Below are 72,089 nucleotides of genomic sequence, written 5' to 3' on the forward strand. Positions count from 1 at the left end.
CTGCATCATGAAGGACCCCACTCACCCAGCACACACACTTTTTGCCCCACTCCCCTCAGGAAAGAGGTTAAGGAGCATTAAGTGTAGAACCACTAGACTGAGGAACAGCTTCTACCCTGAGGCTGTTAGACTCATGAATCTCTAACCAGAATAATCACTGTGAAGATCACATCATGTTGCTGCTGATCTGTTTCATGTTGATGTGTTCATGCGTGCACATCCGCTCACACAGACTCATGTTCATGTTTGTGCTGATGTTCAATGTTTTTATGTTAGGAGTGCTTAGTGTATATTTAGTTGATGTTTTTCTTAGTTCATATCTTAGATGTTATTACTGTTTTTCTTATACATTTTATTGTTGGATGTAACTGGGACCCTGTGTACATAATTTCGCTCCACCACATGTACCACATGAGGTGCGAATGACAATAAAGAATCTCTGAGTCTGACTGACTCTGACGTATAGGTACTTGTTATACTGGTTTTATTTATTAGTATTTCTATTTTTACATTGTGTTTTTATATTTTTAATGTTTGCATATTTTACAGTATATGAACAAAGAATATCATGTCTCTCTCCACTAACCTACACAATACTTCACCCTGCGCAGTCAATATTCATAACTGTGCACACCTGTGTAATCAAAATGACACATACACTTTTACACAGGTACACAAATACACATTCATTCTTATATATTAATACAGTTCTAAACTGGTCTGTTTATTAGTTATTTTTTAAAAATATTTATTTATCTAACTGTTAACAATGGTGTACCACAAGGCTGAGTCCTCGAGGCTCATTGAGACTAATCTGTATAAATGAAGACTGAATTGAATTTATACAAATTGCTGAGTAAGTTAATCAGATCCTCTTTGCTCTGATTGGAACTGCATTTAATTTAAACTTACTTTTTTGTTTGACTAACTTTTTACTGCCTTACTTGTCAGACACAAGTGAATTAACCAAGAAATTATGTTTGAAAAAATACAATTAATTAATAATTAATAGCATTAAAAGATATTTGCTCTATGTCCATTGTTGGTTTATTTTAGATGTGGGTACTTTTGTGGCTAAAATGTTGAGACAAGAAAATCAGCTTAGGAACTTTAGGAATTAATCATAAATTAAAAACCACAATACATTTTCCACTGTTGTAACCTGACAGCAGATGAGCATAGCACAGTTGTGACTTCAGGAATTGACCTTGGTCACAGTAAGAGTTAAACGAGAGAAGAAGAAAAAACATGACAGTTTGACATGGTATCAGAAAGTGTTCAGATACACATGCTACAATTCTGCAGCACGTAGGAAAGACACATCACTAAATCTAGTTTAAAACTGACTAATTCAGACCCTTTTCAAATTATAATTGTTGCTCAGAAATAGACACAAATTGGGATTAAGCATCAAGACCTGCAGCGTGAATGTAACTCTTCAGTTCCAACAACACAGCATCAACATGGTTCCCTGGATCATATACTCAGATCCATCCACCATGTTAAGGTGGTGGTTCTGTTAAGGAGATTCATTAATTTTATTCTTTTTTATTAATGTACAGTATAGTCACTTGTGTTGCATTGTTTTCCTTAATTTAAAAGAATAGTTATTGATTTTCCTCTGGTTGAGTGTTCCCCTGGATCTGATTTGTTTCATGTTGTCACTTTACACTCCTTTAATCAAATATGCAGTGTTTCAATTTAATTAAAAAATATACTTTTATCAAATATTATATGTTTGATATATTAAGATGGTTATATTAGCTAAAGTATTGTTCCATTCTTGTCCCAGTAAAGAAATAAAGACATTACTTAACATTCATTTTTTTCAGACTGCCACACACATAGTGGAGAACCGTGTCTTCCACATGTTCCGTTACTACAGCTTCAGCCGCATGAGGAAGAGTGCAGACTACTTCCTGCTGCAGTCCAACTCCCAGTACATCACCTGGTGGTCCACAGCCCTCAGTCTGCTCATCATCACCTCTGGCTACCTGCAGCTCCTCTTCCTCAGAAGCCTGTTTGTGAGCAGGCCGTGCACAGAGGATGAGAAGCCCCGTTGTTGACAGAGTCAACATCCCCTCCTCTCCAGATGTTTAGGAGCAGCAACTGGAAAACAGAAAAAAGAGATCTACCCAGGCTGTTGTCTTTGTGAGACCCGATATCTTTTCATATTAAAGAAGTGGTCCCCAAAACCAGAATGTTGTGTGGTTCTTTTCCCTTCCACTGGAGGAAAACAGGCTGTTCATTTTTTTAAACAACAGAATCTCATTAAATGAGAATGTTCACGTCATACATTTACATTTGGGTAATAAACAGAATCCAGTATCCGACAAAGTTAAGTCAGGTCCTCTGGACAGTTTCTTGTTGTTGAAACATTTCATCTTTCATCCAAAAACGTCATCAGTCTGAGGAGCTGCAACAAACTCAGTCTTATAAATAACACCTTCACATAGGGGGTCAACCAGGTGGATGGAGCTCAGATATCCTGACTCATGCTCAATAATCCAGGTAGAAAAATCTAAAAAAGTTAAGTCTGGTCCTCTGGACGGATAAAAAAAAAAAAAAAAAAAACTTGTTGAAACGTTTCATCTTTAATCCAAAATACTTGGTCAGTCTGAGGAGCTGCACTAAACTCAGTTTCATAAATAGCACCTTCTCATGGTGGATCAACCAGTTTGTTGTTGACATTCAAAACAAGCTGTTTACATGATAAGACTTATTACAGCTCCTCAGACTGACAAAGTCTTTTGGAGTAAAGATTAAATGTTTCAACAAGTTTTTTTTTTTGAATCCGTTCATTATCTTGGGGTTTTGTTCACGAGTCTGTGGAAAGTCATGTCTGGGCCTCCCTGCTCAAGCTGCTAGCCCCGAGACCCGACTTCGGAACAAGCGGAAGATAATGGATAGATGGATAACTCTAAATTGTCCCTAGGTGGTTAATGCCATAATTGCCCTCTTTTCATTGTGGCAGGAGATAACTGTCATTAAATGATCCATGTCCCAGCTTCTTCAGAATATGCAGATATGGAGAAAAATGGTGAGTTTTGTGGTGAGACTCTGGTCATATTTACTCATGAAGCAGGGAATCATGTCTTCTGTCAGCCACCAGGTGAAGCTCGACATGCCACAGCAAGAGAATAAGGTAGCAAAAAAAAAACCCAAAAAAACAACAACAACAACAAAAAACACAATAAATAAAAACCTGATAACACCTTCAGCAGACTGGCTGTTCTGCAGATCAGACTCTCCTTTGTTCTGTTTTTATATTACAGTAAGTATTCTGTCCCATTTCTTACCTAATGAATCAGAAAAAGTTGTTAGTAGTTTCAACCAGTAGGTGGCGGTCTTGACTCACAATGAGTCAACATATTTGCAGTAAATCAGAATCCAGTTTCCTGTGTCTGGAGGCTGATATGTAGGACTTTTCTAGTGTTTTTAAGTGGACACCTGTTTGTATGAGTGCAAAACCACGTAAGGTGTGTTACTGTCATTGTTATTGTTAGCAGTGGTCAATGGTAGAGAAAATACGAGTAACATTTCCAGTCCATAGAACGATTTATTCAGAATGACAAATTTGTATTAAATGTAACTTTAAAAACTATCCTGTGCCTCACGTTTGTGTTTTGTTCAGGCCTCAATGACTGAATGTTTAAAGCTCCACCAGAACTATCATTAGAATCACCATCAACTACATTAAACTACAGCCAAACTACTCTCTTAAGTCTTCAGAGATCAATATTTATAGGAAACTGCAGCCTGTCTGTGACTGATTATTGTGAGACACAGCTGTCTGTGATTGTGTGATAAACATGTGCTCTTTTTTCAGTCCACCTCGATTTGATGTGGACATGAACATGTTTGTGAACCCTCTGTGGACCTGTTCCTGGGTCTTTCTATCATAGAACTGGGACCCATCACCTGAGGCTCTCTCAGTGGAAGGACAACTAGTAGAACCCAGCGAGTTGCTCAACACAGCAGGTAAACCAGTAGTGACAATATTAGTAACCAAAATAACATTATAGAATACAGACAAGTTAAAATCCACTCGTACAGTGTAAGTCAGTGAATAAAAGTGTGTTTTTAAACATGACTTGAAAATGGTTGGAGAGGGAGCCTGACATGCAGTGGTAACTCGTTCTAGAGTTTAGGACCTGCAGCAGAGAAAGCCTGTCACTAGAGTTGCATTCAGGCCTAAAAGATCAGACCCAGCCAGGCCCGAGCCCATAGGAATTGTGTCCGAGCCCAATCCGACCCGAATAATTAACTCTAGAGGCCCGAACCCGAAGCAAACCTGATGTTATTTTTATTAAGCTTTTACTGCTTTTGTAAGCAAATCAGTTAGACGTGATAGTTTAAAAAACCTATTTCAAAGAAAGGAAGATATAAGATTTATTGTTTATTAACAAGTCACCAAATGGATATAAACATACAATATAAATACTCTACGATTATACATTACAGGCCGTAGACTGAGGAAGTCCTCTGGATGGGGGACGAAATGTTTCTCACTTAAAGAAACTGGTCCAGATGACATGATTTAACTATTTTTGATGAGGCTGTTATACAGATGAACAAAAATATTTTTAGAGCAAAATTATTTGGAAAAATGCCGAACAAGGTTGTTTTATTTTAGACCTAAAAGAAAGTTGTGCAAAATTAACCTGAGTCATGAACTGCTGCGCTCTATTGTCTGTTTTCCTCATCCTCAACATATAAACTTACTGTCTCCTCCTCTACAAGTAGATTAACACAATTTTATATCACACATTCTCATTTAGTTTTCGTTGTGCTGTATGGTTTGTAAAACCACAAGAAGCCCAAGCCTGCCCCGCCCCGCCCCGCCCATCAAGCACTCAACTTTAGCCCGACTCTGTCCAAATTTCGGGCCATAAATCATTCTCTATTTGTCACCTCTGAGCTTTAAACGAGTGCCTGGAACCAGTAAAAGCTTCTGGCCTGCTGAACTAAGGGAGTGCTGTGGGACATATGGCTGCAGCAGATCATAGGAGCGCATAAGAAAACAAGAACAATAAAGTTAATAAAATTAATTAAACTTAATCTGTTGATTTTCTCTGGTTCAGATGAGTGCAATTACAATGTGGATTCAACGAGCAGAACTTCAGCTCAACGATGAACCCAGGGGAGAGACAGATGTCCTCTACATCCACACCTACAACCCCCGTAAACACAGGAGGGTGGATGAGGAGGTGATGGAGCTCCTGACAGTCTGAGGAGTCAACCAGCAGGAGCCTGAGGAGACACTGGAGCAACTGAAGTCTGTCCAACAGGGTTTTAAGGCTTCAATGACACAGATGCTCAGTAAAGTTTAATTTTTACATGAAATGGTGTTTTTGCACATTTACACAACTTTTCATGTTTGAAGAGCTGATGAACTCAAGCACCAGTTCTTGAGCTTTTGTTTTTTAAACTCTTAACTTTTCATGTTAATTTGTTCATATAACAATGTTCACCCTGAAGTTTTCACATATTTGGTAACTGATTATTTTTACTTCGTTAATAAAATGTTATTTGAATACTAATGTCTGAGCCGTTATTATTAACCACGAGCTGTGAGCAATAGATGAATCAAAGAAAATGAAACAGTAAATTATGAGAAACTCTTAATGATACACAAGTATTCTCACAGAGAATAACTCAACACTTTATGCACTGCTAATTTACCAAAAAGTTTCTTGCAAAGGTCCCAAGAAAATGACATTCATAATTACATCAGATGTGCTCAGAACCAGGTCTGCAGCACAAAAAGACCATTTCATCTCCCACACCGTGCAGCTCTGGCTGTTCCTGCACATTTCTGAAGCGTAAATGATGCAGAAAGCTGCTGCAGCATCGATCCTGGGGTCCAGCAGACCATGAAGACGTCTCCACCTGAACTTCAGTTGTCTGAAGGTTTGCTCACCTCCACCTAGTTCCAGTCTTCAAGATCCCAAGTTAAAAAAGGTGTGCAAAAGTAAAAAATAAAGTATGTAAATATGAGGCCGCATTCCATCATCAATCTACTATTTACCACTACTATTTTATTTATGCAGCACTTTAAAATAACCACAGCTGCAACAAAGTGCTGCACATGTAAAATTAAGAACATTTAAACACAAAATGAAGAATAAAAAGTGTTAAAACAGTAAGACCAATAAAAACAGTAGTAAAAATAAATCAGAGCAAGTCTCAAGATGTGTCAAAAACCAGAGAATAAAAATGTGTATTTAAAATAATATGATATATATAGTATCGTAACAAGGCTATTTTGAAGTGAGGTTTAGTAAGATATTAATGAATAGTTAATATCTTACCTGTTGTTGATGCTGTATCTCTCAGTTTGGAGAAAAATAATTTGAAAAATATTTCCAGCTTTACTTTGGGCCTTTTTTAAAACAAGTTTTTCTGAGGCTAAAAGCAACAAACTGTTTTTTAATTTATTTTTTGTCTTTGGTTCTTTTTTTTTTTTTTAGCTTATAAGTTTTGTCAAAACTAAGGTTGATTAAAAAGCTGTCTGCAACAGGTAAAACATTAATTGTTCATAACTTTTCCCCAGAACCCCACTTCAACATATCTTGTCCACAAATCCAAGGACAGCATAATGTTCAGTAACTAACCAGAAAAAAACAGATCCTTCATTCGAAGATTTAAACATTTTCATAGTTTCCATAACGGACCAAATTATGTTTTTATAATTTTTTATCTTAACTGTGCCAGCTGAAATATTTAGAGCCAGTAATTTAATTTCTTGAAGTTTGTACTGAATCTACACAAATATTTAATAATAAAATGTAAAGTAACACAGTGATAACTCTAAAAAAAAAAAACAGATTAAATCTGCTGAACAAACTGAAATCGAGTTGTTAAAACTCAGAAGCTAATTGTAGGAAAAGAATGGCTCGAAATAGTCAAAGGTTAGCGAAAAGTAGCATATTGCTAGCTAAAAGCAGCAAAAATTTAGCTAATAGTAGAAAATGGTTATAGCTAGAAGCTAAATGTAGCAAAAGACTAGCTAAAACTAGTGAAAAGCTACATAAAACTAGAATATTGGCTGAAAGCAGCAAAAAGTTAGCTAAAAGTAGAAGGCTGGTCAAAAGTTAAACGCAACAAAAAGCTTTATAAAAGCTAACAGTACAACAGCTAAAAGCTAAAAGCAGCATAAGAAGGCAGAAAAAGAGCCTGCAGCTAAAGAGCAGAACAATGTTTTTGAAAGAAATGGAGTTCTTGATGGATTTCTACAGTATAAATACTTGTAATAAAGTTCAATATTTCAAACAATTTTAAAAGTTAAAGCCCCAAAGTCACAGCAGTCATCTCCTAAATAAGCTGAAAGAGCTAAACAAAGTTGATGACGTAGTTAGATTATAAAACACGTCCAAGAAAGTAGAGCAGGTGTCTCACAGAGGCCCATCTTAAGGACAGTCCACCTTTTTTAATATTTATATATATATATATATATATATATATATATATATATATAATTACTTAATTAATTAATTAATTTATGAAGAACAACAATTTACAAACAAACCAAATTAAACAATGTAATACAAAGTAACTATTAAATTTCACAGGTTGAGATGAATACATTCAAAAAATATAAAATAATACAAACAATTTACGTAACAAGGAACAAGTTTACATCAAATCAAAGTTATTCATCAAAGTATAAGTTTGTTGAGCAGATTTACTTTTAACCAAATTAAGACTCACAAAAACATTTCAGGTAGTTTTCCCAATGACATAAATTTGGATTCACCTAAAAAAAAAAAAAATCTACATTTATGAACAAAAAAACTTTTCTAGTACTATTAGGTTATTAAAAATTATATTTTAGAGTTTTGAAAATAAATACCAAATTTTATAATTGTTAAAGTCAGAGCTGGTAGTTCAATTCCCTGGGTCTGAAGCCAACCCCACATACTGCTCCAAGTCTTCAGTGACACTACAGAGGAAGAAGAGGATCTAGTCAGGTCATCTGGACCAACTCTCTTTTCTTTTTTATATTTTCGTCAGAGTCGACAGGGGAGAGAGCGGGCTCAGAAACCATCTTATCACCAGCAAACTGGTTGGTCCACTATGAGTGTGCTGCTTGTGGGACTGAGTTTATTGTAGCTCCTCGGACTGATGAAATCCTTTGGATGAAAGAAACGTCTCAACAAAAACAGAAACCATCCAGATGACCTGACTGAACTTTGTTGGATTTTTTACCTGGATTACTGAGCATGAACTTTGACCTCCTCTGCATTATCACAGCATGTGCACCCAGCTGTCAAATTTAAATCTAGTTCTGATAAAAGCATAGTGGGGCGGATGTCGTTTAGAATTTTAAAATGGACTTCCTTAACTTTTGGAGGAAGTGAAAAATAAATATATTTTGTCCTACTTTTAGAAATGATATCCATTCTAAAATCCTTAAAAATATAATGCCGTTCTAACCAGAACACAACTTCTTCTGTAAAAATCCTCATAAGGACAGTCCACCTGCAAGACAGAGGCATCATGGGACTGCCGTCACGTGACCAGGCTGCCACGGATTGGTTTAGGTCAGCTGTGACGTCAGAGCCCCGCCTTCTCATTTGTCCCCCTCAGCACCACCCAGCCCTCTCCCTGACAGATGGTTAATGGTTCCGTTAGGCGGTCTGGGGTCCATTCAGCCCATTGAAGACCCACCCCCCACCTTCGGAGCTGCAGCAGCCTCCTCTGGTTCCTCCTTCCTCGGACTCCTCCGCTGCTCCTGCCGCCTCCGACCTCAGCCCTGCGGCTGCGGGTAAGGTGGGCCTGAGTGGTGGTGGTGGTGCTGGGGGGTGGAGTGCAGGAGCTCCACACCGTGCTTCGCAGGACATCTGTGCAGATGAGCTATGTCCTGCATCTTCTGACCGGCCGGAAGTCTTCTTTTCTGGATGTTCCTGCGCTGCAGAGGGCCACGTAGGATGAGAATCTGCAGCCATGATGCAAGGTAACGGATCAGGACTCCTCTGAGTCCTGCTGGGCCCATTACAGCTAGTCAATCCTAGGATGTGATCTGTCAGGCTGTGGGGAGCAAATGAAGTGCGCGCGCGCGTGTATGTGCGTGACATTGAGTGTAACAGATTTATAGAAGGACAATGATGGCGGCTGTGTGTTGTGGTGTTTACATGAGCTCACATCAGAGCTGAACATCTGACCCAGATGCTGCCATCAGAATCAGAACGCATGGACAGAGTGACGTCAATAAATCAAAGATTATCCCGGGCCTCCCTTTGATAAGAGATCAAATAAAGGTTAATAATAATAAAACATATTAATACAAATCATGGATTTTGTTCTGCTTGGCATGTGCAGGGTCCATGGACATTCCTGCCATTTTGGATTCTGTGTAAAATATATGAACTGTTAATATCTTACCTGTTGTAGATAACTATTTCAATGGGTTCAGATATTTGATGAGCTAACAGCTAGTCCTAGCAGGACCAAGACAAAATGTTTTGCAGCATTTCATGTAAATGCTGTGTTATAAACTTTGCTGTCAGTTTCACATTATATGGTTATTTATGTGGGTCTAATTATGGATCTGTGCATCCCCACCAAGACGACAACAACAGGGGCTGCATCAGAGGTAAAAGAGATGGTACCCTTGTGAAATGAAGGAGAAGAGGACAGCGTGTTGTGCTACCTACATTGTGAGATGGCTGTGCAACAGCATGGATGAAACTGATCCGTTACTGCAGTCCAGTGAAGTCTTCTGAGGAGTTCTGGCCTGTTCTTAGTGACACGTGGCTACATGATGGAATCAACTGCACGATGGAGGAGCTGCAAGATAATCAGCTGATCAGGTCAGATCAGGGCACGGAGCGTGTAGCAACACTAGAGGAGGAGGGCTGTGTTTGTACATCAACATGAGCCGGTGTAACCATGTAAGATAAGAAGTTAGAACTTCATTGATCCCGCAGGAAATTGTGAAACAGCATCGCAAAACATTGTTCAAAGTAACTAGAATCTGTTATGGCTTTTTGCAGACCCTTCTACACTTGGAGAGAATTCTCTTCAGTTGTTTTAACAGGAGTTTACCTCCCAGCCCAACCACACTCTATTAGTTATGGGTGATTTTAACAACTGCTGCCTAACACAGGAAGTAGCTGAATACAAACAGCTGGTTAACTGTGTCACTCGTGATGGGAAAATGCTGGACTGCTTCTACTCCAATATACAAAAGTTCTCTCTGTGCATGCGTGGGTTTTCTCCCAGGTACTCCAGTTTCCTCCCACAGACCAAAACTATGCATGTTAGGTTGATTGGTAACTCTAAATTGTCTCTAGGTGTGAGTGAGAGAGTGAATGTTTGTTTGTCTCTATATGTCCCAGTGATGGACTGGAAACATGTCCAGGGTGTCCCCTGCCCCTCACACTGTGATTGCTGTATATGGACACCGGTGACCCCTGTGACCCAAAATGGAAGTAACGGGTAAAAGATAATGGATGGATGATAAATGGTAAATGGACTGTACTTATATAGCGCCTTTCTATCTTATTTCAAGATACTCAAAGCTCTTTACAACAATCTGTGTCCTCATTTACCCGTTCATACAGCACTCTACTAGATCTCTACAAAGCTAATTGAACAAATCATTCTAAATAGACTAATCGGTGCTTTATCACATTCATACACTGATGGGACACACATCAGAGCTTATGAGGGGTTCAGTGTCTTGCCCAGGAACACTTCAATATGTGACTGCTGGTGGATTCGAACCCCCAACTCTCGCATTGGAGGACGACTGCTCTAACCACTCAGCCACAGCCGCCCCAATGGATGGATGGATAAACTCTGAATGCCAGAAAATGCCTTGTAACCGCTACCTTCCTACCGGCCATTGCCTATGGTGACATTATTTACATGAATGCCCCTGCCAGCTCCTTGCAGATGTTGGATGCTGTTACCATGGTGCACTGAGATTCATACTGGTTGTAACTACCGTACCCATCACTGCACCCTGTACTCCTTGATCAATTGGTCATCATTGTCTACTCATAGGCTCTCACACTGGTTCATGTTCATCTCTAAATCCCTCCTTGGTCTACCTTCTTATATCTCCTCCCACGTGTCACGTCATCAGTGCAGTTACAACGTGCGCTCTCAGGCCATCATTACCCGCAACGTTCCCTCATTGCAGACTGAACTTGACAAAAGGCCTTTTCCTATTCAGCTCCTGCAACCTGGAACACCTTGCAACAAGAACTGAAGTTGTCCTCTTTGATTTCTTTAAGGGGCTTTAAACATTTGATAATGTCAATAGAAAAATCAAAGCAAATATGTTCTTGTTTTTAGGATTTCACCCTGTTTTATGACACCCTGATTTATTGTTTTGTATACTACTCTTGTTTTTACTGCATTTGCACTGTAGTTTATTGTTGTCATTGTTTACTGTTGTCTGTACTTTATATGTTCTGTGTGGAACAGGTCTCTCGTCAATGAGTCATCGTGGCTCAATGAGGCTAGCCTGTATAACTAAAGGTTGAATGAATGAATGAGTAGTTCTGTTAGCAGTGGGGTTTTGTTAGCAGTGGGGTTCTGTTAACTACATGGTCCTCTTAGCAGCATAGTCCTGTTAGCAGCATGGTACTATTAGCAATGTAGTTCTGTTAAAAGCGCAGTCCTGTGCAATGCGAGCCTGTTAGCAATGCAGTTCTGTTAGCAGTGTAGTCTTGTTTGCAGAGTGGTTCTGTTAGCAGTGAGTTTCTCTTAGCAGTATGGTCCTGTTAACAAAGTGGTCCTGATAGCAGTGAGGTTCTGTTAGCAGCACGGTGCTGTTAGCAGAGTGGTTCTGTTAGCAGTGAGGTTCTGTTAGCACTATGGTCCTGTTAGCAGAGTGATCTGTTAGCAGATTGGTTTTGTTAGCAGAGTAGTTCTGTTAGCAGATTGGTTTTGTTAGCAGAGTAGTTCTGTTAGCAGATTGGTTTTGTTAGCAGTGATGTTCTGTTAGCAGTATGGTCCTGTTAGCAGAGTGGTTCTGTTAGCAGTGAGGTTCTGTTAGTTGTATGGCCCTGTTAGCAGAGTGGTTCTGTTAGCAGAGTGGTTCTGTTAGCAGCATGGTCCTGTTAGCAGCGTAGTCCTGTTAGTAGCATGATACTGTTAGCAGTCTGGTTCTATTAGCATCACAGTCCTGTTAACAGTGTGGTTCTGTTAGCAGTGAGGTTCTCTTAGCAGCACGGTCCTGTTAGCAAAGTGGTCCTGTTAGCAGAGTGCCTATGCTATGTTATCTAAACATTAGCTGGTCTGGCAAGACAACGACTGAAGAAGGCCATCAGATCTGCAAAGTAGGGGTTTGGAGCTAAGATTGAGACAGCCTCATTCTCCAGAGACTCCAAAGAGGTTTTGGAGGACTTTTTTTTAAAATTTACCCTTTATTTATCCAGGTTAGTCTCATTGAGCCACGAGAACTCATTTTCAAGAGAGACCTGTTTAGGGAGCACATGGTGGGGGTTAAGGGCCTTGCTCATGGGCGAATGAGGGTGGGGGCAAGTGTGGGTGTTTCACCTACCCCACCCACAATTTTGATGTTGTCGGGGCCGGGGCGTGAACCGGCGAGGCGATCTTCGGATCACAGGCCCACCTCTCTAACCTCTGCGCCACCACTCCCCCAACACCTTTGACTTGCAACACCTTTATCAACAAACGTATGCAGACCTCCACCATCTCTTCCTCTAACCTTGCTGATGAGCTTAATCAGTTCTTTAACAGCTTTGATACGCCTAACAACACATTGTTCTATTTGGATCCTGATCCTCTCTACTCCCCTCCACCACCTCTATCCTTCACATCCATATACATGACACAGATCCAAGATCATGGTCAGATACTGCTGGTAGCAGTTCAAACTCCTCTTCTGCACCTCTCATCTCCTCCTTCCACTCATGGGCCCCCCGGCCCCCAGTGACCCTTTCATTTTCTTTATTTAACCAGATTTAAACCCCCCACTGAGATCAAGATCTCAGTTCCAACAGGGACCTGGGTAATGATGTATCATTTCAAGCTGTTGAGAAGATATTTTGCAAACTAAATATACAGAAGGCTGCTGGTCCAGAAGGAGTATCTTCAGCTGTTTTGAAGTTTGGATGGGCACAGTTAGCTCCTGCGTTCTTCTGGATATATAAAAAGTCCATCTGACAGCATTATGCCCCCCATTGCTGGACAAGAGCTATCATTAGCCCAGTGCTAAAGAAGGTTTAAGTCACATATCTGAATGACAATTGTCCTATAGCCCTCACTTCAGTAACCATGACGTGTTTTGAAAAACTGATTTTGCCCTTCCTCAGAAGCACTGCTGTCCACCGTCTGGCCCCTTTACAGTTCACTTACAGGTCAAGCTGCTCTGTGAATGATGTTCAGCACTTTGTTTCAGCTGTGGCTGTGTTAAAGCGCTTTATAAATAAAGTTGATGATGATGCTGTGAATCTCAGCCTTCACCATCTTCTGGAGCACCTGGACAGGAAGAACCGCAGTGCTTGAATCTCTTTTTTAGACTTTCATTTACCCTTTATTTATACAGGTAGACTTAGTTTTACCTTCAATACAAACATCCCGCTTCAGATACAGATGTTTGCAACTACAGGTCAACTTCAACAACTTCAGCAGCTACAGATCCTTTTGGCCATCTGCAAACTGATTACAGACACCAACAGGTCTCAAAAGGTCATGTGTGGTACTCATCTGTCTACCCATATCACCACCAACACGGGGGCTCAACAGGGAGGTTTATTCTCTTTGTATCTGCTTGCTCTGTAATTAATTATCTTCATTCTATTGACCTTTCTGCAAAGCTTGTAAAATATGCTGATGACATCCTGAACCTGGGCCTTATCACCAATGATGATGAGATGACTGACAGAAATTGCATTTCAGAGCTAACCGTGTGGTGTACAGAAAGTCAGGCAGCTGTGGCTGAGTGGTTAGAGTAGTCATCCTCCAATGCAAGAGTTGGGGGTTTGATTCCACCAGCAGTCACATGTTGAAGTGTCCCTGCAAGACACTGAACCCTCATTGCCTCTGATGTGTGTCCCATTGGTGTATGAATGTGATCTAAAGTTAAGTCAAGTCAACTTTGTTTATAAAGCACATTTAAAACAGCAGCTCTTACCAAAGTGCTTATTATTAGTGCTAAATAAGTATTTAGTAGTATTTAGTCCTTGTAGAGATCTAGTAGAGTGCTGTATGAATGGGTAAATGAGGACACAGATTGTGTAAAGCACTTTGAGTATCTTGATAAGATAGAAAGGTGTTTTATATAAGTACAGTCCATTTAGTCAATTTACCAAAATAACCTGGAGTTAAACACCAACAAAATGGCTGAGATATCTCAAGCACTGCTGTTAAAAAGGTAGAATCTGCCATGTTCTAGGCATCCCCTTCACCAAGGACCTGAAATGGACAGAACACTCAAACATGGTTGTTAGGAGGCCCCACAGGAGGATGCATGCACTTTGGGTTTTTTTGTTGGTGGTGCAGTTATCAGTTATTTTGACAGAAATGTAAAATTTCTGCTTGAGCCTGTCCTTGAAGTGCTAAAGCTAGTTGCTACTGCTTTTCACCTGTAACTAAGCAAATAATTCTGTGTAAATACCGGCATAGCTTTTGCATGGACTACTCTGAATCTTTGGATGTTCGTGATCCAAGTTGTTCATGATCTCATTCAGACCAGCCTTTTGCACAATGGGTCCTGTCAGAATTAAACTGCATCGCTCCAAACTCATTCTCACACTTCACAGTGGCCCTTTAAGTTACCCCTTTAAAGTGGCTTTTGTCAGGCAAAGCCCTCCAGTTAGCCAACCATGATTCTTTGCTAGGTATATCTTGACTGCCGTTACTTGGATGCAGTTAGTAACATTCAGTGTAATTAAGACAAAATCATGGCTACAAGAGCATTCTCACCTTTATAACCACTTTACTAAGTGGATAAAAAACTGTTCTATAGAAACACTCTTGTCCTTTATAAAATGTGACTAAGCTGCAATCTTTTCAAAGTAAAAATATAAATGTGAAGAGCTGTGTGACTCATTCACACACTTACCTTTACGAATAAATTGCAATACGCAGCTACAAAAAGTAATTTCTTTGAACCTCAAATATAAAATTAGAGTCAAATTCATACACAGCCCACTTTTCTCCAGATAACTCTATCCCAGTTCAATCCACTATTTATTATTTGCACAAAACTTGATTGCTAATGAATCTGTTCAATCCTTTGGGTAGTACTTTTAACATGAAGAGACTTCTAGCACAACCAGAGCCAGGAAGGACAGGTTTTTGCATCATCTAACTGGAGGCATAAGTGTCAGAGATCTGATGGCAGAGGATCCGATACAAACTCAGAAAGGTTTTTAAAATGTATGAGTAAATAAACAAGCTTCTGGTGTCTCAGGTCCAGGGGCAGGAACTGTATCTAAAATCATACAGAGGGGAAAGGTTAGTGTTTGACAGAATAATGAGTAGTTATCTGAATACAGACGGTCTGATGAAACACTAACCTTTCTTGTTGTAACGGGACGCTCCAGCGGAGACACAGAGCTGCAGAAGCCAAGGGAAGTCCAGAGGCGTAGTCGAGGATGAGCAGGGTTCATACACGGGATCCGAAGAGGAGACAGTACCGATAGGGAGAGGCAAAGGCAGAATCCAAAAACAGGCGGAGGTCGTTAACAAAGTCAGATGGCTGAGGCACAAAAAGGGACAGGCAAAAAGTGTGGTCAAAGGAAACAGGTGTGGATCAAGATTAAAGAGCGGTGAACAAGGAGAGTACGCTGGATAACTGTGGCTGGAAGCAATCAGTTGATCTGGCAACGTAGTGGAGAAAGCAGGAAGTATATATAAACCCAGAAACAGGTGGAAACCATCAGCAGCAATCAGAGAGAGAGGTGTGGCATGTAAAGAGACTGGCAGAAGCAGCAGAGGAAAAACTCCAGGAGAGCAGAGAAGAAAAAGTCAAACCGTGAACAGAGTGATGAGTAAAAGGAAAAAACAGAGTGTAAACTGGACAATAAGACAAAGCAGAAATACAAACAAGCATAAGAAAATCAGGCAAGAAATGCCTTTGAAGAAAAGTTAAGATAGCAATGTATTATGTTGTAGTACTAAAATAGTTAGACTGAAAAAATAAGACTTTTGATGGTGTAATGATCAAATATTTCTCCCAAAACTCAAAAAGTTTGTTAAAGTTTGTTAGGTTGTATACATTAAAACTTGTTACAACAAGTTGTAACTTTTATTTTTCACAAAAAAAGAAAATAAAGAAAATTGAGTGTTTAAGGTAATAGAATAAACCAATTTCAAAAACTGTAAAATGGGTGTTCTACAAGGCTTGGTTTTAGGATCACTGTTTTCTTTTTTTTTTTTGTACCTTTTGTATTCTGAGTCTGCAGGTCTTTTCAGCACTTGGAAAACCAAACTCTGTCCTAAAAATTTCAATTGGGTTTTGTTTCGGACTCCCATCTATATTTGAATGTCATAAATTAAGACAATCTTTCCAAGTAGTGGCATGGCTAACTCAGCATTCAATTTTTTTTTTTTTTTAAAGACCAACCAAAAATAGCTTTTTGTTATAAGCTTGTATACATTTCTATGATTACTTTGTTAACTTGTAACACTATTTTTGAAAAAGACAATGAAAATAACAGACATTCACAATTAAAGGTCTAGCATTTAATAAAGCACAGTGTTAAAATTAGGAACATCCTCATCATGAGAAGTAATGTTATTGTCATTTTAATTAAATCTTGAAAATAACTATATGTAATCTCACAATATTGGAAGTTTACACAAGATCAGTTGGTGCTGCTCAGAGTATGTGTTGGGAATGACTCTCAGCAACTACAAAATCAAATCTGAACAAAAAAATCTGTAAAACTGTTTTCTATGGTTAGCTGTCAGTCAGCTGTAGATGTTACATCCAGTGATTAACTTCAGAAAGTTTCAATACAATTTCTCAAGTAGTTTGACATTTTGCAAACACTTCAGACAAATGAACACAAGCAGAAACAGATATTTTACCTGTTGACAGTGGGTGATAAAGAGTAAAGCTAGAACAAGGAGATGGGTGATGGCATCTTGGAACATAGTCCAGCAGCCTAAATAAGTGCAGCAGATAGTCACTGAGGAGAAACAAAAAGTATAGAAACATTAGAGCTATTTCAATATTCTTTTAATAAATATTTAAAATAATCTGTTGTCACAGCAATAATTTTTATCTAGCTTTTTTGCATCAGCTAAGACAGAATGCTTTTTGTTTTAGCTACATTTCAACAGGTTAAAAAGAGACTTGTTTTCATTGGAGACATCAGATTTTCCAAGCTTTTTTGCTGTTTTAACACTTAAATATTTGAAAGCATGTCTTTAACGCTTTTAGACTGATTCTCACTCAAGACCTCTGGTTGCAACAAAATAATGTTCTGAAATTACATTGTGTCCGATGACCCACTCCTTTGAGAGCCAAACGAGTGGGTGGAGAGGCTCGACATTGTAGTGATGCCAGGATCAGGATATCAGCCAGTGGAAGGATCAGAATTTGATAGTAATGTGTTGGCTTGTCAAAAGTTACCTCAGTGTTTACATGAACATTCAGAGGAAGTCTGTTTGAATTATGAGTCATGGCAGATACATACATGAGGATTTAATTTCTGTACCTGACTGCACAGTTAGAAAACTGCCCACCAAAGTATTTACAGTTGAAATCATGTGTTTTCATTCACTGTACAAAAAGACAGACCATTGTTTGTTTGACATTTAATCAGAGTATACCTTTTCTGTTTTAAGGCAGTTAGGATTCTCAAAATTATTTTTATTTCCTAAATGTCTGAATAATAAGAGGGAGAATTAATTTTATTACTTTCTCCAAAGTCACAAGTTAACATCCATTTTCTTAATAATGAGATGTTTGCATAATTTCACATAATTTCCTTCCTCATTCCATCTACTTTGTGACGTACACCAGCCTTTCATGCACTTCCCAAAATAGACACGAGTAAAGAAAATTATGTGAAAATATTCAAACATCTCAATATAACATCCAGAAAGTTAAAACTTTTTGTGAAGCGTACAAGTCCCATCTGCAAACCAGCCACTAGGGAGCACAAGCCAGTGTATCTCTTGTTCTGGTCCCAAGCGCCCGGTTTACGATGAGGGTTGTGTCAGGAAGGACATCTAATGTAAAACTTCTGACAAAACAAACATGCAAGTCTGTTTAAATGATACTGGATCAGTTGAGGCCTGCATTTACAACTATTGCTAATGATGTGTTGATAAGCAGGGTGCTGGTGGAAACTGTGCTGATAGGTAATTCCCACCTTAAAAAAACCAAACAGACAACACAGTGTGAGTTCACAACCGAGCTTTTGCAAAAGGGGAGTCACAGTCACAACTGTGTTAAGGCTGTGAGCTGAGAACTCCAAAGACTTTCAGCATCTGCTTGTTTTTTGTTGTCGCACAGAAAGGAGTGAAAACTGGACATCTTTATTATGCAGGCATTTTAGATTACACAACGAGGGCAAGGTGGTCTAGAACATTTTGGTTTATGATTAAACGCTTACATGGGTGTGAGTAATGAGTTCCTGATACCATTGTATCAGTGAATTCTGCTTCGTACACACAGTTAAGAAAAACAATTACAGTGTGAGATTGATAATGTGAGATTGATCAAATATGAGTTGATATGTATAAAACCCTGACATCTGTGGTTTTACAAAAAGAAACAGTTCTCAGAAACTGCTGCGTGAGTGAACTTTATCAGTTCCTGACAGTTGGTTTAACTTTGCAAGTTCACAGATTTAAAGTCGAGCAGGCACTCTAAGACAAAGTTTGACAAAGTTTGATAAAGTTTTTAAGATACGAAAACCCTACCACATGCTACTGTTAGTCAAAGATCATGAGGAGGGAAACGTGTCAGGAGACAGAGGGAGAAGAGGAAAGTCAACTGTAGGACTGAATATAGCAACTGTAAAGGTAGGGACATTGACAAGCAAAGGTAGAGAACTGGTTAGCATGATGCAGAGAAGGAAGGTAGATGTACTATGTGTGTAAGAGATCAGGTGGAATGGCAGCAAGGCTCACAGCAGTGGGACAGGGTTTAAACTGAGGGGATGAGGAAGTGATGGGTAGGTTTGGTGTCAAGGAAAGAAACCAGGAAGGACAGATGGTGGTGGATTTTGCCGAGAATGGGAATGGTTGTAGTCGGCACTTATTTCCAAAAGAGGGAAGAACATATAGTGACCTATAATAGTGGAGGAAGGAGTACACAGGTTAAGTACATTTTGTGTAGAAGAGGAAACCTTAGGGAGCTTGGGGACTGTAAGGTTGTGACAGGGGAGAGTGTGGCCACAGAATAAGATGGTTGTGTGTAGAACAACTGTTGTTGTGAAGACGAGAAAAAGAACAAAATCAGAGAAGAAGACTAAATGGTGGAAGATGAAGAAAGAAGAATGTTGTGAGGAGGCTCTGGGTGGTTAGAAGGAATTTCCAGATGATACATCAACAGTGATTAGAGACAGGTAGGAAGGTACTTGGTGTGTCATCTGGACATAGAATGGATGATAAGGAAACCTGGTGATGGAATAGTGAAGTGCAGGAAGTTATTTCCTTGTAGACTTCATAAAAGCCTTATTAAAATATCCACATGTTCTTTTCATTTTTGGATTCTTCCATGAAACTAAACAGTCATGTAAACATCCATCTATCCATCCATCCATTATCTTTACCTGATTCTTCCTTTTCTGGTCATGGGTGTCACTGGTGCCCATGTCCAGCTGTCACTGTGCAAGAGGAGGGGGACACCCTGGACAGGTCTCCAGTCCTTCACAGGGACACATAGAGACAAACGAGACAAACAAACATTCAGTCTCTCACTCGCACCTAGGGACAATTTAGAGTTACCAATCAGTCTAACATGCATGTTCTTGGTCTGTGGGAGGAAACTGGAGCACCCGGAGAAAACCCACGCATGCACGGAGAGAACATGCAAACTCCACCCAGAAAGGCCCCCGGACCGGGATTTGTACCCACAACCTGCTCGCTGAGAGGCAGTAGCACCAACTTTGCCACTGTGCTGCCTGTCATGTAAACATGATTGTTAAATCCTGTTTGTTTCAGTTGAGGCGACTGTCTAACCTGAAGCCCATACTGTCTAAAAGTAACCTTGAGACATTAATACATGTGTTCATAACATCCAGGCTCGATCACTGCAACGTGCTTCTGTTTGGAATCAGTCAGTCCTCCACTGCATGTTTACAATTGGTTCAAAATGCTGCAGCTCGATTTTTAACTGGTACAGGCAAAATAAAGCACATTACTCCAATGCTGGCCTCTCTTCACTGGCTCTCAGTTCACTTTCGAATTCAGTTCAAAATCCTTCTGTATGTTTTTAAATCTCTGAATAGTTCTGCCCCCTCTTATCTCGCTGATCTGCTGCAGCCAAATGCCCCACAGGGCTCTCTGAGGTCAGCAGACCACATGCTTTTATTGAGTCCAGTTACTCGTTTTAAGCTCAGAGGTGACAGGACCTTCTCTGTTGCAGGTCCAAAACTGTGGAATGACTTACCACTGCATGTCAGGCAGGCTCCCTCTCTCACTGTTTTTAAGTCTCGTTTAAAAACTCACTTTTATTCCCTGACTTTCAACCTTTTTCCAGATACATATTTTTGGAACTCACATTCTGTAGCGCTGGAGGGAGTGGTGGTGCAGAGGTTAGAGAAGGTGGGCCTGTGATCGGAAGGGTGCCGCTTCGACTACCCGGTCCAACAACATCAAAATGTGGCCTCATTTGCCCCACTCCGGGCCCTTGAGCAAGGCCCTTAATCCCCACCATCTGCTCCCCTGGGTGCCCTGGATAGCAGCTCTCTGCTCCACACAGAGGGGGCTGTGGTAGCTCGGTGGTCTGTGGTTGAATCAGGAAGGACATCTGGGGTGAAAACAATTGCCGAGTCTTCGTGTGAAATAGTTCGCTTTGGCGACCTCTGAAGAAGGGAGCAGCCGAAAGAAGATGATGATGTTATTCGGCAGTGCCAGCAGATGAGCGTGTCGATATTAGTTTTTCTACAATTGGGGGGTGGGGGCCCACAAGTCCAGGCCTCAGAGTGGAGGTTTTAGGAAATGTCCAGCGTCGTTTCAAGGAAAGCCACAACTCACTTGGAATCACACACGTGCACTATGGTTGCAGTCAGTCAATAGTCTTTCTACCTTTGCTCAAACAGATGAACAACCATAACAATGACAGATAGCAGAGTGCTGTTTGTGCTGATCCACTTCCACTGAACCACTCGGGTCTTCACAGTTTCACAACTGTTCATTCAATGGCTGTTATTGAAATCCTTATATTGCTATGAATTTTGCATTACCTGTTTATTCTTGCAGAAATATTGTGATATTCCAGCCAGAAGTGTTACAGTTTCTTCTGTTGCTATTTGCACATTCAGAGCCCCATAAAATTCCATGTAAATCACTATATAATGTGAGAGGTGACAGCATGTAAAGGCCTTTAAAATAGCTATTACTCCAACCTAAAAATGTAGTTGGAGTGTTTGTTGGCAGGTCTTGATCACAGCAGACATTCACAGGTGTCTCACTATGTTAGCTTCTCATGAACAGGTCTTGTTGGAGTCTTTACCTGCTTACATAGTTTTTGCTCTCCCTGCACCTTAAAAGGAAGTGGAGCTGTGCTCAGAAAAAAAAAGTCCAGCATTAAAAAAAATATAAATAAACAACAAGCATCAGATTCCTTTTCAATTTTATAATGCAAGGAGGAGTGAACACTTGTGGGGATTACATCAGCAATGGATTAATCTATGAGATGTTTTTGTTCACACAGCTGGGAGTTTGTTCCACAACAATCCTGAATTAGCACAACGATGTTTCCTTTGCTGTTTGCTAAAAGCTCACCCACTCTTATACTGTTACTCTTTTGTGTTGTTTTCTTTTCACGGGAATTTAATGACACATCAGTTGACTGTACATTAGTCTTTAAAGTTGTAAAGTACATGTTAATGATGTTGACTTTTGTCTCTGTTTGCTGCATTAGGACTGAAAAAACGAACCAGGAAAGCTCTGGGCTTACGAAAGAAAGACAAGGACCCAGAAACAACGTGAGTTTGTCATGACACACACACTTTAATGTTGCACAACATCCAAATCACACAAGTCCTATAAAACAACTTGATAAAGGGTTACTTAGAGAATGTTAAATAAACCACAGCATGTTTACAAACAGTTTAAGGATCATATATATATATGTATATGTGTATATATATATATATATATATATATATATATATATATATATACATAAATACATACATTTGTCTATTGTTGTCCACTGTTGTAAATGAGCCCCCAAGGCTCAATAGGACTAACCTGTATAAATAAAAGCTGAATTAATTATCTTTACACGTTTCTTACTTTTCGGGTCGCAGGGGGTCACAAGTGCACATGTCCAGCCATCACTGTGTGAGAGGCGGGGGACACTCTGGACAGGTCTCCAGTCCATCACAGGGACTCATAGAGACAAACAACCATTCACTCTCTCACTCACACCTAGAGACAATTCAGAGTTACCAGTCAGTCTAACATGTAAGTTTTTGAACTGTGGGAGAAAACCCACTCATGCACGGAGAGAACATGCAAACTCCACCCAGAAAGGCCCCCAGTCGGGATTTGAATTGTGGCGGCGTTCTCGCTGAGAGGCAGCGGCTTTACCAACTGCACCACCGTGCTGCCCATGTCCTCTCTAACTGCATCCATATATCTCTTCTGTCTTTTTCTGGGCAGTTGCATTTCTAACATCTTTTTACAAATATATGCACTGTCTCTCCTCTGGACATGTCCAAACCATCTCCTCCTTTATCACAAATGGCTCCTGAAACTTTTCTCTATTCATTTCTGGACAGTGGACCCCAAGTACTTGAAGTCCTGCACCTTTGTGACCTCTGCTCCTTGTATCCTCACTGTTCCACCTCCTCCTTCTCATTCACACACATGTACTCTGTCTTACTACGGCTGACTTTCATTCCTCTTCTTTCAAGTGCATACCTCCACCTCTCCAAGTTCTCTTCCACCTGTTCCATGTTCTCGCCACACATCACAATGTCATCTGCAAACATCATAGTCCATGGAGATTCCTGCCTGACCTCATCTGTTATAACTATAGTTATTTCATCACCAGAGCAAACAAGAAGGGGCTCAGAGCTGATCCTTGATGCACTCCCACCTCCACCTTGAAACTATCTGTCACTCCTTCAGCATATCTCACCACTGTCCTCATACATGTCCTGTACCAGTTTAACATACTTCTCTGCCACTCCAGATTTCCTCATGCAATACCACACCTCCTCCCTCGGCACTCTGTCATATGCTTTTTCTAAATCCACAAAGACACAATAGAGTTTTTTCTGACCCTCTCTGTACGTCTCCACAAATATCCTCATTGAGGTTCACCACCCTGGTTCTTAAAAATGGGCACCAGCACACTTCTCCTTCATTCCTCAGGCATTTTATCACTTTCAAAAATACCATCAAGACAAAACCCTGATTTCTATCTCTCCTAGACATGTTTAGGCTTTTTGTAAAGACGTTTTGGGTTTTGTGTGTTTGTTTCAAATGATTTAAAGAAAGGTCTGGGTCCTCTTTTGAGGCCACAGATGTAATTCTGAATATTATTTCCACTAACTTGTTCACATCTCTGTTTGAACAGAAGCTCACCTGACAAAGAAGGAAGTGGAAGCAGCAAGAAGGTAAATGTATGTTTCCACTGTCATTTTTCACAATAAGATGCTGATTATTGGGATAATTTCCAGAACAGTAACATAATTAGCTGTGGGCCAGCTGACTGTAACTGTTAGATTTATCACTTGTTTCAGGAACACTGTTACAGCCTTACAGCCTGATAATGATTTAATTTCAGTTGAGGTTCCATCTAGTTAATAGCTGTGATGGAAACATTAAAAAATCTATCAGTAATTTTAAGATAGGGCTTTATAATATCTTATTTGTTGTGTGTAGCTCTTTAAACAGCCTCAGTTTCTTTAGGTCAGAGAAAACTGATGAGTTAATAGCTGATCTGAAAGCAGCTAAAACCAAAGATATTTGCTGGCATCTTAAAAAACCTCATTCTCAAAATTTTATAGGCATCATTGCAAACTGTAAATTGTAAACTTTTACACTGCTGTTTATTTTTAAGACATGTCTTTCTACAAAATGTGGTTACTGTAGTCCCTCGTTTATCACATGGGGTCCGTACCCTGAAGACCAGTGATAAGTGAAAAACTGCGAAGTAAGAATACTACTACTAAACTACTACTTAGTACAAGTACTAAGTAGTAGTTTATTTTTGTATATATATATATATATATATATATATATATATATATATATGTGTGCATTTTAAACCCTTCCCACACTCTTGCAATATTCTAAATAATGTTTCTAAACTCTAAACGCTCTAAAACAGCACAGCATGTCATGATTTCAGCTCCCTGCCTCTGCTGCTCTCTGCCACCTGCAAGCGCTCTTGGCCACGCCCACTTCTCAGCTCTGCACGCAGATCCGCTGATTTCAGCTGTTCAGCTGCAGGAGGAAGTTTATCCTGCAGTATGGGCTGCACAGAGGTGCAGCAGGTGCTAAATAATTTAAAATAATTTATTTTAAATAAAAAATTCCATGCTGATCGTGTGGCTCATCCATCCATCAGCCAATTGTGTGTCATGTCCAATCTTTATTTTGAAAAACTGCGATAGAGCGAATCCGCGATAAACGAACCGCGATGTAGGGAGGGACTACTGTACTACAAAAGCAACAAGCTGTAGCAGCAGTTTGTGGTAACTCTTATGGTGCAGCATAGGGTCAAAATTTGGCAGGAGTTTCATATTTCTGTCAGAATAATGGTAACAGTATGTGTATTCATTCTAAACATTACAGAACCAAACAAATTGTTAAATGTGAACACATGCAGGTTTAGGTGTGCAACTGAAGTGTAGCATGCTACTTTTGACCACATCACTTTTAAAAGGTGAGCGCACCACAAAGGAGCAAGGAAAACACCAACAGGCCAGCTTGGGAAACTCCTACTAACATTTAAGTCTGCTGTTTGGGAACAGTACTTTTTTGTATACTAGAATAAATGTGGAGAAGGGAGCGTTGAGTGAATGAAAGCTTAATGTTGGAACTGTTCAGCTGTGATCAGGTAGCTGGATCCAAGTCAAACGTTACTAGAGAAATTGCATTTCCTGTTACAATTCAGTGTGAATAATAATTGCAGAAGAACTTGCTGAAAAACAGCTGAAATTAGCTAAAAAAGCATACTGAAATGTAGCTGAAATGAAGAACTAGCCTAAAGTAGCAAAAGAAAGCAGAAAAAACACATATTTGCTGCATTAGGTTTAATTAAGCAAAAATGAGCACAAAAATTAGGGTTAGCTAAAAAAGCTGAAATTTGCAAAGAATAACTGAAAAGTAACTGAAAATGTAGAAAGAAGCTTAAACTACCAGAATGAAGTGGAAAGAGCTGAAATGATTTTAAAAAGGTGGAATTAGCTGAAAAGCAAAATTTAGCATAAAATGGCTAAATAAGAGCTGAAATAGCAGAAACTAGCAGGAAAAAGTTGAAATGAGCATAACAATCTGAAATTAGCTTAAAGAAATTAATTAGCATGAAAGTAGCAGAAATTACCACAAAAAACTTGAATTTATCTTAAAACAGCTGAAATTAGATAAAAATGCTATAAAGGTAGCTGAAAATGTAGAACAAGCTTAAATTAGCAGAAGAAAGTAGAAACAACATGTTGAAAGAAGCAGGAAAAAAGCACAAAAAATGGAAATTATCTGAAAAAAGCTGAACTTTGCGCACTTTTAACTTGAAACTGTAAAAGCCAGAAAGAAGCTGAAATTACAAGAATGAAGTAGAGAGCACATTTTTGCTGAATTATGCTGAAAACAGTTTAAATGAGTGCAAAAAATGTGGCATTAGCTGAAATAGCTTAAATTAGCATAAACAGCTAAATAAAAGCTGAAATAGTAGAAAAAGCTGAAACTTGCAGAAATTTGCTGAAAGGAGCATAACAAGCTGAAATTAGCAGAAAGAAGTTAGAAGACACAAAAATGTAGTTAGCAGAAAGAATCTGAAAGGAGCACAAAACAGCTGAAAAAACAGCTGAAATTATCTGAAAGTAGCTGAAAAAATGTTTAAATTTGCTCAAGGAAGCTGAAAGAAGCTGAATCAGAACAAAATGTGAAAGGAGCAGTAAAAGGTTGTAAACAGCTCTAAAGATTTGAAGGATGTAAAATGAGCTCAATTCATTTTCTGAGGAAAAAAAGTGGCAGAAAAGCCTAAATATTCCACAAAGCTAAAGTTGCACCAATACCAAAAGTCATAGCAGGATTGTCCTGAAAGAGTTGAACATCTCTGATGTACGATTTGTTGAAATGGTGTGAAAACTGAGGGACGAGAATCACGCTGCAAAACGTATGGAAGAAAAATGTATCTCAGTAGTGTGACTGCTTCATAAACATTCTCACTGTTACTCATCTGAAACAGCATCACCATAACGTAAACATAACTGATGCAAAGAACAGAAAAACTAAAAAGCTGGCTGGAGCGTTCAGACAGCTTCTCCCTAACACTCCAGACCTGGACAAATGTATTAATAAACGCCACAAGAGTTACTGTATGACCATAGTCCTGCTTCTAAAACACCCGTTTTAAACTCACATTGAAATGAATGAAAATATGTTACAAGTTTTCTCTCATCAACATTGTAAATTATACAAGATTTATGGGGCCAAGTACAGTAGTCCTTACCACCTCGCAGTTCGTTTTTTGCAGACTCGCTCTATTACGGTTTTTCTAAGTCAGATTTGACATGACACACAATTAATTGGCTGATTGATGAATGAGCCACACGATCGGCATGGATTTTTATTTAAAATAAATTATTTTAAATTATTCAGCACCTGTGTGCAGCCCACAGCTGTGGGAGAAGCTTCCTCGTGGAGCTGATCAGCTGATTTCCATGCAGAGTGGAGAAGTGGGCGTGGCCAAGAGAGCAGCCGGCGGCAGGGAGCTGAAATCATGACATGCATCTTTTAGAGCGTTTAGAGTTTAGAAACATTGTAACTACTACTTACTACTTGTACTATTTCTACTTCACAGTTTTTCACTTACCGTGGGGCTTCAGGGTACGGATCCTCCACAAGAAACGAGGGACTACTGTACAAATAACTTATCCAAAGTTATTAGTTATCTATTTAACCTTTTAACTGTTGTGTTTGTCTGTTTTATGTATTCCTTGAGTGCTTTGAACGTTGCAGATATCTAATTGATTATTATTGTTGTTATTATATTAAGTATTTATACATTTGTGTATTGAAAACATATCAAACCGTGATTTTTGTGTACTGTTACATTCCTTACAGATGAGTAATGTAATGAGAAATTGGCTGCGATGTAAAGATTTAATTAGGGTTTGCATGAAATGATATCAAACTCTGAAGATCGGAGTTCTTTTAAAATGACAGCTTTCCGCTTTAGTCTCAGTAAATTCAAATGAGTTATTAGCTCGTCAGTCCTGTCAGACTTAAACTCTATTCCTCCAAACACTGGTCATTCAAAGAAGTAAGATATTGATTAATTATAACTTTTTCCACAAAGACTTACTTCAACATTTCCAACATTTTCCTTTATTTTTTATTGTCAAAAGCTTTATTTTACTTAGTTTTTATTTTAGTTTTTATTTAATGTTTTTTTTTTTTTTGGTTGATAGAAAAAGGCCAACGGGGCTCCTAACGGGTTGTATGGGGAGATTGACTGGGACAGATATGTGAGTACTCACAGTGGATGACTTGTTTCTCTGTTTGTTTCCTACATGGACTGATGCTCTGCAGGTCTGACATGAAATCACCTCTTTCTAATCAGGGTTTAAAAATAAAAATCAGTTTGTGTGAGTCTGCTCTTGTTGTCCCCTTTGCAGGCTTCTCCTAATGTGGATGACGAGGGCTTCAGTTTGCAGCCAGGTGATGAAGATAACGGTATCCTTTCAGCAAGATGAGGATGAAGCAGGCTTTAGGACCACAGACATATTGACTTGTTTGGTAGAGCAGGTTGAGTGACTCATTGAAAGAGTAGTCTCTGCAGGAAAACTGAGGAGCACCTGACAGAGCCACACTACGTTTGGACCGATGTCCAGCTGTCATTAAGTCACTTCCAGTTCAGTAATGTTGAGGCTGTTGCTCCTGTAGGTGTCAGTGAGTACAGTTTGGATTAGACTCGGACAGAGCAGGCACGGTGGAGACTTTATCCATGTAAGATAATTTGGTTGAGACAGAACAGGAGCAAAAACAGCCGACTGGGACAAGATGGACAGACTGTCCTGTTCTTCTGCTTCTAAATGTTGGACTCAGTCTAATTTGTCTCTATTCTCTGTACAGCATGCATCTCCCACTTTGTCCTTGACACATCCACCAGCCTCCAAAGACAAGCACTTTTTCTCCTCCAGTGACTCGGAGGAAGATGAGGACAGCAAGAAAAAGTTTAAAATCAAGATCAAGCCTCTGGTGTCAGACAGTGCTAAGTGTGTCCCTCCATCTATGGACGAGCTGAAAGCTTCGGTGGGAGGCCTGGCGCTCTCTCCTTCTCTGGTGAGCACTGCTGATCTGATCCGACTAAGGTCCGATGAGGTCTGGGGTCCTATGAGGTATATGTACAGTATAGATGAGGTTTGTGGATGAGGTCTTAACAAGGTCATGACCTTGTCTTATGGTTAAAGTCTTCCTTTAGACTTTGGTTGACCACTAGCCAAACGAGAGCCTGTTAAGTCTTGTATTAAAGCTTAAAACAACTTTTTCTCAAGAACAAGGTATTGATGGGAATAAAGCTGCATTACTTATTAATATTCCTCCATGTTTTTCAAGACACTGTTTAGTTTGTTGCTGTTTTCTCAACCAAACATCAGTGTTACTATGCCACGCTGTGTTTGCTGAGCATATTTAGACTGTATGCGTAATGTTGATGTCTAAACACAACCTGAAAACATCCACTCATTTATGTCCCATTATTACCCAGCAGCCACTGCAGTTCACGAAAAAAATATTGAACTCCATCTTAATGGTGCATTTAAGGACAGTATAATTTCAAACATTCAGACTGAAATTTAACAGTAACCCACATAACATATTTCATCTGCAAAATGTCTTTGTGTGATAAAACCAGAATACGACTGTAATATTGAAAATCACCAATTCATTTATCTATTTATGTTTTAGGAGCAGCTACAGTTTCAGTTTAGATTTTAAAATTTACAGGTTGCAATTGAATGCATGACAAATCTTCTCGTGGTCAAAAGAAAAATATATGTAGAAGCACATTATTTATTTTACCTCATCTTTTGCTGCTTTCCTAGAAACACATTTAACACTAACAAGACATTCAGTATCTGATTTCCTGACCTTATGAGGAGACAGCATCTGGTTGTGATGCTGCTGATCCAGCTGCTGATCCACTTCAATGTCACAAAATTTTGCAACTCCACCATAACTTGCAGAGATGTGCTGCTGAGCTAACTCCATCAGATTAACTTTAAGGTTCTAGTAAATACCCAGATAGTAATGGCCATAAAAGAACAGAACGCCATGACCAGGAAAAGTTAACAGTGTTTATTTGCAAATATTGAATGAATGAATCGATGAGATGACTCAGCAGGGAGGGACTGGAACCCTGGAGAGTAAGGAGCAGAGTTATCAAGAGTGATTCTCAGGTAGGAGATAATGTCCAGTTTGTCTCGTACTTTTAGGAGTTGTAGTTGTCACTATTAGACCTGTCATGATAAACAATAAATCAGTTAATCGCATGATAAATGAAAATTATTGACCTCATTTTCATTTATTGGCTTTATTGTGTCTTCCTGTCTCTCTCTTTCTACTGAAGACACTGGATGACAAAAGACACGACTCTGGTATTCTTCACTGACCCCTCCCTTTCTCTTTTCTCTTTAGAATAAATTTTAACCATCCAAAATCGCGTTTTTGGGTCTTTAAAAGCAGCTAAGCTGAGAGGCTAAGCTATGAGCTAAGCTAACAAGCCGACCTCGAGAAAAAACCTCCGCCTTGTCGAAGCTCCAAAATTCACGGTTGAAACCCGTGCCTTTGTGTAAAAAGTTGTTTTTCTCTGCAAAAAGAAGCTGAGAACTTGTTTACTGATTTTTTATTAAAAGCTTTGTGTGAAAAATGCTATGCTAAAGAGCTCAAACCACACCAAGCGTCTGCTATATTGAGAACCGAAAAAAGGAAGGAGAGACAGCCCATGTCACGTCAAGGGGCCTCCCTCCCATTTTTTCTTAACGAGACACGCTGCTTGCTCCCTCTCCATCCATCCTTCAGTTCAAACAGTATTATACTGCCACCCGGTGGTCAAAAACAGGTACTGCACTCGAAACAAATTAACCAACATTTCTTCTTAAATTTGACAATAATTACTAATTATTGTCAAATTCCAAACAATATTATCATTTATCGCAATAATTTTTGAGACATTTAACCACCAAGCAAAATTTGTTATTGTGACAGGCCTAGTCACTGTGGTAAAGGTCCAAATGGTTCCAGATGAAATGGGTAAGGTGGTTCCAGGAAGATTCATACAAGGAGTCAAGTGGTGGAAGGCAAGGAGCAGCTGTAGAGATCACGAGGTGGTATTAGTGGAGAAACCAGGAGATCCAAGGTGCAGGTGGAGCACAGGAGTCAGAACTATGACATGTAGGAAAAGGTTAGTTTAACAAATCACAATGAGTAATTTATCAGGCCAGGAGCATACTACCATAAGACAGACAATGCAACAGCGTCGGCTTGAAGTCATCTGCTGTTACTTATACTCCAGATGCTCATTAGTCTGAATGGATCCCAGGTATGATTCTGCTGGTGCCCTCTGGTGTAGGAAGAACTGTGGAAGAAAGACTGGGATTCTTAAATTGACAAATCCAGCTTTGATTAAAATTTGTCCATAGTGGAAAAAAATGGCAGCGCCAACAACACAGTTGATTAATTTTCAGCCAGCTGAAAAAGAACAAAGACAAATAGAAGAAAAAAATCATCCACGACTAGTGTTGATAAAGGTCCATTTCAAAATGTCTTTCACCAGCTTTTATTTGCTGTCAGTTCCACTGCTGGAGTTGGTTTTCCTTTTTGGAATAAACTCTTTATCTCTGCAAAAGATCAACTTGAAAAAGATGATGCTAACAAGCTATCCACATCGTTCATATCCAACTCTGCCAGGATTTCCTTAAAACCACTGTCATAGGATGGCCCACAGGGGGTTCCTACAGATCTAAGGCTGCTTGTTTTGGTGCCACCCACTCCACTTCAGCATTGTGACTGGTCAGTTTTCCATCACATACTAATCAAACTCATCCTGGAGAAACTCTGACTGAAGTAAGCCTTCACTCAAGGCAGAGAAGTCTTAACCAACGAGAAAGCTCCAAACATGTTTCTACCCAGAGACGCAAATTTTAAATACTGTAAAATTATTATTTTTTCCAAAGATGGTGTTTTGTGTACTGTGTTATGTAATTTAAAGTAAATATTTGTGCTAATACAACAGAAATTACCTGAAAATGGACTTAATCTAATAATTTGATCCTGGAAATGTCTGAATTTTAAAAAATGATCTTGTGTAGGAATGTTGTAAGTCCCTCACTGTGTTTGCCTTATTTTTCTCCGTTTGTCTCCTAATGTTATGCAGAGGAGAAGTCCGGTAAGCCTCTCATGCACTTTCACATTTGTATCAGCACCAAGAAGGATTGTGTGGCATGTGCTCACTTGGTGTTGGTAATCTTCTTGTTGCATTTGCTTAGCGATTGTCTTTCTGAGCTTCCTCCTTTGGCTGCATGTAGTGTTTGTTTCAAGCCAACCACTTCTTCTGTTAAGCTAGTTTTACTTAAAGCCGTGTGGCAAAGCATCTGCATTAAATAATGCAAAGTAAACATAACACTGAGAGAGCTTCGGACGTGTCAGTGAAGCCAGGTTGTGTGATATTTGGGTGTTATGTCTCCTGCTGCATTATAAAAGCTTTGCAGTGAACAGATGTGGTGTGTGAGCAGTTTTAGTTGGTGTCCATTTGACTGATTTGTTGCTCACTCTCTGACCCAGGTCTGTTCTCTCTTCCTTTTTGCTGGTCTCAGAGACGCAGTCCGGTGAGTTTTTCACTCCAGCTGCTGACTAAAAGACAACTTTCTGGTCTCTGCTGATCTGTACAGTACATAAAGCACAGGGACACATACTGTACCGACAAACTGTCATATGTGATTTCGAATAAAAACAGATTTGCATTAACTTTATAAATGACAGTGATGTCTGTTTTTTTTTTTATTGCACACGAAGTGGCTGAAAATACACTATATTTTATATTTAAGGACACAACACACATTGTGAATTGTCTGGTTGTCTAAGTCAGTCCAAGAGAAGAAGATCATCGTATTTTGCAATAAGTATCAGAACCCCATGACATCTGTCATCCAGACATACTGTAGGTATTGGACACTTTGCAGCACCTGTGTCATACTGCAGTTTGTCGCAACAACTAGTATCAGATGAACTACACAGGTCATTGCATCATCACCGTATAGCCAGCCAGCAGTCAGCCAGATCCCTCCATTTTTACCCAATCCACCATGTGTGGAATCAGCTCAGACATCGACTCTTACCCATTACTGACCTGCTGGATGTCAAGGGTCAGTCACAACAACTGTGGGCTGATGCTGCAGGAGAGGATAAAATGATTATGGTTAATGTTTTGCCTTAAAATGGCCACTTGTAGGCCAGGGGTTGCCACATCTTACTAACATGGTACCAGCACTGTGCTCGTACTGTCAACTCTGTTATATATTTAATCTGGTATTTGAATCATTATCGTATATGGCCTTTCAACACATGCAGTTTCATTTCCACTGCCGTTTCTGGATGCTTCACTTTTTTTTTTGTCAGGGAATTGGTATTTTAGTGTAATGTCTGACTGAAGGGATCTGGGAAAATAAAGTTTGCTCAAATGAAATACATTAGCAATTTTTGTTTAGGAGTTTTGATGGCTGGACAAAGCATGTGTTACAGATGTATCTTTTGTTTACATTTTATTCTCTGCAGGTGCAGATAAAAAGGAACTTGTCTTGTAAGTACATCTAACTTTTTGAATTATCTTTTGTTTTCCTGTGAGAAGGCACAGTAGTTTTTATCCTGGGTGGCAGCATGCTTACAGTGATAATGCTGTTTAACATCACCAGCCTTGAGTTTAAGACATTAGTGTTGCAGGTGCTACAGAAGAAAAGATGACATTTTGTGATGTTTCTCACAGGTGAGGATATGGCCCGTCCCAGACGCTCCACCCCAACACCAAGTCCTGCACCTGAGACACCAAGGTCAGTCATTCTGATTAGAGCCCGACCGATCTGACCGATATGGAAATTTTGGTTATTGCTGATACTGATATTGGGAGGGGAAGGCTAGTGCTGATAACCAGTATATTGGCTGAATTTATTTTTTACTTTGTTCACCCCCAAGAATCTAAGTAAACAACCATTTTTAAAACCATTTTAACACTTAATAACTTGAAAGAGTCTTCCTAACGTGCATTTACATTTTCTATCCTCCACTATTCACCATAAACTTATAAAGTGTGTTACAAAAATATAAATTAGGCAAAGAAACACCCTTCCTTGTTCATTGTTTAAACAGTCAGTCACGTATGTGAAGGCCTATTTATTAATGACTGCAGTGGCATTTTTTTTCTTTGCAGAGAAGTAAAGATTTCAGACAAAAGATGCATTTTATTGAGGATGACAAAGATAACGTTACTAACACTGATATTTTTTTCCCTCTGCGTTAGATTTATTGTTCTGGATAAAGCTTTACAAGGCAGTATTCTGTGCTAGGTTATCTAAACGTTAGCTTGCTAACTTCAGAGGCACGTAGCTAATGACAAGTGTGTTGGAGATTGGCATCAGAAGCATTTGTAATGTGTATTTGAGTGTGTGTGTGTGTGGGGGGGGGGGGGGGCCCTCACCCCCCCCCCCCATCTGTCCCCCCCCCACACACACACACAAATACACATTACAAATTTTTTAAATAAATTTCTGTGGACCCACCACCTGCAGGAAGGACCATAAAAGTCGGGTGCATGATGCTATGGGCAGTGGCCGAAGGCTGGGACCTTGGTGCTCTGACCCTGGCTTACCAAAGCTGGCTCTTGGGACATGGAATGTAACCTCTCTGGCAGGGAAGGAGCCTGAGATTGTGCGCGAGGTTGAGAGGTACCGACTAGATATAGTTGGGCTCACCTCGACGCACAGCATGGGCTCTGGAACTGATCTCCTTGAGAGGGGCTGGACCTTATTCCACTCTGGAGTTGCCCATGGTGAGAGGCATCGAGCTGGTGTGGGTCTACTTGTAACCCCCTCGACTTGGTGCCTGTGTGTTGGAGGTTTCCCCAGTAGATGAGAGGGTGGCTCCCCTTCGCCTTCGGGTGGGAGGATGGGCTTTGACTGTTGTTTGTGCCTATGCGCCGAACTGTAGTTCAGAGTATCTGGCGTTCTTGGGAGTCCTTGGCAGTGGTGCTGGAAAGTACGCCAGCTGGGGACTCCTTTATTCTGCTGGGTGACTTCAGTGCCCACATGAGTAATGACAGTGTGAGCTGGAGGGGCATGATTGGGAGGAATGGCCTCTCTGATCTGAACCCGAGTGGTGTTCTGTTGTTGGACTTTGTGCTAGTCATAGTTTGTCCATCACGAACACCATGTTCGAACATAAGGATGTTCATAAGTGCACTTGGCACCAGGATGCCCTAGGTTGTAGATTGATGATTGACTTCATAGTCGTGTCATCTGATTTGCGGATGTTTGTTTTGGATACTTGGGTGAAGAGAGGAGCTGAGCTGTCAACTGATCACCACCTGGTAGTGAGTTGGATCAGATGGCAGGAGAAGATGCCGGACAGACCTGGTAGGCCCAAACGTGTAGTGAGGGTTTGCTGGAAACGCCTGGCAGAAGAACCTGTCAGAGAGATCTTCAACTCACACCTCTGGGAGAGCTTTAACTGCATCCCAGCAGAGGTGGGGGACATTGAATCTGAGTGGGCCATGTTCCGCATCTCGCTTGTAACTTGCTTGAGCTGTGGCTGCAAGGTTGTCGGTGCTTCTTGTGGTGGCCATCCACAAACTCGCTGGTGGACACCCCGGGTTAGGGAGGCTGTCAAGTTGAAGAAGGAGTCCTATCAGGCCTTGTTGGCCAGTGGGACTCTGGAGGCAACTGAGGAGTATCGAAGGGCCAAGTGGTGTGCAGCCTTGGCTGTTGCTGAGGCAAAGGCTCGGATGTGGGAGGAGTTTAGTGAGACCTTGGCTAGAGACTCTCGGTCGGCTCCGGGGAGATTCTGGCAAACGATCAGGCGGCTGAGGAGGGGAAAGCAGCACTTTACTAACACTGTGTTCAGTGAAGGTGGGGTACTGTTGACCTCAACCAGTGATGTCGTCGGGAGGTGGAAGGAATACTTCTTGGACCTTCTCAATCCCACCAGCACATCTTCCATGGAGGAAGCTGAGTTGGGGGACTTTGGGGTTTATCCATCCATAATTGTGGCTGAGGTTGCCGAGGTAGTTAAAAAGCTCTGAGGTGGCGGGGCTCCGGGAGTGGATGAGATTCACTATGGGGCTGTCTTGGCTGATACGCATTTGCAACGTCACGTGGACATCGGGGGCAGTGCCACTGGATTGGCAGGGTGGTGGTTCCCCTCTTCAAAAAGGGGGACCGGAGGGTGTGCTCCAAATATAGGGGCATCACTCTCCTCAGCTTCCCTGGTATGGTCTATTCAGGGGTACTGGAGAAGCGAGTCTGATCGTTGGTCGAACCTCAGATCCAGGAGGAACAATGTGGGTTCTGTCCTGGTCGTAGAATAATGGATCAGCTCTTTACCTCTCTCACTGGGGTCCTTGAGGGGTCATGGGAATTTGCCCATCCAGTCTACATGTGTTTTGTGGACTTGGAGAAGGCATTCGACCGTGTTCCTCGGGGAACACTGTGGGGGGTGCTCCGTGAGTATGGGATTGGAGGCTCGTTGTTATGGGCTGTTCAGTCCCTATACAAGCGGTGCGAGAGTTTGGTTTGCATTGTCGGCAGTAAATTGAACCCCTTTAGGGTGGGAGTTGGACTCCACCAGGGCTGCCCGTTGTCACCGATTTTGTTCATAACTATTATGGACAGAATTTCTCAGTGCAACCAGCTGGCGGAGGGTTTCCGGTTCGGTGGCCTCAGGATTCCTTCTCTGCTCTTTACAGATGATGTGATCTTGTTGGCATCATCTTGCCGTGATCTTCAGCTCTCACTGGAGCGGTTTGCAGCCGAGTGTGAAGTGCCTGGGATGAGAATCATCACCTCCAAATCTGAGGCCATGGTCCTCAACCGGAAAATGGTGGATTGCTCTCTTCAGGTCAAGGGTGAGGTTCTACCTCAAGTGGAGGAGTTCAAGTATCTTGGGGTTTTGTTCACGAGTAAGTGAAGAATGAAGTGTGAGATTGACAGATGGATTGGTGTAACATTTGCAGTATTGCGGACTCTGTATCGGTCCGTTGTGGTGAAGAGAGAGCTGAGCTGTAAGGCAAAGCTCTGTTTATTGGTCGGTCTACGTTCCTACCCTCACCTATGGTCATGAGCTCTGGGTAGTGACCAAAAGAATGAGATCGCGGATACAGGCGTATGAAATGAGTTTTCTCCGCAGGGTAGCTGGACTCTCTCTTAGAGATAGGCTGAGAAGTTCAGTTATCCGGGAGAGACTCCGAGTAGAACGGCTATTCCCCCACGTCGAGAGGAGCCAGTTGAGGAGGTTCGGGCATCTGGTAAGGATGCTCCCTGCGAGTCTCCCTAGGGAGGTGCTTCAGGCATGTCCAATTGGGAGGAGACCTCGGGGAAGACCCAGGACACACTGGAGAGACTATGTCTCTCGGTTGGCCTGGGAACGCCTAGGAATCCTCCCAGAAGAGCTGGAAGAAATGGCTGTGGAAAGAGATGTCTGGGCCTCCCTGCTCAAGCTGCTGCCCCCACGACCCAACATCAGAATAAGCGGAAGATAATGGTTGGATGGATGGATGGACTTCTCAAGTGTTCAGCATGGCCATGACTTGAAAGTGCAAGTAGAATAGAATAGAATAGAATAGAATTCAACTTTATTGTCATTGCACATGTCACAGGTACAAAGCAACAAAATGCAGTTTGCATCTATCCAGAAGTGCTTAGCAAGAAAAATAAATTGGTAGATATATATAGTACAATATACAGTAAGTTACTTTGAATATGCTATAGGTATAAATACATACAGTTTGTGAGTGTACAGACTATGAACAGGTTATAATATGAAGGGGTATAGTTCACATGCACCCTCTGCTGCTGGATAATTGTACAATTATGCCTTTTGCAAGTAAAGACTCAGCATTTTAGGGGTGAAAATCAGAAGTGTTTACATCAGCACATAATGGGACAATTATCACAGATACCTATATGTCCCCAAATGCCTATTTCAACCAGAAATATTGTCCCTACTGATATATCGGTTGGGCTCTAATTCTGATAACAATGTCTTTAAAAGCCCTGTTTCAACCTGTTGTTAATAAGCATCCTGGGTGACCCTATCACAAGTGTACAGCACTAAATACACCCAGGACTCATAATAATGCAACAAATCAGAGTCCTCAGACTTTCAGACCTGGTCTGGGACATTTGTGACCACGTTCTTATTACACAATTACTACATGTACTTTTACATTTCTGCTCCAAAAATCTGATGTTTAGTGTATGTACCCAAGATTTGATCTCAAAATGGACCATAAAGTCAATATCTCACTGAGCAGCAACTGTTGGTGACAAACTGTGAATGACATTCACAGAGGAGTCTCCAAAATGTCTCAAAATGTTTGTTTGGGGTTCTCAATTTTCTTGTGTGAGTTGCAAATTTAATTTAATTCTACATAGTATTGTAGCAGTAACAAAGTGTTTTGGCTGTTTGGTTGTGCTAAGCTGTGAGGTAATTGTACTGTCATAAATGTAATTCATCCATCCATCCATCCATTATCTTTTACCCGCTTCTTCCATTTTGGGTCACCGGGGTCACTGGTGCCCATGTCCAGCAATCACTGTGCGAGGGGTGGGGTACACCCTGGATAGGTCACAAGTCCATCACAGGGACTAAATGTAATTCAATAAATGATTAAAAAAATTGAAAAATAAATGGTATTAAATGGGCGACACGGTGGCGCAGTTGGTAAAGCTGCTGCCTCTGAGCGAGAAGGTCACCAGATCAAATCCCAGCCATGGGGCCTTTCTGGATGGAGTTTGCGTGTTCTCTCCATGCATGTGTGGGTTTTCTCCATGTACTCCAGTTTCCTCCCACAGACCAAAAATATGCATGTTAGGCTAATAGGTAACTCTAAATTGTCCCTAGGTGTGAGTGAGAGAGTGAATGGTTGTTTGTCTCATTTGTCTCTGTGTCCCTGTGATGGACTGAGACCTGTCCAGGGTGCACCCCACCTCTCGCACAGTTATAGCTGGATATGGGCACCAGTGACCCCCATGACCTGAAAAGGAATAAGCAGGTAAAAGATGATGGATGGATGGATGGATAGATAGATTGTTGGATGGAGTTTCCTGCTAGTTGCCAACAGTCAGACCCAGTGAGATTCTCACTTGCGAAACTATGTGGAACATAATTTATTGCAAGATATAAACTTGAACTCTATCTACTAATTACTGAATCTTCCAGAACGGGGCATCTGCTGCAGATGTGGTTTGACTAACAGCTGCTTCTCCTTGCAGTGACTCAACGTTGCAGAATATTCCTGTCTTGTTCGGGCAGCCTTCAGACAGCAGATATGCCCGATATGATGGTTTGTTTCCTACCGATAAGATATTTTTCACATTACCAAAGCAAAGCTGACTGGTAATTTAATTACTTTTTTGTCCATTTAACAACAGTGGTTCGTAGTGATGTGTGGGGAGAACCCAGACCACGGTCAGAATCACAGCTGAGCAGGAGTTTTCCAACAGGAGGTTGGTGGGAGAACTTTATTATACCAGTAAATTTATGATCTTTGTATGTTAACAAAGCTGCTGATTTGTCCTCATGTTGCAGCTCCTCCACCACTTCCTCCAAAATACTTCCTGTCAAGAAGTCACTATGGCTACCCTTCAGACTCGCCAGGTAGATATGAACTGTGTGCAAGTCAGTCATATGGTTAAAGTCAAAGACAGTTGTAGTTTCTGAGCTCCACCTTCGTGTTAACAGCTGATCTACCGAATGGGAGGGCAGCTCGCAGTTCGGCCCCAATCTACCTGAATGTTCTCTCCCCGGCTTCATACCGAGGCTCCCCGGCCCCTGACCTGGATGACGTGTTCGCCCCCACGGACAGCCCCCGGATCATTGAGGACACCTCGTCTCCCAGATGGGTTACGTTCACAGATGATAGACCTCCACCGCCCGATGAACCGGCCCCCCCACCACCACCAGACTCTCCTCCACCTGACACTCCGTCATCAACCCCCTCTACTCCTTGTACCTCTCCTGGACCACCGCCAAATGAACCCCCACCTTCTCCTCCACAAATTTCTCCCTTGTCTCCTCCACATTTCACGCCACTGGACTCACCGCCCTCAATTGTTCTCGGACCTCCACCTCCAGATGAGCCAGCCCCTCCCTTACCCCCAAACTTTTCCCCTTCTAATAGCCCCACTGTAAGCTCTGAGGAAGAGGGGATTGATGAGGAGGTGCTTCAGTTTGCAGAGTGTGCTTCCTTTGCAGCCCCCATCAGCCCTGTGCCCCCACTGCCAGCAGAGCGAAGGTCCCCTAGGGTGGGTGTCACTTCTCCCTTAATCTATGGGGGCATTATGGGAAAGAAGACTCCAGATGGGGTGTACCACAGAGATGATCGAGCAGACACTACGGGCTCTCCCCGAGACCTTACACCCAGTTTCAGGGGGACGCCACCTCCTCTTCCTCCAACCACGTACAGGTCCATCATTTCTTCTTCAGGGCCCCACTCAGGCAGCAGTGAGTATTTTAGTCTCTTCTGAAAAGTTTATAATGTTCTGTCTTGTCATACTTGGAGTGTTATTTAATTTACCCAGGCGAAGCCAACCTGGTAAAAACAGCTCCATTGTTGTTGTGGTGTCAGGCGGGCCAAAGTATAATAGCACGAAACACAGAGAACTCCAGGTTGATTCTTCTGTCCACCAAATTATTCCTTTGTAGCTTTGGCGACGTTGTTATTGTATGTTTTGGGTATGAAAATTATATTTTGCCACAGGTCTTTCCAACTCAGGACAAGCACCCACTTTTGTCCATTTTGTACCTGCCTTTTACTTCTTTATACCCACAGAGCTTATTATTATTATTATTATTATAGTTGGGACAACCAAAACAAGTAACTCCAGATGTTTTCAGAATAAACTTCGATCTCATAACAAAAGAAATATAAAAAGCTGTTTTGTTCAAATCTGGTATTAGAGTCAAGAAAAACGACAAATTCACATATTTGCCTAAAAGCGCAAGCATGCTGTTTTGTGCTTTATCTGCATTTCATACAAGCCGCATCTGCTTCAATACACCAGAACTGTAGTGAGTCTTTGCCTGGCACGTGCATAATTTAAACCCTGTGGTTGATTGGTAACGCCTGGCTTATCATCACGTTATGGAAATGGTTTATTTTTTTGACCATGAAATAAAGAACGGCTTGATCCTGTGCAGGGTTATGATGAGCTGGTACCTCTAAAAGCAAAGGTGCATACATGCAGTACATGCAAGATTGTAAGCATGTTGGCATATGCCCATCTGAATTGCATGAGAGTGAAGTGGTAGCCGTTTTGTACCCAACTTGTCTAAAACATCAGTTACTTGGTACAAAGTCACAAGACGATATGGAATAACCAGCACCTAACAGGCTGGTCTGTTGTTGTTTTTAAAAAAGCCTCCAAAAATTCTACTTTGGAAATATTTAGGGATGCACAATATTATCGGCATGGCATCGGTATTGGCCAATATTAGCGATAAAGTTAAATATTGGACATCGACCATTCCATCAAAATAACTCACTGATATAAAAGGTGCTGTTTATATATATATATATATATATGTATGTGTGTGTGTGTGTGTGTGTGTGTGTGTGTGTGTGTGTGTGTGTGTGTGTGTGTGTAAGGTGCTGTTTTTGTATGACAACCCAGTGACAAGGATGCCTGCAGCGCCAGCACATTGTGACGTCACGTGCACCATTGAGTTTAGATTTGTGAAAACTTACAAATTTGCGCTGTTTGGGTGTTGTCATTGTGTTAGAGAGAGTAAACGTCATGAATAAATTTGACATTAAACATAATCCAAGTTGAAGTGTTACATCATTTTCAGCCCCCTTTTTGGCATCTGCATTTGTTAGCAGGCCAAATTGACAAAGACCATGCAGAATAATGTAGTATTTTAATTCCACAGCAGAGAAAGCTGTGTAGTCTCTGTAAGTAGGTGTAGGGAAAAAAAAGTTGGTATTGATATCAGTTATCGGCCAAATAAGTTTTAACATATTGGCATATCGGATATTGGTCAAAAATCCAATATTGTGCATCCCTAAAAACGTTATTTAAAAAAAATCATTTTTTCTCACCAGAGACACAGTTTACATGTAAATGAGAGGTGCAGGTGCAGCAGAAAATGTTCATTTTGAAAAATATCTGTAGTGATGTAGACAAGGCCTTTTCCCACTTCAGAATCACATCCATGCCATGAAGACTAAAGTCTGCACTTTGTTTTTTTCTTGATGGTCTTTCTCACCTTGGGCCTGAAAAAATGGACATTTTCTCCCCCAAAGCAAGTGGAAATATAAACTTGTGATTTCAGGTGTTCACTGTCTATAAAAGTTGATTTTAATGCAGTGCTGCCTAAAGGCTTAGAGGTCACAAACACCAAGAGTTTTTCCGTCTTCACACCTTATCCATCACAGCTGATGCTAAATTTAAAAAAGCAACTTAATTCTCAATGTTTCAAGTTATATATTGTTTATGAACTCAGAGATAACTCTCAGTAGAAGACTTAACCTTGCTTGGAAAGATGAACATTTTAGATGCTTGTCCCACTTCTCTCAATAATAAACACAGCAATAATGAAATCTTTCTGGAAGCTATTACTTTGATGCTCTGAAACAGTTTACCGTTTTTTTTTTTTTTGTGTGTGTGTCTAACCAAACTTGGTTGGTTAGGGTTGCAGACATTTATTTGTCCAAAGTAACTCATGATATTTATGATTTTAAGTGAGCTAGGCTCCAAATGAGGTTTTAAGTCCCACCTTCCCTTGCGTACAATCATGGTGTCACATGACTTCACTTTTAAGCATAGAATAACTATTGACAAGAAAATGTGTTTATAAATGAATATTTAGGGTAATAACCTGCTTGTTAACATGGAGGGAACAGGATTTTTTAAATTTAATTTTATTTAACCTTTATTTACTGATAGTCGCATTGAGTCACGAGGGCTCATTTTCAAGAGAGACCTGTTTGGGAGCAGATGGTGGGAGTTAAGGGTCTTGCTCAAGGGCCTAGATTGGGGCAAATGAGAGTGGAGGCAGGTGTGGTTGTTTCACCTTTTCCACCCACATTTTGATATTGTTGGGCCGGGGAGTCGAACCGGCGGCCTTCCTATCACATGCCCACCTTCTCTAACCTCTGCGCTAGGCCTGTCGCGATAAACAATAAATCAATTAATCACATGATAAATGAAAATTATCAATCTCATTTTCATTTATCGGTTTTATCGTTTCTTTGTGTCTCTCTCTTTCTACTGAAAACACTGGATGACAAAAAGCTCAACTACGGTATTCTTCACTGACCCCTCCCGTTCTCTTTTACCTTTAAAATCCATCTTAACTGTCCAAAATTGCGTTGGTTTTTTTTTAATCGTTAAAAGCAGCTAAGCTGAGAAGCTAAGCTACGAGCTAAGCTAACAGGCCGACCTTGGGGAAAAAACCTCCGTCTTGTCAAAGCTCCAAAATTCACGGTTGAAACCTGTGCCTTTGTCTAAAAAGTAGTTTTTCTCTGCAAAAAGAAGCTGAGAACTCGTTTACTGATTTTTTTTATTAAAAGCTTTGCGTGAAAAATGCTATGCTAAAGAGCTCAAACCACACCGAGCGTCTGCCATTTTGAGAACCGAAAAACAGGAACGAACGACAGCCCATGTCACTTCTCCCTCCCATTTTTCTTAAAGAGACATGCTGCTCACTCTCTCACTATCCATCTTTCAGTTCAGACAGTTTTATACTGCCATCCAGTGGTCAAAAAAGGCACTACACACAAAACAAATTACCAACATTTCTTCTTAAATTTGACAATAATTAGTAATTATTATCAAATTTCAAACAATTTTATTGTTTATTGCAATAATTTCTGAGACAATTAATCCCCCAGCAAAATTTATCGTGACAGGCCTACTCTGTGCAACCACTCTCCTAGGATTTTAAACATATCCAGGAACCAGCTGACAGGGAATCTGTTTCTGTTCCAGCTTCATCTTCCAGGGTCCCGTCCAAACTCTTATCAGTGTAATATGTCTGTGGTGAAAGCATTTGTTTTTAAATTGATACTCAAAAGAAATTCAGTGGATGTCTTAAAGTATTTTCTGTAAATAACACTAATTAAATACTTACACTAATCTGGTAAAATGTTTGGAAGAACCTGTAGTATTAGGTTATATTCATAAGAAAATGCTCCACAGACTTTTATGTGTGACTGTATTTCCATTAAAAAAAAAGTATTTCTCTGATGTTTGTTAGAGATAATGTTGATCAAAATGCACCATAAGAACGATAACCATAGACACTGAAATGCTCCACAGGCCCTTCATCTCCAGTTCGTCCTCAGTCTCGAGGCAGCCCAGTCCCTCCTCCTCCTCCTCCTCCTCCACCTCGTCCGTCTTCACGACCAAAGCTTCCACCGGGAAAACCAATCACTGACCTGGTACATGTGAACAGGCCCAATTTTACTCTGACATATTGTTATGACCAAATGCAGTGGATTCAGAAAGTAATCAAACCCCCTACACTTCTTTGTTGTGTTCCAGTCTGGTGCTACAATCTTTTAAATTATTTTCCCCTCATCAGTCTATTCTTATATATACTTCATAAGGACCATAGTGAGAGAGGGGACCAAGAACCTGAGCTGTAGAGATCTTGCATGGAGGTGGGACTAAGTTCCACAAGGACAACTAGAACTGCAGACCTCCACTGATGTGGGCTTCATTGCAGAGTGGCTGGTTTGTAAACCTCTATCTGGTGCAAAACACTTAAAATCTGCTTGAAGGACTCTCATAGTGTGAGTGTTAGAGAATTCAGAATGAGTGTGAGAATTGTCTGGTCCGATAAAACCAAGATTGGTCCGTTTGGCCTCAATTCTAAATTGTATCTTTAGAGGAAACCTTGCATCACTTGTCCAACATCATCTCAACAGTGAAGCATGGTTGTGGCAGCATCATGATGTGGGGGTGCTTTTAGCAGCGGGGACAAGGAGATTGATCAAGGTTGAGGGAAAGCTGAATGAAGCAAACTACAGAGATATTCCTAATGAAAACCCTGTCGTACAGTGCTCAGGACCTCAGACTGGGTCAAAGGTTCACCTTTGGGAAGGGTTGAGGGACAACTCTGTAAATGTCCTAGAGGGGAAAAGCCAGAGACATGACCTGAACCCTATCAAACATCTCTGGAGAAATCTAAAAATGGCTTCATCAGTGAATCCTATTCAGCCAAACTGAACTTACGAGGATTTGTAAAAAAGAATGAGAAAATTCCCCAGTCCATGTGAGCAAATCTTGTTCCATCAAACCCAAAAAGACTCAAGACTGGAACTGCTGGCAAAGCTGCTTCAACAAAATTCTGTTTCACTCTGTCAGTATAGAATGTAAATTAATGAGAAAAACAAGTAGTAGCATCAGGCTTGGACAAAGGGGTCTGATTTTTTTTTTAACTCACTGGAAAACAATGTTTGGTCTTAGTCATTAGCTGTCTTTGACTTGATGCTGTTTACTTCTGATCAAAGTCTGTCTTGTCCGGTTTTGTTTCTAGAGTCGGCCGTTCAGTCCACCAGTTTCGGGTAGTCCACCACCTTTTGCACCCCTGGCCCGTGCTGAGAGCTCTTCCTCCCTCTCCTCTATTACGTCACACAGTGCAGCGTCGACTCCAACCTTAGGAAAAGACCTTATCATGCCCACCACAGGTTTACAACTCGCTCTGTGTCAGTTTCAGTCCACATGGTGTCTGTTGTCGTTGTTTGTGCCTCACCGTCTTGTTCCTTTCCATGATTTTTGTTCCTCATGTGTCTGCTCACCCAGAGGCCTCGCTGCCTTTGGTATGGTTTGATCACGGCAGGTTTCATTTAGCTTTTGAAGGTAAGTTGAGCCACAGTGCTACTGTAGTGGTGTCAGTGCATGAACAGGAAGTACATACCCAGTTTTTTATCATCTGTGTTCACACAAGTATTACTGTACATCCCAAGTTCTGCTCACAGAGAACCCTGAATCATACATAGTGCAGTTTGATTTTAGTCTGTTTACTTTCATTTTTCCAAATCTGTGCTTTCAAAATATTCCTGATTTCACCTTTATGTTAAATATAATTGTGCTCTGCAGAAAACACATGCTCTGTAGAGATGTTTTATGGGTAATTTTTGTATTTCTGTGGGTTTCAGGGTGCTCCAGAGGACCCAGTCCTCTTACCATGGGACCCCAGGACACTCTGCCAGTTGCAGCTGCTTTCACAGAAACTATCAATGCATATTTTAAAGGCGCAGACCCAACCAAGTAGGTATACTTTCCAAAACTGTGTCCTGCCAGTGTAGAACAATACAAATTATTTCAGTTTTCAGTGCTCTTGTATTGTTGTAAATATTAAAAGTTAGAGGACAATCGAGAGTAGACTGAGATGGTTGAGAGTTCAGTTTGTGTTTCTGGAAGTGGATGTTTTAGCTCAGTTTCTCTTTCCACCACAAATCTCTGTTGCAGATGTGTGGTGAAGATCACAGGAGAGGTGGTGCTCTCCTTCCCTGCGGGTATAACCAGGCATTTTTCGAGCCACCCACCTCAACCCATCCTCACCTTCAGCATCAGCAACTACAACCGACTGGAGCAGGTCCTCCCCAACCCTCAGCTGCTGTGCTGGTGAGCTTACAGTTAAAGGCAAACTCACGCAGTAGAGCTGAATGTACTAGTTTTTCCTCAGGTATGTCTCACTGGGAGATCATCAAACTCCTCTCTCACCCTATTTAGCCAGCCGTTGTGTAACTTCTGTTATAAGTTGGCTAATGGGTGACATAAGTTGGCTAATGGGTGCAAAATTGCTGATTTGTGCGATGGTAGTGCTGGATGGTCCATCGGTCACAGTGAGACGTCATTTACACTTACTGACAAAAAAAGTAAAGTAGCCAGACACAGGTAGTGGAAATAAGATGAAACTTCATGTTTAAAGGTCATTTGACTGAATACTGTATCAGATCAAATAAACTGAGTTGGCAACACAGACACGTTGCTGGTCCCATGTCAGTGGGGTCTGGTACCCATTGGGGCTAGATACAAATGTCAAGTCAATACAGAACGGATTCATTGAACTGTTGTATCCTCCTGCAGCAAGTCATTCCACAGCTGCTGGAACTGGGCCTTGAGATCCATCAGGTCACCACTGGGTTGGAGTTGAAGTCTGAGCTGGTCCCACACATGTTCAATTGGAGAAGGATCGGGGAACATGGCTGACCACGGGAGGACCTCAGCATGACACAGACAGTCAGACACTTGTGTTCAGTTCAGTTCAGTTTATTTATATATAGCCAATTCACAACAAGCATCTTCTAAGTCAAGGGTTCCCATTCACTGGACTGGGGACCAGTATTGGGCCTTAGATCATATGGTATCAAGTCGCATAGAAAGATAAAAAGTTTAATTTAGTTTTTTTTTTCTATTTGCAGTAGTCTGTCTGGTATTTTATTTTGAAAAGCTATCACTTCTGTTTGTGCAATTTCAATCGCAAATATTTTCATGCACTGCTGAGCTCTCAAACTAACTTCAGCAAAAATTAGTAACCAACAAACATAACAAGAGAGCTTCTTTGAAAATGGGAAAAGGCGACCGGATATAGAATGAAGCCATGAAACTATCAAAACTGTTTGGCTACGTGGAGACTAAACATGCTTCATTAAAAGATAAGCCTTTGGAGTTTACTTATTTTTAAGAAAGAAAACAAAACATGAACACAAAGGTCAGAAACAATTACTGAAGGCGACCACTTCATGAATGTGTCTGCACTGAATGCATCGTAGTTAGTTGTTAACTGCATTGCTAAAGTTGGAGTTGTATTAAATCAAAAGGTTAGGGACCCCTAATCTAAGGGTCACTGTACAAAAACATTCACATTCATTATAAAATGTCACTTGGTACCAGGGTGCTGTCTCAGTAAGGAGAAGACATATGGACACAAAATGCCAGCACTTAAGAGTTATCGTGGCAGACGACCTGAAGTCATGCCTCTGACTCCCTACACCATGATGCCAGGAATCAGTACCACAAGTTTGTCTCACATTGTAATTGGAGAATTGGTCCTCTCCCCTCAGCACATTGGGAGATTAAACATGCACCTGATCGTTATTCGTGGTAATGCAAAGCTGAGATTTTTCAATATACAACAACACATCTGTCTAAATCTTCTGGTTACGACAGAACTCCAACCGATGTTAATATGTTAATATCAGCCCACACATGGCACAGTGGACTTGTAGTTTGGCTGATACCAATCATTGAGACAAGATGTTGTAATGAGTGTAATAACTACAGTATGTCCAAAAGGTAGGCACAGATGCCAGGGGTTCATAATGTTTTGTGCACAATACCACTTTATTTATAAAGCACTTAAAACAGCAACAAGAACAACCCAAGTGCTGTACAGCAAAAGCAAAACAAGCAAATGACACGGGATAAAATACATTGATCCAAATAGGTAAAGTTAAGAACTAAATGGCTAACATTATAGAATACAGACAAGTTAAAATCAGCTCACACAGTGTCAACAGTCAGGGAATAAAAGTGTCTTTTCAAACGAGACTTAAAAACAGTGAGAGAGGGAGCCTGCCTGATACGCAGTGGTAAGTCATTCCACAGTTTTGGACCTGCAACAGGGAAGGTCCTGTCACCTCTGAGCTTAAAACGAGTGCCTGGAACCAATAAAAGCATCTGGTCTGCTGACCTCAGAGAGTGCTGTGGGACATATGGCTGCAGCAGATCAGCGAGATAAGAGGGGGCAGAACTATTCAGAGATTTAAAAACATATAGAAGGATTTTTAAATGAATTTGAAAGTGAACCGGGAGCCAGTGAAGGGAGGCCAGAACTGGAGTAATGTGCTCTCTTTTGCCTGTACCAGTTAAGAATCGGACTGCAGCATTTTGAACCAGTACTATACAACAGTACAACAATCTTCTCTTAATGTGCTCTGTCGTGAGCAACCAGACTTTTCACAATATGTATGGATGCCTTCATATACACATTTATACCATCCTTGGGACATTATGACATCTGTATGTCCCACGTGAGCGGCAGTTGAACCATACAACCACCTGACCTACTACAAGTTTACGATATGATCTCTATCCAACTTCATTAAGTGCAGGTAGTGCTGCCTAATGTGTTTATGAGGGATTCTCTGGGTCTGCTGATCTTCACTCACTGACTGACTGTTGGTGTGCTGGCCTGATAACACTATTGCTTCAGCTGTGATGCCACCGTTCATGTCCTCTGGTGCCCATTCTGACGTGACAACTCCTATAATGAAATAATTTCCAGACTCAGATCTGGTCTGCACACTGACCTAAACACTGGACCTTTCCTTCTGGTTGCTGGACTTCTTTTTGTCAGTGAGTGTCGTTTTTAATTAATGTGGCATTTGTGATATTCATGCTGTGTTTGTTTAATAGAATGTGTTCTTGCCCTCCTGTAGTGATGCTACAACTGACGTTATGGACTCCAAGGAGTTCTGGGTAAACATGCCTAACTTGATGAGTCATCTTAAGAAAGTGGCTGAGCAGAAGCCTCAGGCAACATACTACAACGTGGATATGATCAAATACCAGGTATGAAATGTTTAGTATAAAATATTTCCCCCTGATTGAGGGAACAAATGTTGTCCCAGGACACTGTGCAGAACATTCACATATGAAAAAAGCCTATAAGTGAAAGTTATCTAAGGAAACGAGTAGATTGTGCTGAATCTCCACTTCGTGGCAACCTCCCATAGAGCATCATATTTTCTTCTTGGTCTTTTCTCTGTAGGTGTCAGCAGAGGGAATTCAGTCCACTCCTCTAAACCTGGCAGTGAGTTGGCGAGGGGATGCCACTAACACAGACCTGAGAATAGATTACAAATACAACATGGAGGCCATGGCCGCACCAGTACCCTTATACAATATCCACTTTGTGGTCCCTGTTAATGGAGGCATAGCCAGACCACAGGCCATGATCCCACCTGCCACCTGGTAAGAACTCCTTACAGTTTCCACCTGCCATCCTACCAACAAGATCCTATTTATGTTTAGTACTGTTATGTAAGAATCCTTTGGACCAAATGATTGCATGGGAAAACATTCTGGAGAATATTATTTTTTCTGTGGTTGCATGCTGGGTACAGATACAAACCCTGAAGGGACATAACAACCAGGCACTGGCTGGTACTGTAGACAACATCCATCCATCCATCCATCCATCCATCCATCCATCCATCCATCCATCCATCCATCCATCCATCCATCCATCCATGTTTTACCCACTTCTTCTTTTTCGGGTCATGGGGGTCACTGGTGTCTATATCCAGCTATCACTGTGCGAGAGGCGGGGGACACCCTGGACAGGTCTCCAGTCCATCACAGGGACACATAGAGACAAACAACCATTCACTCTCTCACTCACACCTAGGGACAATTTAAAGATACCAATTTCATTTATGATAATTAAACCCTGGGTTTTATCCTTGGCCTATTCCCATGCATTTAATTTTCAAGCAAACTTTAAAAATAGTTCATATTGACAACAACTTTTATTTTTCTGACGGTCTTCTTTGTGGTAACCAGCAGCTGTGAATTGTCTGAGCCGATCACCATTCAGTTGAGACAAAAAAGAGAAAGTTTTCTGAGATAAGAGCTCAAAAAAAGCACACGTTCCTTCCAGTCCACCAACATTTTGAGATCTTGAGATGTGTGATTTTTTTTAGTATGTTGTGCATTTGCTGACTCCTTTCTAAATATTTATTGTTAATTTTGGGTTTAAGCTCCATTTTGCCTCAACAGAACGCAAATATTAAAAGTGTTGATTTTGTATAAGCACACCTCATTTGCATTTTTTCTGTATTAGCATGGACACGACCTACTGTAAATGATTTACTTTTTATTTACTAACAGCAACATGTTTTGGTAATGTGAAATTATTTTACACCGAAGGAATCCAGAGGAGCAAACAATCCAGTGGAAAGTTCAGAGCCTGTCACATAGGTCTGAAAATGGAGGCAAGTGTGTGTCATTTAAGGAATCATATTTTACAATATTTCTTAAAAGTATTCTCTTAAAATACAAACTCAGAGATAATGTTTGTGTTATATAGGTGTAGGAGCTCTACTGGGCCGGTTCCAGATGGAAGAAGGTTCCTGTAAACCCTCCCAGCTGGCAGTCCAGTTCACCAGTGAAGGAAGCACCCTGTCCGGGTGCGACATCCAGCTCGTTGGGACCGGCTACCGGCTATCGTTAATTAAAAAGAGATTCGCTGCAGGTCCGACTGAGTGTTCGAAGTGTTGGTAAAATAAAAAAAACTTTGCTTCTGTCATCTGAAAACACAGAAACTAACTGCTGAACATTTCTCTTTTGTTGTTTCACAGGAAAATATTTGGCAGATAATTAGTTTGACAACTGAACCAAGGAAATCTCTGGCTTTCGACTGTGAAGGAATCCATCCCATGTTTAGTGGCCCTGAGAGTTCATTCTTAGCTAACAAATGGACTAAGTGGTTTAGAATGACCAGAAAACAAATTGACACAAAAAGATGATGTTTGATTTAAGCCCCGTGCACATTACTTTGAATATTTTTTGAATTAGAGATTTTCTGTTATGTTTGCGCCTCCCGTCCACACAGAAATTACTTTTGTAATATGATAAATCAGTTTTTAAAACGTTTTCTAAAGTGATGCTGTATTTTTACTGCCTCTGTGTGGGCTGTGACATAGCATCCTATTTTGTCTATGCCCACTATGAGTTGCTTCAGAAACTAAAACAACAATGAAGCCTTTTTTTTTCTTTTACAGTTTTTTCTGCATCTGGCTCTCTTCAATCTAACCCGACCCTGTTGCCATTAAAGTTTAGTCTTGTGTTGAAACGGTTAACTGAGAGGAAAATATTATTTTCTAGTATTCTGTCTCACATGGCAGCAATTGTTGGGGATTACCGTAATTTCCGGACTATTGAGTGCACCTGAATAAAAGCCCTGCCCACTAAATTTAAAAAGGAAAAAAAAAATTGTACATATATAGGCCGTACTTGTATATAAGGCTAGAGTGTCCATGTTGTAACATGAGATATTTACACCGAAAATTTGGTTTTAACTTTTAATTAAATACGTACCGGTAACATACACAAATACGTACAGTAAATGTTATTTTCAAAACAGTGCCTGTAACAGCTGGTTAAAAAATTTAAAAAATAGCCTACCAGGAAAGGTCATTGAACACTATCTTCATCTTCCTCCTGTGCATTCAAACCACAAAAGTCTTCTTCGGTGTCAGGATTGAACAGCCTCAGAAAAACGTCATCACTCATCTTCAGTCTCTTTCCTGGTCACTCTCAACGTCACTCTCAACGTCACTTTTGTCTCTAGGCAAATTCATGATTTGATGTATGATTACGCTTATTTCAAGTGGTTGCAAATACTTCATTGTGCTCCATCCAGCACGGGAACTCCCTGGGGGCACAACGGGGAGGGGAGGAGAGAATGGGGGCGGTGGCTGTCAAAGTCCCGCCCCCATCCCCAATGAACCAATGAAACCAAGCTTAATTGGTCCACTGTGACCTGCTCTGTAATTTTAGTCAGATTATTTTAAACTTTATTTATACAGGTAGACTCACTGAGTCACAAGGACCCACCCCCCAGGAGAGACATGTATTGGGCAGCTATGTGAGCGCCCAGGTGTGATGAGGCTAAATGTTTTGGCGGCTTACTCAATAACCCGTAAAAAAAAAAAAAATCCATAAATTAGCCGCAGCTTCGTATAAGCCGAGGTGTTCAAAGCGTTTGAAAAAAGTAGTGGCTTATAGTTCGGAAATTACGGTTTTTAGAGACACAGAATTGTGGAAAATTATACAAGTTTTTAAATGGAATCATATTAAATAACACATTTGCAAACATTTGGGCCAAAATTAGCTTTTTAAATGAGTTTTTAAATGAAAATTCTCTAGAGAATCCTGTTTGCGGTTAGTTTCAACCCAGTGAAATATTAGTATTACAATGTTTTGGAGAATTTTTAGCCAAAATGCAAATGTTCTTTCTCGCTACCTACTGGTGAGGCATCGGTATATCAACGTTTTTATTAGAATGTGTGAACGGAAAAATATTTAAAAATAGATAATTGTAAAAAAAAAAAATCCAGAGTAATGTAGATGGGGCCTTAATGACACTATGTTCAGTAGACTGATCACTGCTGAGTTTATGCAAGTAAATACAAACGATCATCTGTGCACTGATAAGAAGTATGGAGTCAAAGGGAAACCTTTAGTCTTTGTTATTGGTAACTGTAAAGGTCATTGTGGATTTCATATACTGATCCTGCCTGATTTAATGGAGTTTATTTAGTTTAGCCACTTAGAATGGCAAATGCACTGTAAGAGACAATGTGAATAATCATGTACTATAAGAACAATCTTAAAGGTGGAATCCTAAGATAAAAAATGTGTGTATTTTATTTGGCAACACAGTAAGCTCCGTGTTACAGCCACTGGAAATTTTATTTTCAGTGCGAGTCTCCCTAACGTCATCCCAGCATCAGTTCAGCGATTAAAGGCAACTGGTTACTTCAGAACGACCTGCAGAATCCAGCACTTTGAACATTTAGGTGAAGCTTCATGGACATATTTGAAGATTTAATACCCATTAGATGATGATCACATCCATATTCTTCCACATGAAATGTTTTGTAGAGAAATGGTCACAAACATGAAAGTACTTGATCAAAACCCTTCAATAATCAGTGAATGTTTCTTTTGCTTATTATTTTGTGTAAATTGCTGAAGTTTAAAACTATTTACTAATGTGCTGAAATGTAATAGTTGCCCATTTTTAAACTGCAGTGGTTTATAAATGTGTAAACTATTTCAAAGTGAAGAATAAATACAGATCTGTGTTCAAGCTAGTCACTAAAGCATTTCTCCACAAAAAAAAAATCGATGTGCAAACAAATTGATAACTCTTTGTTCTTAAAAGTGAGTGATACAAGCACTAATGCCATAACTCTGCCTCTACACCTAAAACCAATCCAGGTAATTCATTTAAAGCAGTTTTACGTAAAGAAATGCGCAGCAATGCTGGGATTTGTCAAAGTTCTTAGAAGGGTCCTTTATGCTGTTTTTTTGTGGCAATTAAGGGGAAGTTTTGAAGTTGATACGTACTCTATAAATGTGTGGGTAATTAGTTCTCCATGTGGACGCCCTCGCTACGTTTGACATGTGCAGTCAGGTGTGTGAGGGCCATACGCTGAGGAGGACCTTTTAAGTTTCCAAAGAAAGCCACAGCGTCCCGAGCAGAGAATTGTAAAGTGTTGCCTTTGATGCTGCTTAAAGGTTCGGCCTATTTTTTGGCCTTGATCTTGATCGAAGTCTTGAGTAGGATTATTGTGATCATTCAGAATAATGGAATGAGACTGGCTCTATTCAAGTCCCTGTTTTATTTTCTTACTTTTTGCCGTCTTGAATAAATGTTTTATTGTTTTCTAATAGCAATATTGAAAGAAAAAAAAAGTACATGTAAAAAGGTGTACATATAAAAGTATGTTTTGAATATTTGTCTGAGCATTTGGATGTGTCTGTGATTGTCTTTTGGTTTGTTGATGTCAGCACTGATGCTGCGTTTAGTTCTGCATAAGGCCACACTACACTCCAGAGGAAATCTTCCTCAGCCATGGATCAAAACGTTACCGCATGAGAGTTTGCATTCGTCCCTTACCCATCTGTCCATTTGTATCACGGTCATGATGTGTGCGCTGCTGTGTAGGTGTGCTTTGCTTTCACTTAAAAGAATAGTTCAGCCTTTTTGAAGTGGGTTTGTGGGACAGTTATGAACATTGTTTCCTGTTAGCTATTAAAACATTGATTTGAAGAAACAAAGTTTAAGGCCAATTTGCAGTGATGTAAAGGTTTATGAAGAACCATTTGCATTAGAGCTGACCGATATGGAAATTTTGGCTATCGTCGATACCGATATTGGGAGGGGAAGGCGACCACCAATAACCAATATAATGGCTGCATTTTTTTTTTTTAGCTTTGTCCACCCTGAAGAATCTCAGTAAACAGCGAGTGCAGTGGGACTTGTTCATTTAGCGCAGCTGTTAGCAACTGTGAAGCTAAGCTAATCAGATCTATGCTATACGTACTCCCACTCTAGATTTACAAGTGGTGAACTGGTCAAAAAATACAGTCTTCCTAACGTCTGTTCACATTGTCTATCCTCCACTATTCACCATAAAGTTATCATGTGTGTTACAAAATATAAATTAAACAAAGAAACACCCTTACCTGTTCATTGTTTAAACAGTCAGTCATGTACGGTGAAGGTCTAATTAGCATTGATAGCAGCAAAGTCTTTTTTTCTTTGCAGAGAATTACAGATTTCAGACAAACAATGCATTTCATTGAGGACGACAAAGATAATGTTACTAACACTGATATATTTTACCGCTACATTACATTTATTGTTTTGGCTAAAGTTTTACAAGGCAATAGCCTATGCTAGGTTATCTAAACGTTAGCTTGCTAACTTGAGAGGCACATAGCTAATGACAAGCAGGTGTGAGGATGGAAGAGAATTTATTATTGTTGACATTTTTTTTACAGATCAGTTAAAATAAAATTTCCATGCTCTGTTCAGAAAAATACGCTACACAGCTGCGACCCGTTTCGGCTGCCCTGAAAGTGAAACTTAAGTGAATGGCAATGACTTGAAAGTAATCTTCATGCTCCCTCTGCTGGATACATTGTACAATTATGGATGGTTCCAGCATTTTAGGGGTGAAAATTAGAAATACAGTAGTCCCTCGCTACTACAAGGTTTGACTTTAGCGGACTCACTGTTTTGCGGATTTTCAACATAAGAATCTACTTGGTGGATTTTCAGCTATCGCGTGGGTGTCTGGAACGTAACCCTCATGTTAAGTGAGGGAATACTGTACTTATATCGGCGAATAATGAGACAGTTATCACCAATACCAATATAGCCCCAAAGATCTATATTGGCCTAAAATATCGTCTCCTACCGATATATTGATCGGGCTCTAGTTTTGAATGAACCACAAAGAAATTTAGATAATTTGTGTTTTCAGCTGATCTTGGTATTGGTTAGGTTTGGCGTAGTCCTGAACTCGCAGCAGGCTTACAGGTTTTTAAAAACCCATTGTGCCTCTGTGTGGCATTGAATTACAAACTGGGGATGAGAAGTGATTTTCAGTTTACAAATTCAAAAAGTGTTTTGCTTGAATTGCGCATTCCTAATACAGACACGTTTAGATGACTTTGTGCCCTAGAAACCAAAACAAGAAACCCAATTTACTGTTTTTTGTTGTTGTTGTTTTTGGTTGTTTCAATTTGTCTCTCTTTACCCTGATCCAGTTGCTGTAAACTTTAGACATGCTGAAATGGTTATTCACTGAAGTGAACTGGCAAAAATAATTAAAAAGCTACGGTCGTTTTAGGAAATTCTTTAGTTAAGCTAAGATTATTTGTCTTTATGTCATTACTGTAGACATTCTTACCACCAAGTGGCGTGGCATGTGTATTTCAGTGTTTTTGTTCAAATGTTGGGGCAAAGAAAAGAAAACGTCTGCACTAAACTAAAGGCCTAGCGTTCCTGGAAAGATTTCCCAATCGTCTTTCCTGTTTTGACTGAAGAGGTCTTTCTGTTTAGAAATGACAGACATTTTGTTGTTGTGGTCAAATCTTGTGCAATATTATGAGCTCCGTTAGCGCTCAGAGTCCAATACGTTTCGTGAATGACTCTTAGATACATGGAATCTTAGCTTAATGTTTGTAAAGGAACTATGTTATAGTTAATTTTTGTTTGCTAAGGTGCCATCTTGAATTGTGTTCACTCCAAAAGATAATCAGTCTTAAACTACTTTCCATATTTTAAGTGATTTTTTGATTAAAAAAATAAAAAACTTTTGTGTTTCATGAGATATTTTGCTAACAGACAAATTTTACTATGACAGGTAATGTCAAAGTTTTAGGCTAAGATGTGCAATATGAAGTGATCTGGGTTATTGTTGTGGATGAAGTTCAACAACTTTCCAAAAATTAGCTGAATATTTGAAAACTTGACTGAGTTATCGCCATTTCTGTGTTAGAGAAGGTCGGTTGGCTGTGGTGGCCATCTTAAATTGAGTTGTTTCCCCAAATGTATTCAGTTCTAGATGTATATTCATGGATTTCTTTCTGAGAGTTTCATTAAAATTCAACCAGTGGTCCATGATATAATTTGCCAACTGACAACAAATGAACCTACACATGTATGGGCACACAACCACACAGACATAAGGAATTTTAACTGTTTTTTTAAAATTCACAATAGTTAATATTAAATAATTTGAAATATTATGGTTTTATGGTATTTTGATTATTTTTGAATCATTTTTATTGTTGCAAACATTGTTTTGTTTGCTTTTAATCATGTAAACGGAGTCTGAGGGAAAACCATGATCAGCACCTTTTGTCTTTAGTAGGACGATGATAAAAACCACCCATTGATGAGGCCGCCAACACTAAATATTCCAAACTTTTGACTTTTAAAGAGATTTACAACATCGCTTGTAACTTTTGCACAGAGCCCCACTTCAAGATGTGTGAACTATCCCTTTAAGCCTCCTCTCTGTTTCACCTTCATTTAAACTCATTATGAATAAATCGGGCATGTCATGAATATACCTGTAGATGTTCCATGCAGTTTACGTTTCACAGTTTCTTGTGTTAGACGAGCAGAGAAGTCGTCAGTCACTGCTTCATGCCACCAAGGATATGCTCACCTGTTTGGGTACATATTATGGGATGTTTAATTGTGTTGACACAGTTTGGGCCAGGGTATGCATTGGTTTTTACAAAAAACAAATGTTTTTTTTTGTTGTTGTTTTTTTTAATGAACACTTTCTGTCTGTTGTTTTTGCCTTATTTTTAAAAAACACTATTTATTTCTGATATTATTTTTAAGTTGTTGTTTTTTTCTTGCTGCGATGTTTCACTGCGTTAGAATCAGAATATGCAAACATTTCATGTAAATTTATCATCCAAAGCTTTTGAAAGTAAATGTATGAAAAACAAAATCTATATAATGTCATTCCTGTTTGACTTGTTAATTAAAAAAAAAAAACCAACAACATAGGAAATGTGATGCGTGTCTTTTTTCTACGTTTATATTTGGGTGCAACTCGTGGATTAAAAAAGTCTGCACTGAAGGGTTTCTGTCTCATCTGTTTTCTCTTCCTTGTGTTCAGCTCCTGTCTCACCTGTCTGTAATCCCAGTCACCCCAGGTGTTTCCCATTCTGTGTCTGTATAAAGTCTGCGTCTTTTTCACTTCCTGTGTCCGGGCATTATCCTTCAATGGTTCATGGTCTGTATCTGCTCTGTCTCCTCCCTGTAAGTAAGTTTTGCTGCTCGGTTAGTGTTTTGTTTTATTTATTTAAGTAATAAACTTAATTTCTTATTTTTACTCTGTCTCCCGTTGTCTTCCTGCACATTGGTTCAACATTAACAGCAGCTCATGTTATGCACAACACTTTTACAACGTCAGGTTTTATGATGTAAAAAATGAGATAATAATACAGGTGCACCTCAGAAATATGCATATTGTGGGAATAGTTAAATGTTATCATTTGTTTTTCATTCATTCAACCTTTATTTATACAGATTAGCCTCATTGAGCCTCGAGGACTCATTTACAAGCGAGACTGGTTTTAAACAAAGAACAGATGAGGTGCAGACAACAGTAGACATTCATATAAAAAGCATCTAAAATGGAAGAAATTATATTAAAAACTGAACAAAAACCACTACATTATAAAGCGATGTAAAATACTAAAAACAGGAACATGTCTGCGTTGGGTTTTTTTTAAATCGACAATGATTTCAGAAAGATTCATAGATTCGTTGCACATAGAGTGAAAAAATTCAAGCCTTTTATTTCTGGTAATTTTGATGATTATTGCTTAAAAATAAAAACACAAACTTCAATGTCTCAGAAAATTATAAGAGTTTCAGTACTGTAAACTTCTGCTGCACATCCTAATCATTGCCCTGAGACAACTTCTGTTGTGATTTGGTGCTATGTAATATAAATATTTATAACTAAACTAACCAGCTAGCTGCAAATGTCTCATTCCTCAGGTCCATCCACTCCTGAACCAGAGACAACATCAGCAGTGCCTTACCTGCTGAGGACACAAAGAACTGGACTGTTGATCAGAGAATCAGAGTATCTTTATTGTCTCATGAGATCTAAGATATGAACTAAGAAAAACATCAGTTAAAAATAAACTAAGCACTAGTAGCATGTAAACAATACGCCGAACAGCAGCACGGACATGAGTCTGTGTGAGCAGATGAGTACGAATGAACACAGCAACATGAAACAATCAGCAGCAACATGAAACAGATCAGTAGCAACATGAAACAGATCAGCAGCAACATGAAACAATCAGCAGCAACATGAAACAGATCAGTAGCAACATGAAACAGATCAGCAGCAACATGAAACAGATCAGCAGCAACATGAAACAGATCAGCAACATGATGATGTGATTTTTCCTGGTTAGAGATTCATGAGTCTAACAGCCTCAGGGTAGAAGCTGTTCCTCAGTCTAGTCGTTCTACACTTAATGCTCCTCAACCTCCTTCCTGAGGGGAGCGGGGCTAAAAGAGTGTGTGCTGGGTGAGTGAGGTCCTTCATGATGCAGGTGGCCCTCTTCCTGCATCTGGAGGTGTAGATGTCTGTGATGGTGGGGAGACTGACTCTAACAGACTTCTGTGCAGCCTTCACCACTCTCTGCAAAGCTTTTTATTTATTTAATTTTTTGGTATCAGTGGTTCATTGTCCTCTTTTCAGATTAACGTAAATTAAATTATTCATGTCATTTAGAAATCAAGGTCCCAGAGGAAGAGAGGAGAGGTCCAGAATCCACATTGCTTGAAGTCCAGAGTCCTCAGTCAGTGATGGTTTGGGTCCATGTCCTCTGCTGGTGTTGTTCCACTGTGTTCTCTGAAGTCCACAGTCCACGCAGCATCTAGCAGAACATTTTAGAGCAGGGCTATTCAACTGGCAACCCGTGGGCCGGGCTTCAATCCAGCACACTTCATTAAAAAAAAAAGTAATATTATTTTGGAGTGGGTTCTGGGTTTGTGTTCCGTTTATTGCATTTATGATTCATTGTAAACTTTGATTTATTTACATAATGACTTTAATCGCTGGATGTCCGGCCCCTGAGCTATTGGCTTTCAGAAACTGTGGCCCCCTGAGCAGTGTCTTTGAATAGACCTGTTTTAGAGCTCTTCATGCTTCCTTTTGCTGACGAGCTTTATGGAGATGCTGAGTTCATTTTCCAGCAGGACTTGGCTCCTGTGGTGACCTTATTGCTGAGAGGCAACAGCTCTACCAGCTGTGCCACCATGCGGCCCCCTAAAGATATCATTTTGTTAAATACATTTGATCCCACGTTCGCAGACTGATGAAGACAAAGTCAGGCGCACAAAAAGGTAAGTGATTTATTTGCAAGTGCAGGAAAATGTTCAAGGTAAGGGTAGTTTTCTGAGTTCTTGAAGAATGGAATTTGTTTGTAGGTACTTTCTTCCTTATGGTTGTTTCACAGGTCGTGTTGGAGCGGAGGGAGAAAACGAGGTCCTAGATTTCCAAAGGGAGATGAAATGTGTTCCAGAAGAGGTGAGCATCATTGGAGAGAGGGACAGGTTGAAAGTGCTCGGTAGTTTTTGCTCCAGGTTGATGTTTGGCGATTGCAGGAACAAGATGATGACAGGGCGAGGAGGTCATAAGGTATCATAATGTTCCAGTGTTGGATGAATGTCTGGAAGGAGTTTAAATACTCAGCAGAGCATCCTTCCATATCAGGTGCAGGTGTGGAGTGGTGGATGATAGTGATGATTAGCAGCTGTGAAGGAAGTGATTCTGGCAGGAAACATAGGAATCCCACAAAAGAGGGCTGTGCACAAAAGACTGACTAACAATCTGACAAATTTGGAGCAGTTTTACTAATTAAAGGGGACAAATATTAAGTCAAGGTGTGGCTTGCTGTTAAACCACATCTCAAGAAGACTGAAGGCTGTCATTACACAAAAAGAGGTTCAAAACATTAAGTGTGCGCCATTAACCAGCCACTGCGTCTTTTTAATTTTTGTGTTTTTTATTACTGTTGCAGGATAAATGAACATACAGGAAAGGTGTAGAAAAGTCTTGAAATGATTTACAGCTGGCATTTTGTCAGAGCAGCGTGGGACTTTATGTAAGATGCGTTATTGTGCTTATAAGTGGAGCTTAGATTGTTCTGTATGTTCAATAAGGTAAAATAAATAAATAAATAATAATAACATGACATGCGGTGTCCGGACAGTCTCCACTTCGCTGTTACCGGAAGAGGGCGCCCCCTGGCGGAGAACCCTTCTCACACCAAACTGAAGAGCCGATAAATCAACCTGCGCAACCACATCGACAAAAAGCCTTAAAGCCGCCGGTCTCATTAGCGTCTGTGCGTGGAACACCACAGGAGGTGAAAACAATTACAATGAACGGTAAACATTATATGAACCCGCTGCTTCTCCCGGTGCTTCAGTTGTTTCTTATGGTCACGTTGCTCTTCCTCAAATCTCTTCCTCAAATCTCGCGATATAAAGAACCGAACGGGACTTCTTGGTTGCTATGACAACGGCCATACGCTTCACTTTCTCCGAGGAGGAGCTAGGTTTCAGGTAATGAACTGTTTTCGTTCACTTATAAACGTATCATAGCTTCACTCTGATCCTGAACTACGTGGTACTCTACCTTTAACTAATAAGATGTACATTCTGTGTTTTTAATTTATAAAGTTTGTGGCTGCTTTAACATTTGAAGTTCCCCAGCTGGGGTCGAGCAGTTTCTTTTTTTCTTGTCTTAACTTTAGCTAGTTTTAGCTAAGTTTACAACTTGAATGAATATGAATTCAACAGGTTTCTGTTCTCGGGGACACTGAAGGAAGAGTGTGATGGCTGATAAAGTCAAAGAGAAGAAGGTCACCAGGCTGCCTGCTGATGGAGGCAGAAGAAAGATGAAGCAATCTGGGTGAATGGCTCAGTGTTCATGTTGAATTTCTGCCACTGATCTTTGAGCATCTTCCAAAGACTGTTTTGGTAATAAGTTGGTTCTTCTTCCTTTGTTGTTCTGCTCTGAAAGGACTGAACCAGGGCGGACTGAAGCCCCCTCTAAGAAAACTACAAAGATGGAGAACGTTGACTTGCTGGGTAAGCTAATGTGGAACTTTTGCTCAGTAATATGTATGCCTTTTCCTGGTAATCAGAATCCTGCTCTGTCTTCCTTTGTCAGCTAAAATTGTGATGTATTGATGTTTTGGTGTTATAGTTTATTATTTTTATTTTTTTTACCCACTCCAAACACTTTCTGGCTTAGATTTGTTTGAGCTAAAAGGTCATTTGATGACATGATCATTTTTTAAAGAGCGAGGCCTGGCACTGGAGACGGTTGTTGATTCGGAGTTGTTCTGCCTCTGCTTCAGTCAAGTTGTTGCTCCTAACAGACGACTCAGCGGCAGTGATTTGTTCCACAGCGGGTGTTTTCTGTGGAGAAATGGCTAAATTTAATCTTTTAGCCATCATCTAGCTGTGTCGGTGTCTCGTCCGACAGGTTTTTAACCCACTTGTTCTGAATATTTGTGCTGGTGCCAACAACGGCTTCTGGCAGTTCTGATCAATTCTGTGTGAGAGCTTCAATGGTGAAGTGGATCTGTCTTGTATTGTCAACAAGCAGCTTGTTTTGAGCTTTTAGAAGCATCTCTTCTGCCTTAAGTTGTCTTATGCTGTTGGGATCAACGCTTGTAGTCTGCATCTCAAACTTAGTTTCCATGACTGAAAAAACACAGTTGACTGAAGACATTTTAAACACGTTCTGGTTTAGATTTGTTCGAGCTAAAAGGTCATTTGATGACATGATCACTTTATTGTTGATGTTATAAAACCGCACAGTTTTGTAGCGTGAATTAATGTAATCTTAAGAAATTGTTAAAAACTTAAACACCAAGCAAGATTTAAGTACCGGTACATCTTTATTGTCAGGGACACTAAAGGAGGACGAAGATGCGACAGACGATCTGCTCCAAGAAAAGCTTCAAATCAAAGAGAAGGTTGGCAAGCTGCCCGCTGATGAACCTCTGGGACCCAGAGTCAAAGAAACAACTGGCAAGATGAAGGAGTGAGTGGCAATCAGTTGATCTATGTGACCGTCAACTTGCATCATGGTATAAACATTGAGAAGCTTCTAAAAATAGCTTTTGGTTTCTTTATTAATCTTTTTAAATAATCTCTTAAAATGACAATTTGTTTTTTGTTTCTGCTCATTTCTCTTGGACGTTTTATCATGACATGCATTTCTTCACAGAATGCTTATTTAATTCTTGTCGTTCAGTCCTGAAGGTACTACGCTGTTCTCTGATGAATACAATGAAGACGTGTGCATCAGAATCGTAACAGAGAACACCTACCAGCTGGGTAAGAACACTTTCATCATCACCCACAGTCAGGAAAGGCAGGTGATCGTGTTGAACGTGTGTCACTGTTAACAAAACATCTCGTATAACCCTGAACAGACTCTGATTAAACTTTCAGGAAGTGATCACTGGATGTACATTCACAACTGGTTAAGTTTTGAAGGCAACACAAGTCAAAATAACTAGTAACACTAATCAATTATAGCGAGAACACAACTCAGTCATTTGACAAATATTGTCCTCCAGCTGGATGTGCTCGTAGCTGAGAGAGATCTCCAACTCATACTCTGAGCGTGACTTCTCAAGGAATCACCTGAAACTGTTCATAACGTTGTGTTCAGAGTTTGACCGTAACGCCTACAACTTAATCCCTTCTCAACATAAGATGATGTGAAACTCTGACGTGCGAGGCAGAGGGCAGCACCCTGACTGACCTCCAGCTTTACAGATTCAACATAGAGGACATTTAAAATCAATGCTTCATAAACCTCATGCTTAATGTTGCCATTAAAGACATGAGCATGCATTTACTGTTAATATTTTAAGTTTATACATTGGGAGTGGTGGCACAGAGGTTAGAGACAATGGGCCTGTGATCGGAAGGTCGCCGGTTCAACTCTCTGGACCGACAACGTCAAAACGTGGGTGGTAAAGGTGAAGCACCCACACCTGCTTCTACTTTAATTTGCTCCACTTTGGGTCCTTGAGCAAAGCCCTTAACCCCCACCATCTGCTCCCCCAGGCGCCCTAGCAGCTCCCTGCTCCACACAGAGGGCTGTGGTAGCTCAGTGGTCTGTGGTTGTCAGGAGGGGCATCCAGCGTCAAAACAATTGTCAAGTGTTTGTGCAACTTAGTTCGCTGTGGAGACTTCGGAAGTAAATGGACTGTACTTATATAGCACCATTCTATCTTATGAAGACACTCAAAGCTCTTTACAACAATCTGTGTCCTCATTTACCCGTTCATACAGCACTCTACTAGATCTCTACAAAGCTAATTGAACAAATCATTCTAAAGAGACTAATCAGAGCTTTATCACATTCATACACTGATGGGACACATCAGAGGCATGTGACTGCTGGTGGATTTGAACCCCCAACTTTTGCATTGGAGGACGACTGCTCTAACCACTCAGCCACAGCTGCCCCGGAAGGAAGGAGCAATCGAAATTTAAAAAAAAGTTTATACGTTGACCTCACTAAAAATTACAATAATTAGTTTGACAAAAGTTCAGCCTGACTCTACAAAAATGTCCATCACTGACTTTGTTGCAGCAATAACCAGTTTATTGATCAACATTTCTCTTTTTGCATCGCTGTTGAATGTCGAATGTCGAATGTTGTTTTCATTCTCATATCCAGAACATCAGAGACAAGTTTGATTCCTTTTGACATTAAGGTGTTTTACTTTTTGGACCACAGGACCTACTAAACGCTTCCCTGTCATCGACGCCACCAACATACTAAGGGAAGTACTGAGCAGTTCCCTGAAAGGGGAGAAATATGAAGTACAGCAGGCGCAAGAATTGTCCCTGGCTCTATCTGTGGTAAGTACAAGTGAATACAGCTATCTTTAAACACAAACTAATCTTTGGTTCATTGACATGTCATTTTGTTATCTCTCCAAGGCGATACGAGAACGTGTGAAGGCACTTAAGATCCCCAGATATAAAATAGTTGTCCTGGTAACGATTGGCCAGCTCAGCAGTCAGAGTATACAAAGCTGCAGCCGCTGCCTGTGGGACTCAACGAACGACACCTTCGCCTCTTACTCCTTCAAGAACAGCTCTCTGTTCGGGGTTGCATCCGTCTACGCTGTTTATTTTGAGTGATTCATGGACACGAACGCACCGATGAAAATAAATCAAACATGGCTTATTGTTTTTGGTTTTGTTAGTTATACATTAATTAAACAAGAATTTTGAAAAAAAACATTTGATGCTTATTATTTTTGCTAAAGAGATCTCAGTATCTTGTGACAGCAGGAGGATTGAACCCAGAATGGAGACTTACAGGAGGAGCTTAGAAAACAAAAGTTATTTATTTACAAAAACAATAAAAAAAAACTGATGATGTGGCAATATTTATAACTGAAGAATAAATCACTGGGAGTATCAGGAAAAGGAATCACCAAGTGGAGAATAATCAGAGAACACTGAACTTGTTGCATTGAAGCCAACTGGTGAGAGAGACATGGACTGAACATTCTGTATAGGACAGAGGTGATCACAAAGGTGGAGGCACCTGCGAAGATAGCTGACTGAGAACAGGTGAGCGTGGCAGGCTGACCGAGGAGGAGTGAGAGAAAGAACATGGAAAAACAGATCTGGTGAGAAAAGAAGTAACAGAACCCAACAAAATAATCCAAAGATACAGAAAACAAAACACAAGGAAAAGAAACTTCAAAGAACTAACAAGTTACTAAAAAATACACATCTGAAACATCTAAAATGATTGTGTCAGATTGCTGATTGCTCCTGATAGCAGAGCATGACGAGCAGGGCTTAATTTGTAAACCGGTGGATGCCGGAACGCAAATAGTTGGCGGAACAGTGGCGAGGATGGGGGGCATCTGGGGGTCCTCCCCCTGAAAACTGTGAATGAAATAGATACAATTTCCTGCATTTTGGTGTATTTCAACAGGTTGCTACACATCTACATATTTTCATTTTTTCATTTAGCCTTTATTTATCCAGGTTAGTCTCATTGAGCCACGATAACTCATTTTCAAGAGAGACCTGTTTAGGGAGCACATGGTGGGGGTTAAGGGCCTTGCTCATGGGCCCAGAGTGGGGCGAATGAGGGTGGGGGCAAGTGTGGGTGTTTCACCTACCCCACGCACAATTTTTGATGTTGTCGGGGCCGGGGCGTGAACCGGCGATCTTCGGATCACAAGCCCACCTCTCTAACCTCTGCGCCACCACTCCCCAAGTATACCTACATTTGTAAACACTCTGCTTCTGTCAAGCTTCAACAGCTCTGTGTTATGTTTAAAATTAGTGTTTATGTAATTATTTTCAGTTTACTTATAAGTTTTATTCGTTCAAGGCAGTCATATTTGTCTATAACTTTATTATTAACTTCGCTGTACCCTGGGCAACAATCTTCAAGGGCCCCATCATCACGACCCCAGAATCACCATAATCTGGCAAAATACAAAGTAAATTACAATAACACGCAGTAAATAGCCTATACTTACAATTCCAACTATCATGTGTATTTTTATGTATAAAAATCCAAATGCTCATAGAACTATAAATACTACTATGTTCTCTTGTTTACGCGAATCATCAAGACTGAGTTAAGCTGAACGCACTTTGAACACCGTATGACACCAAGTTTACTTGTTTAGCAACGTGTTGGCCATTGGCGTCAGAAGCATTTGTAATGTGTGTGTGTGGGGGACACACTGATGGGGTGGGGGGAGTCTGGGGGTCCATGTCAAGTCATCACTGTGCGAGAGGCAGGGGACACAAGTCTCCAGTCCATAACAGGGACACATAGAGACAAATGAGACAAACAACCATTCACTCTCTCACTCACACCTAGGGACAATTTAGAGTTACCAATCAGACTAACATGCATGTTTTTGTACTGTGGGAGGAAGCTGGAGTACCCGGAGAAAACCCACGCATGCACGGAGAGAACATGCAAACTCCACCCAGAAACGTCCCTGAACCGGGATTTGAACCAGGGCAACCTTCTCACTGAGAGGCAGCAGCTCTACCAACTGAGCCACTGTTCCCCCTGTCTTGTGTTATCTGTGTTTACTGGGCAGATGACAAACTGTTTGTTTAGGAACTGTGTGGGAATCTGGGCTATTAAGGAGATGATTGATAAACAGAAGTGATCTTTTATGTCTGAACTGCAGTTTTTTTTTTAAACAAGATCTTTTAATTGATTTTTGCATTTTTTAATGACAGAAGAAATTTACAGAAGTAACTTGTTTTTTGCCCTGGATTTAGCCAAACTTTACTTGATGGTTTGTTGGAGATCTCCAGTCAACATTTTGGCTGGATGAACAGAAATAATAATAAGAAGTGTTTGCTTTCTACATAGAACAAAGTGACGTGTGTGATTAATAGACTTAAACTGGAGCTTGAAAGTTTGTGAAGCCTTTAGGATTTTCTATATTTCTGCATCAATATGATCTAAAACATAATTAGATTTTCACACAAGTCCTAAGATAAAGTGAACCCAGTTAAACAAATGAGAAAAAACTATATTATACTTGGTCATTTATTTATGGAGGAAAATGATCCTGTCACAATTTTTCGGATTATTGATGACGTTTTTAAAATATACAAGTCCCACTACAGGTAAATTATAATTTCATACCTCACTGTCGGTTCTGTAGATACAAGTGGTCCAGCTTTGGAGGAATTATATGGAAACTGCTCCCTGTTCGTTAAAGTTAAAAACAATCTGAGACATATCGATTTTGCTGAGCTTATTTAGATATATTAATAACACATAAGTGTACCAAAAGTCATAACTATGTTTGTATATAAACTTTTTAAAAATTATATATTTATAGTTTATCTAATGTGTCCTAAACTGCTTTGATTTAATTCAATTCAATTTAACTTTTATTTTTATAGGTTAGTCTCACTGAGCCTCGAGGACTCATTGACAAGAAAGACCCTGTTTTAAACAAAGAGTGATGACAACAGAAGACAATCTTAAAAGAAGACATATAAAAATAAATCCAAGAAAATGATGGTTAAAAAAGAAAAACAAACAAAAACATCTACAGGACATTATTGATTGATTGATTGATTGATTGATTGATTTTTATTGTCAATTCTGCATATGTACAGGACATACATAGAAATTGAAATTGCGTTACACTCCTACTCAAATTGCAGCAAACAACAACATTAGCAAAAATAAACTAACACAACTAGTTATATAAAAAAATATAAAAATATATAAAAGTGATGTGAAATACTAAAAACAGGAACACGTCTGCATCAAATTCTGTGTTTGTGTGCATTTTTACTTGATTGAATGATTTTTTTTTTTTTTTTAACTAGTTAAAATTTTTAGGTGATATTTTTGACCCCCTAGCCAACCTGTATGTTAATTAATTAATTAATTAATTTATTTATTATTAGTTCGTGTATTTATTTATTTATTTAGCTTAAAGAAATTACCACTACAGTACTGTACAACGGAACGAAACATAGAGATACAGTATACATAAATAAATGAACAGAATTATACATATATATATAAAATACTAAAATATTATTACTACGGTAGGCGGGGCTTCACATCCGGGTACTGCCGCTGACCCTTCACGTGACTTTGCAGGAGCGCAAACATGGCGGAGGTGAGAAAGTGAAATAAATATTTTGGGGGAAAAAAATGTCTCTTTATGGTCCAGAGCAGTGAGTTCAGTTGATTATGCTCATGGTTCGTGTGCTGTGGTGGTTTTAGACGAAATGAAGCGGCAGCTCTTGGCTCTGACAGATTAAAGATTCATTTGTTTGTGTCAGTAATGTTTAGTAAAGTTCGGATTAGCTTCGTTAGCTCCCCGACGGAAGGTAGCTGCGATGGTTAAGCTAATTCTAAAATATGAACATACTCTTCTGAGCCTGGATATGAGTTTATTCAGACATGTAGTGGAAGTTTCACGGATTTATCTATCAGTGGTTCCGTGCTGATTTTAATTTGCTGGTCGCTGATGCAAAGGTTAAACTCTAAATTAAAGAAAGAGAATAAACAAGCTGCTCTCGGCTTGTGCTTGAAGTTGGTGAGTTTAGAAAGTGTCGCCAACAAACTGGGGGAGAACGAGGTGTCGTGTTTTCCTCCCACAGCAGTGCTGGTCTTTGTCTGAGCTGCAGCTCCACATCAGGCGCGCTTTTAGTTTGGACTCCATTTATCTGACAACATGATGAGACTGTCAGCATGTACAGCAGAGATGTTTCCTTTTTGTGTAATATTATTCCCATCTGAATGTCTTGTCCAACTTTGTTTATGTTGTTTTCTTTTTTCAGCCCTCCCTCGGGAATCCGAGCCCAGGTAGTTTATTTTCCTATTTATTTGATATTTATAAAGAGATGCCTAATTATGCACTTATATTTATGTGAATGGTAATTAGTTGATGATTTTTATCATCTTGAGTTTCCTGTAATTCCCTCTGATTTGCATTTCTTTTATTAATAATCTGTAAAACATGAAATTCGACAACAGTATTTGTTGGTGAATTTGAACGTATTTTAATCCTAATTGTGTTTGAATCACTCATGTTCTGTTTCCCCCCCATCTTGCAACTTATTAGGAGGTTCTGCAGGTTCTGACGACCATGACTTCGATCTGTCAGTCGACATGCTAGTTCATGATTTTGATGATGAGCGCACCCTGGAGGAAGAGGAAATGCTGGAGGCGGCTGATGAGGCCAATGCCAATGAGATTGAAGATCTCGCACGGGTTTGTGTGCAACCTTTTCTCTCATATTTAGTTTAATCCACCATGTCTCATGACGAAACAGGAACGAGTGAGTACGGTACTTTCGCAGTATTGGCAGCCAGTTTGAATTCTGAGTCTGTTTTAGTCTTTAGATTTAAAGAAAAGGTGAATGTATGCAAACATTTGAACAACTGGGGAATGGCAAGGGAAATAACCGTTTTGTATTTCATTGAGTGTTTTTGATGAAAAATTTCCCATTTCATTATTTTTATTGAACAGAAAAATAACTGAACTTGACTGTTCTCAAAAGTTGGACTCATTTTTTTTCACGATGGAGAAAACAAAGAATATCCTGATGCTGCTCAATAATCCAGGTAGATAAATCTAACAAGGTTGAGTGAGGTCCTCTGCACGGATTCTTCTTTGTTTCGTTTTTCATCCAAAAGACTTCAGTCTGAGGAGCTGCAACAAACTCAGTTTTATAAATAGCACCCTTCTCAGTGGATCAACCAGTTTGCTGGTGACATCCAGAACTATTTCACATGCTCAAGAAGGACCATCAGCCTAACAGTGGGTCATTAGCACCCTGATGGCTGTTTACTATTCACAGGGGGTTGAGTGATACTAGCAATCACAGCATTGTAAGAGGGGAACAGATGAACACGGAGGCCTCCACCCCTGTTTAATGATGGACAATTTCTCTTCACAAAGATGGCCTCCTTTATTCCTCTTTCAAACCATTGTTCCTCTCTATAGCTATGTTTACATGAGCAACATTTTTTGACCGGATTGAAATGTTGTCAGATTAAATAATTCAAATGTATCATTTACATGGGCACAATCTGTTCATGATGAGTGTTTACATGCAATGGGCTTTGTTCTGAACAGAAGTACTGACATGTGCAGAGTGGTAAACTCTCCTTAAAAAAAAACAGAAGAAGAAGTTCTACTTCCGGGATGAACATAAAAAAACGTGAGCGCCCATAATGGACCCGCGACAGGTTTTAATGATGGTGGAGACGTTACTGCACTCCCTGACTGAGCTACAGGTAATACAGATCATTTTGAGCTCTTTAAAAGTTTCTAGTAGAAATGTTGTGTCGCTCACCGACCAGTTTTGCTTCCCTGACATGCTAATATTATTAGCATTAGTCAAGCAGAAATGACATAGTCGCACATGCGCAGTCAGGTCAGTTTTTCACGTTCAGAAAAAAATGAACCGATCAAGCGTTTACATGTGCACCGTTTGGGTTATGAATCGGTGTAAAGCACCCGTTTTTGTTCTGATCACAAATTATTTCAGATCACGCTGAATAAACAAAAACTAACCTGAACGGGGCGTTTACATGACGCGTTTTTATTCCGAACGGCCGTTTGATCCGACTACTTATGTCCATGTAACATGACTTACCAAGGATGTGAACATCTTCATCCTTGAAAGAGTGACCGCTGGCCTGGAGATGAGTGTAGACTGCAGAGTCCTGGCCTGATGATGTTGATCTTTTGTGCTGGGCCATCCTTTTGGCCAGTGGCTGTTTAGTTTCCCTGATGTAAAACTGATCACAGCCCTCCTGACACTGAACAGCATACACAACATTACTCTGTTTGTGCCGGGGGACTGGATCTTTGGGATGAACCAGTCTTTGCCGTAATGTATTTTGGGGTTTAAAAGCCACTGGGACGTTATGTTTAGAAAATAAGCGTCTCGGTTTCTCTGATACTCCCTCAACATACGGAATGACCACTGGTCTGGGTCTGGGTTCCTCCTTTTCACCTGATGGCTGACTGGAGTCCTGTTTGGGTTTCTTCTCTGCTTTCAGGAAGGCCCAGTTAGGATATCCACATTGCTCTAGAGCCTGTCCTGTGTAGGATTTCTCCTTCTGCCTGGCTCCTGAGCTAGTGGCGACGCTGTCTGCTCTGTGATACAGAGTCCTGATGACTCCTAACTTGTGCTCCAAAGGGTGATGGGAGTCAAACTGCAAATACTGGTCTGTGTGGGTGGGTTTGCGGTACACCTCAGTTTGCAAATGTCCTCTATCAGAGACTGAGACCTCACAGTCCAAGAAAGCCAACCTGCCATTTTTTACATCTTCTCATGTGCAGGGCCAGTGCTCCGTGTTTTTTTTTTAGAACTTTTTATTAACAACATATAAACACAGAACACCGCTGGGGCTGGGGCTGCCAGCTCTCGTTTTGTTCTTTTTGCAACCTGTCAAATAATCCAGTAGGCGTGTCAGCAAATGACCAATCGACGACATCAATTTGTCTCGAAGGTAAACACCCCTTGTCTGTGGAGCTGACTGCGTCCGCTCAGGGTGGACGCTCGAGTATGAAGTCTGAACCCTCTGCGGGCGGCGTGCACAGTTTCTGCGCGGCTAACAGGACGCGCGAGTATACTGGAGCCTTTAGGAAATGAAGCAAGTGTGTCCATTAGTCTGCTCTCTGGGTCAACAATCAAATCAATGCAGAAGATGGAGTTCGTCACACCAGGATAAAATATAGTTTTACTGTAGAGACAAGTGACGCTCTGCCTTCTCCATAACAGGAGGCGATTTTGCCTCCTACTCTGACGATGTGTCCCCTTTGGGGCGAATTGAAGCGCAGGTACGTGGGT

General features: G+C 40.4%; 3 protein-coding genes across 3 annotated transcripts in view; all 3 read left to right on the plus strand.

The window, feature by feature from the left end:
• Window positions 1–8,587: 8,587 nt before the first annotated feature.
• LOC119414498 (SH3-containing GRB2-like protein 3-interacting protein 1) lies at window positions 8,588–51,092 on the plus strand. Its single transcript, XM_037681594.1, has 23 exons — window positions 8,588–8,959; window positions 22,034–22,097; window positions 23,702–23,741; window positions 27,765–27,821; window positions 27,972–28,029; window positions 28,466–28,638; window positions 31,730–31,741; window positions 32,169–32,180; window positions 33,127–33,151; window positions 33,335–33,398; window positions 38,832–38,902; window positions 38,991–39,065; window positions 39,148–39,216; window positions 39,301–40,062; window positions 43,881–44,002; window positions 45,103–45,253; window positions 45,725–45,836; window positions 46,038–46,193; window positions 49,013–49,145; window positions 49,345–49,547; window positions 50,505–50,569; window positions 50,665–50,829; window positions 50,936–51,092. Exons 1-23 carry the CDS (start codon window positions 8,950–8,952, stop codon window positions 50,956–50,958), a joined length of 2,622 nt encoding a protein of 873 aa, XP_037537522.1. The 5' UTR covers window positions 8,588–8,949; the 3' UTR covers window positions 50,959–51,092.
• Window positions 51,093–61,250: 10,158 nt separating this feature from the next.
• Window positions 61,251–64,893, plus strand: LOC119414499 (tctex1 domain-containing protein 1-B-like). Its single transcript, XM_037681595.1, has 8 exons — window positions 61,251–61,275; window positions 61,538–61,624; window positions 61,736–61,803; window positions 62,127–62,129; window positions 62,632–62,767; window positions 62,981–63,063; window positions 64,484–64,608; window positions 64,690–64,893. The coding sequence occupies exons 2-8, from the start codon at window positions 61,548–61,550 to the stop codon at window positions 64,891–64,893; spliced, it is 696 nt and encodes a 231-aa protein (XP_037537523.1). The 5' UTR covers window positions 61,251–61,275; window positions 61,538–61,547.
• A 3,486-nt stretch (window positions 64,894–68,379) lies between these two features.
• Window positions 68,380–72,089, plus strand: part of mier1b (mesoderm induction early response 1b, transcriptional regulator) — a 27,725-nt gene continuing 24,015 nt past the window's right edge. Inside the window, exons 1-3 of the mRNA XM_037681596.1 lie at window positions 68,380–68,396; window positions 69,064–69,088; window positions 69,348–69,496. Of these exons, the coding sequence (XP_037537524.1) occupies window positions 68,388–68,396; window positions 69,064–69,088; window positions 69,348–69,496 (183 nt within the window). The 5' untranslated portion in view covers window positions 68,380–68,387. The remainder of the gene's footprint in view (window positions 68,397–69,063; window positions 69,089–69,347; window positions 69,497–72,089) is intronic.

The sequence above is a fragment of the Nematolebias whitei genome, chromosome 9 (assembly GCF_014905685.2).
Source record: "Nematolebias whitei isolate Nwh7 chromosome 9, NemWhi1, whole genome shotgun sequence".
Lineage (NCBI taxonomy): Eukaryota > Metazoa > Chordata > Actinopteri > Cyprinodontiformes > Rivulidae > Nematolebias > Nematolebias whitei.

Coding starts and splice junctions, on each gene's coding strand:
- LOC119414499 (XM_037681595.1), top strand. CDS start 61,548: ATGGCTGATAAAGTCAAAGAGAAGAAGGTCACCAGGCTGCCTGCTGAT. Junction 62,768..62,980: donor ACAACTGGCAAGATGAAGGA/GTGAGTGGCAAT, acceptor CTTGTCGTTCAG/TCCTGAAGGTACTACGCTGT. Junction 64,609..64,689: donor TGTCCCTGGCTCTATCTGTG/GTAAGTACAAGT, acceptor TATCTCTCCAAG/GCGATACGAGAACGTGTGAA.
- LOC119414498 (XM_037681594.1), top strand. Junction 22,098..23,701: donor GACAAGGACCCAGAAACAAC/GTGAGTTTGTCA, acceptor CTGTTTGAACAG/AAGCTCACCTGACAAAGAAG. Junction 33,152..33,334: donor GATAAAAAGGAACTTGTCTT/GTAAGTACATCT, acceptor TGTTTCTCACAG/GTGAGGATATGGCCCGTCCC.